Below are 71,815 nucleotides of genomic sequence, written 5' to 3' on the forward strand. Positions count from 1 at the left end.
TTTTCTAGGACGGAGGGAGGTGGGGGAGCGGTGGCGGTCATTAACGCTGGCACGGAGAGCAAGGTGCGACATGACGATTTGCTGCGCGTCTGCGGAAACTGCACCCCTGTTGCGCGCCAATAACTCCCGTCAGGAGGTAGGCGACGATTAGGTTAAAATTAAATGTGCCGCTGACGCATCGGCCCCGCCACTTCCCGCTGGTGTCGACTTTTGGGATGTTGTAATATCCCAGAACATAGGATCAACAAAGGGTTGATTTAGAAATGGGATGTGCATTTCATCGCAAAACGGAGGAAATTTTCGCGCCTTATTGCATAAAAACCTAAGAGGGGTCGAGGTTTCTCTCTTGTTGCTATTAGGGTTAGAGCAATGTGAGTGTTATGAATTTCGACATGATCTCTTTTGAAACTTAGAGATTTTGGGAGAATATTTGATTTGGCATTTCATATTTGATTTCAAACAAAAGAAGTAATAAGTAAACAATATATAAATGAATTATGTATTCATAATTCAAATCACATCATACATACACAAATAATTCAAAAGTGAATGATAAATTTACATAAGAGCTAATAAGCAAAACCTTGAGCTTTATTGATCATACACACAAATTACATTGTCTTTACAATATTCATTATACAAGAATGGACAGAATAATAAGTAAAACAAAATAAGAATTACAAGAATTGGATCATATACAAAAATCCTAAAGTAATTATCTTGGAATACTCTGTCTCTGGATCACATTGACTTGGAAACCTACAAAAAGGAGAGAAACTAGCCAGGGGGTTAATACAAGTGTCACTGACACTTGTCACTGTCCAAAACCTTGTCAGAAGCAAGATAAGCACCAGCAGACCAGAATTTGAGCAATGGTGAGCTCAAGTTCCACCACAAGCACACACATAGCTCACAAGCTGCTGTGCATGCTCAACAGCAAACCAACCATGGCTTAGTCACCAAAAGGGCACATGTATGTGTGTCATTGCAAGGGAGAACCATCATATAGTATAAAAGGGTAGAACCAGCTGAAACAATTCACTTAGTCGACCAGATAAACATCCACCAGCAAACAACAATGAACAATAGCTAGTTCATCCATGTTCTTGCTCAAGAACATCAAAACCAACCACATAAACCATCCATTCATCCAAACCAACCAACCAAAACCAGCCAGAAACATAGGAACTTAAGCAAGATCATCCAGGAGCTAGGAGGAGAAGGGCAAGTGATCAAAACCATCAAGCAAAAGCTCAACATCAGCTAAGCATAGCCATCTAGGAGCTGGAACAAGGTATAACTTATACCTGGAGTGGATCCAATGGATCCAATCCATCTCATAGCATGACACAAGACAAAGCATGAGCCGATGCTCATGGGGGTTATCATCACTTGGTTTTGACCAAGGATTACTGGCAGAAATAGAGCAGCTAGATCCAAATATCATCCATATACTATTCTTGTGCAAATAGACAAGCATAGTGATAACCCACAAGTATAGGGGATCGCAATAGTCTTCGAGGGAAGTAAAACCCAAATTTATGGATTCGACACAAGGGGAGGTAAAGAATACTTATAAGCCTTAACAACTGAGTTTTCAATTCAGCTGCACCTGGAAAAGCACTAGTAACAGGGGTGATGTGAAAGTAGCAGTGATATGAGAGAATAGTAACAGTAACACAGACATCGATAATGTAATATGAGAGCAATGGCACCGAGAAAATAGTTGATACTACTTCCAATGACATGTAGAACTAGTATATGATGATGAAAGATGGACCGGGGTTCCCAGCTATCTACACTAGTGGTAACTCTCCAATAACAAGTGTTGGGTGAATAAATTACAGTTGGGCAACTGATAGGATTGAAATAGCATTAAGACAGAACATCAAGATTATTAATCATGTAGGCATGTTTTCAATATATAGTCATACGTGCTCGCAATGAGAAACTTGTATAACATCTTTTGTCCTACCAGCCGGTGGCAGCCGGGCCTCAAGGGAATCTACTGGCAATTAAGGTACTCCTTTTAATAGAGCACCTGAGCAAAGCATTAACACTCGGTGAAAACATGTGATCCTCATACCTAAGCCTTCCCCTCCAGTTATCCCAGTTGTTGTCACTCTGGGGCCTCGGGTTCCGGACATAGACATGTGCAAACAACTTGTAGATACAATCTAAACAATAAGTATAGAGCTTAAATCTAAGATCATGCCACTCGGGCCCTAGTGACAAGCATTAAACACAACAAGATTGCAGCAACAATAACTTCACAAACTTTATAGATAGACTAATCATAATGTAACAATCCATCGGATCCCAACAAACACAACACCGATTACATCAGATGAATCTCAATCATGTAAGGCAGCTCATGAGATCATTGTATTGAAGTACATGGGGGGGAGAGTACCAACTAGCTACAGCTAGAACCCGTAGTCCATGGGGGAATGATACGTCTCAAACGTATCTATAATTTCTTATGTTCCATGCTACTTTTATGATGATACTCACATGTTTTATACACACTTTATGTCATTATTATGCATTTTCCGGCACTAACCTATTGACGAGATGCCGAAGAGCCGATTGCTTGTTTTCTGCTGTTTTTGGTTTCAGAAATCCTACAAAGGAAATATTCTCGGAATTGGACGAAATCAACGCCCAGGGTCTTATTTTTCCACGAAGCTTCCAGAAGACCGAAAGGGAAACGAAGTGGGGCGACGGGGCGCCGACCCCATAGGGCCGCGCGGCCAAAGGGGGCCCGCGCCGCCCTATGGTGTGGCCCCCCTGTCAGCCCTTCGACTCCGCCCTTCCGCCTACTTAAAGCCTTCGTCGCGGAAACCCCAGTACCGAGAGCCACGATACGGAAAACCTTCCAGAGACGCCACCGCCGCCAATCCCATCTCGGGGGATTCAGTAGATCGCCTCCGGCACCCTGCCGGAGTGGGGAATCATCTCCCGGAGGTCTCTTCATCACCATGATCGCCTCCGGATCGATGTGTGAGTAGTTTACCCCTGGACTATGGGTCCATAGTAGTAGCTAGATGGTTGTCTTCTCCTCATTGTGCTATCATGTTAGATCTTGTGAGCTGCCTATCATGATCAAGATCATCTCTCTGTAATGCTACATGTTGTGTTTGTTGGGATCCGATGAATATTGAATACTATGTCAAGTTGATTATCAATCTATCATATATGTGTTGTTTATGTTCTTGCATGCTCTCCGTTGCTAGTAGAGGCTCCGGCCAAGTTGATACTTGTAACTCCAAGAGGGAGTATTTATGCTCGACGAGTGTGTTCATGCCTCCATTGAATGCGGGACGGTGACGGAAAGTTCTAAGGTTGTGGATGTGCTTGTTGCCACTAGGGATAAAACATCGATGCTTTGTCTAAGGATATTTGTGTTGATTACATTACGCACCATACTTAATGCAATTGTCCGTTGTTTGCAACTTAATACCGGAAGGGGTTCGGATGATAACTCGAAGGTGGACTTTTTAGGCATAGATGCATGCTAGATAGCGGTCTATGTACTTTGTCGTAATGCCCTGATTAAATCTCATAGTACTCATCATGATATATGTATGTGCATTGTTATGCCTTCTTTATTTGTCAATTGCCCAACTGTAATTTGTTCACCCAACATGCTATTTTTTATCGGAGAGACACCACTAGTGAACTGTGGACCCCGGTCCATTCTTTACATCTGAAATACAATCTACTGCAATTGTTCTTTACTGTTCTTCGCAAACAATCATCATCTTCCACACTATACATCTAATCCTTTGTTTACAGCAAGCCGGTGAGATTGACAACCCCACTGTTACGTTGGGGCAAAGTACTTTGATTGTGTTGTGCAGGTTCCACGTTGGCGCCGGAATCCCTGGTGTTGCGCCGCATTACACTCCGCCACCAACAGCCTTCACATGTTCCTTGACTCCTACTGGTCCGATAACCTTGGTTTCTTACTGAGGGAAAACTTGCTGCTGTACGCATCACACCTTCCTCTTGGGGTTCCCAACAAACGTGTGTCTTGCACGCTATCAAGCTCTTTTTCTGGCGCCGTTGTCGGGGAGATCAAGACACGCTGCAAGGGGAATCTCCCACATCCAATCTCTTTACTTTGTTTTTGTCTTGCTTTATTTTATTTACTGCGTTGTTTGCTCTTATATCAAAAACACAAAAAAATTAGTTGCTAGATTTACTTTATTTACTGTCTTGTTCTCCATATTAAAAACACAAAAAAATTAGTTACTTGCATTTACTTTATTTAGTTTGCTTTATCTACTACTGCTAAAGTGGGTACTGTTGAGAATACTAAGTTGTGTGACTTCACTAGTACAAATAATAATGATTTCTTATGCACACCTATTGCTCCACCTGCTACTACAGCAGAATTCTTTGAAATTAAACCTGCTTTACTAAATCTTGTTATGAGAGAGCAATTTTCTGGTGTTAGTTCGATGATGCTTGCTGCCCATCTTAATAATTTTGTTGAACTTTGTGAAATGCAAAAGTATAAGGATGTAGATGGTGACATTATAAAATTAAAATTGTTTCCTTTCTCCTTAAGAGGAAGAGCTAAAGATTGGTTGCTATCTTTGCCTAAGAATAGTATTGATTCATGGACTAAATGTAAAGATGCTTTTATTGGTAGATATTATCCTCCCGCTAAAAATATATCTTTTAGAAGTAGCATAATGAACTTTAAGAAATTAGATAATGAACATGTTGCTCAAGCATGGGAGAGAATGAAATCTTTGGTAAAGAATTGCCCTACCCATGGACTAACTACTTGGATGATCATCCAAACCTTCTATGCAGGATTGAATTTTTCTTCGCGGAACCTATTGGATTCAGCTGCTGGAGGTACCTTTATGTCCATCACTTTGGGGGCGGCAACAAAGCTTCTTGATAATATGATGATAAATTACTCCGAATGGCACACGGAAAGAGCTCCACAAGGTAAGAAGGTAAATTCGTTGAAGAAACCTCCTCCTTGAGTGATAAGATTGATGCTATTATGTCTATGCTTGTGAATGGTAGATCTAATGTTGATCCTAATAATGTTCCTTTAGCTTCATTGGTTTCCCAAGAAGAACATGTTGATGTGAACTTCATTAAAAGTAATAATTTCAACAACAATGCTTATAGGAATAATTCTGGTAACAACTATAGGCCATATCCTTCTGCTAATGGTAATAGTTATGGTAATTCTTATGGGAATTCTTACAACAATAATAGGAGTGTACCCCCTGGTCTTGAAGATATTCTTAAAGAATTTATTAGTACACAAACTGCTTTTAACAAATCTGTTGAAGAAAAGCTTGATAAAATTGATATTCTTGCTTCTAAGGTTGATAGACTTGCCTCTGATGTTGATCTTTTAAAATTGAAAGTTATGCCTAATAAGGATAATGATAATAAAATTGTTACTACAGCAAATGTCATCCAAGTTCTAATTAATGAAAATATTAGATTGATGGTTGAATTGCATACTAGGTGGGAAAGAGAAGAAAACGAAAAACTAGCTAAAGAGAATAATGTAGCTAAAGTTTGGACTATTACCACCACTAGTAATGATAATGCTTCACATGCTGCTACACCCCTACTATCATTGGTAAAATAATTGGTGTTGGCAATGTTTCTACTCCTAGTGCAAAGCGTGCAAAATTGCCCGAAACTGCTAAAACTGCTGAATATGTTTGTGATAAAACTGCTGAATTTTTTCAAAATATTGGGGACAATGATCCCGTTGCTGTAGATCATAATGGTTTAGATTTTGATGATTTTTACATCTCTGAAGTTATAAAGTTCTTACAAAAACATGCTAAAAGTCCCAATGCTAGTGCTATAAATTTGGCCTTCACAAAACATATTACAAATGTTCTCATAAAAGCTAGAGAGGAGAAACTAAAACTTGAAACTTCTATTCCTAGGAAGTTAGAAGATGGTTGGGAGCCCATCATTAAGATGAGGGTCAATTATTTTGATTGTAATGCTTTATGTGATCTTGGTGCAAGTATTTCTGTTATGCCTAAGAAAATCTATGATATGCTTGACTTGCCACCATTGAAAAATTGTTATTTGGATGTTAATCTTGCTGACAATGCTATAAAGAAACCTTTGGGGAGGATTGATAATGTTCGCATTATGGTTAACAATAACCTTGTCCCCGTTGATTTTGTTGTCTTGGATATTGAATGCAATGCATCTTGTCCCATTATATTGGGAAGACCTTTTCTTCGAACTGTTGGTGCTACCATTGATATGAAGGAAGGTAATATTAAATATCAATTTCCTCTCAAGAAAGGTATGGAACACTTCCCTAGAAAGAGAATGAAGTTACCTTATGATTCTATTATTAGAACAAATTATGATGTTGATGCTTCGTCTCTTGATAATACTTGATTCACACTTTCGCGCCTAGCTGAAAGGCGTTAAAGAAAAGCGCTTATGGGAGACAACCCATTATTTTACTTCTGCACTTTTGTTTTATATTTGAGTCTTGGAAGTTGTTACTACTGTAGCAACCTCTCCTTATCTTTATTTTATTGCATTTTTGTGCCAAGTAAAGTCTTTGATAGTAAAGTCAATACTAGATTTGGATTACTGCGCAGGAACAGATTTCTTGCTGTCACGAAATTGAGCCGCTCCTGCTGTAGAAAATTTAGAAAAATCTGCCAATTTACGTGCGTGATCCTCAGATATGTACGCAACTTTCATTGAATTTGGGCATTTTCATCTGAGCAAGTTAAGTGCCCCTGAAAAATTCGTCTTTATGGACTGTTCTGTTTTGATAGATTCTGCCTTTTATTTCGCATTGCCTGTTTTGCTATGTTTGATGGATTTCTTTGTTCCATTAACTTTCAGTAGCTTTGTGCAATGCCAGAAGTGTTAAGAATGATTATGTCACCTCTGAATATATGAATTTTCAAATATGCACTAACCCTCTAATGAGTTTGTTTTGAGTTTGGTGTGGAGGAAGTTTTCAAGGGTCAAGAGAGGAGGATGATACAATATGATCAAGAAGAGTGAAAAGTCTAAGCTTGGGGATGCCCCCGTGGTTCATCCCTGCATATTTTAAGAAGACTCAAGCATCTAAGCTTGGGGATGCCCAAGGCATCCCTTCTTCTTCGAAAACTTATCAGGTCACCTCTAGTGAAACTATATTTTTATTCCGTCACATCTTATGTGCTTTACTTGGAGCGTCTGTTTGTTTTTATTTTTGTTTTTATTTGAATAAAATCGGATCCTAGCATTCCTTGTTTGGGAGAGATACACGCTCCGCTGTTTCGTATGAACACATATGTTCTTAGCTTTACTCTTAATGTTCATGGCGAAGGTTGAAACTGCTTCGTTCATTGTTATATGGTTCGAAACAGAAAATGCTGCATGTGGTAAATGGTATAATGTCTTGAATAATTTGATACTTGGCAATTGTTGTGCTCATATAGATCATGTTTAAGCTCTTGCATCATGTACTTTGCACCTATTAATGAAGAACTACATAGAGCTTGCTAAAATTTGGTTTGCATGATCGGTTTCTCTAGAGTCTATATATTTTCTGGTTAAGGTGTTTGAACAACAAGAGACGATGTAAAGTCTTATAATGCTTGCAATATGTTCATATGTAAGCTTTGCTGCACCGTTTCATACTTGAGTTTGCTTCAACCAACCTTGCTAGCCTAGCCTTGTATTGAGAGGAATTCTTCTCGTGCATCCAAATCCTTGAGCCAAAAACTATGCCAATTGTGTCCACCATACCTACCTACTACATGGTATTTCTCTGCCATTCCAAAGTAAATTATTTGAGTGCTACCTTTAAAAATTCTATTCCTTGTCTTTGCAATATATAGCTCATGGGAAAATAGCCTTAAAAACTATTGTGGTGAAGAATATGTAGCTATGTATCTTATTTCTTAATAAGTTGCTTGTTGAGCGGTAACCATGTTTCTGGGGACGCCATCAACTATTATACCTTTGTTGAATATCATGTGAGTTGCTATGCATGTTCGTCTTGTCTGAAGTAAGGGCGATTTTCATGATCAAATGGTTTGAGTATGCATATTGTTAGAGAAGAACATTGGGCCGCTAACTAAAACCATGAATCATGGTGGAAGTTTCAGTTTGGACAATTAATCCTCAATCTCTTATGAGAATTTTATCTGTTGTTGAATGCTTATGCATTAAAGAGGAGTCCATTATCTGTTGTCTATGTTGTCCCGGTATGGATGTCTAAGTTGAGAATAATCAAAAGCGAGAAATCCAATGCGAGCTTTCTCCTTAGACCTTTGTACAGGCGGCATAGAGGCCCTTTGTGACACTTGGTTGAAACATATGCTATGCAATGATAATCCATGTAAATCCAAGCTAATTAGGACAAGGTGCGAGCACTATTGGTAATCTATGCATGAGGCTTGCAACTTATAGGATATCTTATACATAACACATATGATTTATTACTACCGTTGACAAAATTGTTTCTATGTTTTCAAAATGAAAAGCTCTAGCACAAATATAGTAATCCATGCTTCCCTCTGTGAAGGGCCTATCTTTTACTTTATTGTTGAGTCAGTTTACCTATTCTCTCTATCTTAGAAGCAAACACTTGTGTGAACTGTGTGCATTGATTCTTACATGTTTACCTATTGCACTTGTTATATTACTTTGTGTTGACAATTATCCATGAGATATACATGTTGAAGTTGAAAGCAACCGTTGAAACTTATATCTTCCTTTGTGTTGCTTCAAAGCTTTCTACTAAGAATTTATTGCTTTATGAGTAACTCTTATGCAAGTCTTATTGATGCTTGTCTTGAAAGTATTATTCATGAAAAGTCTTTGCTATATGATTCAGTTGTTTATTCATTGTCTTCACCATTGCTTCGAATCGCTGCATTCATCTCATATGCTTTACAATAGTATTGATCAAGATTATGATAGCATGTCACTTCAGAAATTATCTTTGTTATCGTTTACCTACTCGAGTGCGAGTAGGAACTAAACTTGGGGATGCTTGATACGTCTCAAACGTATCTATAATTTCTTATGTTCCATGCTACTTTTATGATGATACTCACATATTTTATACACACTTTATGTCATTATTATGCATTTTCTGGCACTAACCTATTGACGAGATGCCGAAGAGCCGGTTGTTGTTTTCTCGCTGTTTTTGGTTTCAGAAATCCTACAAAGGAAATATTCTCGGAATTGGACGAAATCAACGCCCAGGGTCTTATTTTTCCACGAAGCTTCCGGAAGACAGAAAGGGAAACGAAGTGGGGCGACGGGGCGCCGACCCCATAGGCCCGCACGGCCAAAGGGAGGCCCACGCCGCCCTATGGTGTGGCCCCCTGTCAGCCCTCCGACTCCGCCCTTCCGCCTACTTAAAGCCTTCGTCGCGAAAACCCCAGTACCGAGAGCCACGATACGGAAAACCTTCCAGAGACGCCGCCGCCGCCAATCCCGCCACGATACGGAAAACCTTCCAGGTGGTGCCTGGAGGTTCGCCGGAGGCTCAGACAGAGGTTAGCTTTAGAGGAAATCCGAGGTGGTGGTGGACCGGTGGTGGCCGCACCTCGAACAGGGCGGGTCGCTGGGGCGATACGATTGCAACGCCATGCGCATGCGGTTATAGCTGGCGGACGTTAGTTGGGATCGGAGGTAGAGAAGAACATGACATGTGGGTTTAGCCCATCCTAAAGTTTCTTCAGGCACCAGTGTCGTACTCGATGCTAAATGCGTCAACTAGGGATCCCCCACCCACCTCAATGTCTCTAGCACATAACGCACAACGCCTCCTTTCTTACGTGTTTACGGCTCACTTCCGTGCCAGACTGCACCCTTTTCGAGGCCATGCCGCCTCTCATCTCCTCATCGGTCTCCGTCAACACCATCGACATGCACCCCCGCCTCCGTTCTTGCTCATTAGCGTCGGTCACAACTTGAGGTCGTCGACTAGTTAAAGCTGGTCAAACAAGGGACCACATCTAGAGTTCATTGTCCTATCCATTACCTTGCTTCACAAGGTGACTGTGAGAGCATCTCTAACAGACCTCGTAAATATCAGGCCCCTAACACGTATATGAAGGACGCTGCAAATATTTTTTGCAATGTGAAATAGGCTCAACCGGAACAACTACTGGAAAAACTTAACAGTAAAAACACATTTTTTTTCCTCTCCTTTCGCCCACTCTTCTTCTTCCTCGCCTTGGCCTGCAAATCAACCCAACTCTGGTGGCCGACCACCAATAGTCCTTGCCGGTGCTGATGCAACGCTTGGTTGCCGCCCATGCTTCGCCTCCCGCGTCTCTGTGCTCCACCTCCGCCTCCAGGTTCAGCCACCACCTAGCCCCGCGCCTCGCCTCCTGCGCCCGCACTCCAACTCCTGCTATCGGCTCCAGGCTTGGCCGCCAGAGTCTCTGATTTTGGAAGCCATGTCTGGCCGCGTTCCACTTCCGCCTCTATTCAACCCAATTCTTTGAAAATCAGCCAGAGCGGACTATCCAGTGGCGCCCTATCGCGCCTCTTCCTCCCGATCCGGCCCTCATCTCACCCTCCACATCTCCCGCACGGCCGGTCCCCAGCTCCGCCGCCACATACCAACGTCTCCGCACATAGCTTCGCTGCTCCCAGGCCACGGACGAGCTCTTCCCAAACACCCAGCTCCGGCACCCAGACCTCGAGCTCGGGCAACAGGACCACCGAGCTCCGGTGCCACCGTCGGGGGCTTTCATCTCAGTCGGGATGTGAAGACCTGATTGCTTTTCGTTATTCTGTTCTGGGGCTTTTGTGTAAAAATATGGACCTCTTGGTAATTTTATATTTCCAGCGTAAGCCTCAGCATGTATCGTCACATACAAACGAACCAAACAACATCTGAACTCAGCATGTCTCAACAAACCCGGGCTACCAAACACAAAGCAAAATCTCAGGCCAATTTGGCTAGGATCTGCTTGTCTGAGGAGAGAGATTCTCGGTAGACCCCTAAGACCCGAGCTACCAAAAAAAATTCCTTCGAAACTGGACATACAAGATTCTAAAATTCTAATGTGTGAATTCTCGGCATCCCTTAAAAAGTTACAAGCCAATCGAGTTTTACGTGATTTGGAATGCACAAAGTTTTCAGTCAAAACCTAAAATGTTTGTTATTTTAAAAGTTTGACCAATTTACCAAAACTGTTAGAGATATGCTCTGACAACGGTGACAGCGCTGATGTCATCTAGCATGATCCGATGGGGGGAATGATGCTGCTTCACTTCGCTATGTTCTGATTCCGCCTTAGTTATTTTTTTCTGTACTGAGGATTGTTCCTTTGAGCCAAATGACGGTGCTAATTTTCCACATGGTTACAAGTTGGCCACGTGAAATTCAACCGGGGCCTCTCTTCCATGGGAATATGTCCCCTAACCTCCAAAAGAAGCTTTTCTTGGACGTCGTGGGCCGGCTCTTTCCGGCGGTGAACTTGATATCTTTTTAGATGTCACTTTTGAAGTGTTAGGATTAACTTACGCCCCTTAAATAGTTGTGGGACTTAGTGATGCATTTCAGTCTTTTGGCTGCTACCATGCTCAATCGCAAATATGTGTGGTTGCTTCAGCAAGCTCAATTGTGTCCCTGCCAAGCCATCCCAAATATTCTTGGTTCATAGCACCCAAAATGATGAACATGAAGCTTCCCTCCATGCTTAGATACTTTCTTCAACAGTTGGTGAACATAACAGCAATTCAGAAATTATATGTACAACGTTGGTCTTGAAGCAAACATAAACGTATTCTTCTGTTGAGCAATTTCAACCAAACTCGCTAACATAGATATCATCAGTTAAAAACCCTTGGCTTCCATCATACTCCTTGAAGAAAATTGATGACCGTGCATGATGGTTAGAGCACGGCATATAGTTCAAGAGCATAGCAAAATAGGTATCTGTTGCAAAAGGCTGAACTTGGCAAAACACATTGCGACTCGGTTTATCCTAAGAAAGACCGAAAGGAAAAGCATCAGACTCAAATCCTAGCTTGCATGGCATACAACTAATGCAAAGAAAGTAACATGACTTGCCTGAAGCAACTAGGTCAGGTGGCACCGAAGCAGAAATCCCTTCTTTTTTTTTTGAAACAGAAGCAGAAATCCCTTCAATATTGAAAGGACGAGTAGCTAAACAAAGAAAAACATCTATGTTAAGACAAATGCTAATTATCTATGCAAACTAAAAAGGAAGGCTATACATAAAAATATTGGTGTAACATATTCTTGAATAATATCAGGCACTTCTATGCTAGTGCTCAGAAAGTCAGAATCCAAAGGCACGATAAATTAATAAATGCAGACGCTATGAACATGGTTGTTGCAACTGTGGCTGTGTCGCGCCTCAAGGAACCACCCTGGAAACTGTGTGGAGATTGCTTGTTAGCAGCCCTGCAGCTAGAATGGCTTGGATGACACTAGCACTTGCTTTAGCCTGGGCCAGACGCTCGATTTGGGCGCTCCTAGCACAGCAGTGCCCTCTACTCAACTGCTGTCTTCCACCACAGCAATCGAGCAGGAAAGCAGCACTGGATCGAACATAAGCAACACAAGATGCCATACTATGAATCTTGCAGCAGAGCAAGTAAAATAGATAACCCACCAGCAACCTCATTGTCGCTAACATGGCTGGCTGAATGAACACCGCAGATTACTAAATTAGCATCCCGATCCACGACCTTCTTCCTACCTAATGTTCCGCTGATCATTCCAGTTGGTCTTTTTTTTTTTTTTTACATATTTCTAAATGCTCAGCTCAGTTAGGTCCATTTTTTACTTGGGAGCTTCAGTTGAGTTTGCTTATGGGCTGCTCCCAAGCAGGCCCACCCCTGGAAGGGGGAGAGTGGGGCAGCCACCCGATACCTCCGAAAGCAAGATGCCCCCAGGAGCCAGCTATTTATACTTATACTAGATTTAGATGTGCGCCTTGGCGCACGTCCCCGTGAAAATCGTGCCAATGTACATTCGTAGAGCAGCGATAAAAATTAACTACCAACATGATAATACACCTCTTATGTTTCACAAAACGATGTCCATTGGATGAAATTATGATAAACTACTATGAACTATAGTACCTTATAAAAATTTGATGCATCTTTTAAATAAAAACTGCACCAAGCTGAGTCGCCGAACCGGCCTTTTCGGTATAAACAATTATTGTTAGTTGCTTGGAATGTATATATTTTATAGCCAATTAATGTGGTAAATGGAATTTAGGTTTTCATGATACTGGCATCAACTTCGATATTTGTTAGATATCCTATAAGATAGGCAATGTAAGGATGACTTAACTATTCGTAAGATGTGAGGAAGATTGGTAATATAAGGAACGCTAATAACTAAGTTGCAGCGCTAGTAGATATATTTACATTAGATATGGTAGATAATGTTGTCACTAATACACGTTTCTACTGGATTGAGCCAGACGGTGATAGAGGGATAGAGTTGCTCTATAATATGCTAAGGCACCTGTTGTATCGAGTTAAGCATAGTACTACAGGTTTAGTTCTACTGCTTCCAACCTAGCAGTGGTCCGCATGCACCGGAAGGGAGGACAGGGGCAGCTTCGGTGATGGCCTCATTCTTGGTATGGGTGGAGGACGGAGCTGAGATGGCCTCGTTGCTGTATTTTATTTTTCAGCGTGGTTGTTTCTGTTTTTCAGTTTGCAGTTGCTTAGCATCACTTTGTGGTAGCAGTTATCAGTTTCGCCAATGTCTGTTTGTCTGTCGGAGCTGAGATGGCCTCGGTGTTGCATTTTATAAGTCTGCTTTCCTTCCTGCTATACATGAAAAATTCTAGCATATAGATGCGGTTGGTACCGTTGGTGAAATTCTAATAGTATGGAACTCAAGAAAATCTAAATGCTGCAATACAATTGCCAAGAACAGATCACTCACGGAGTCACGGTTCACTTGCAATCTGAAAATTCAGAGTTTCATCTCTGGGCAACTAAACTGTGGACATTGTCGCTGGTGATTTTAACACAGTTCGATCAGGTGAGGACGGAACTACCAGCACAGTTGCACTGTGTGAAAAAAGAGCCAGTTTAATGATGCAATTAGAGACCTCCAAATTCAAGACTTCACTTGTTCAATATTCGAGAGCCTCCCATACCGATCATTCTACTTTGAAAACTGAAGCTTCGACAACTGTCCAAAAAATCAAAGATTTTTCGGTATAAAAATAATTGGAAGTTCAGAAATAGGTTTGTCGACTTGGTCACTGTAACCTGGAGTCATAGCGAAATGGATTAGCCGAAATCTAAAACAGCTGATAAATATTGGGAGGTGGAAAGTTCTAGATGCGAACAAAGTTTACCTTAGGGGGCCTTTATGGCTGGCTCGAGGAAGGTGACCCCAAACGAAATAAGAGGGCTTCTTCAGGGATATGGTTAAGCAAAAATTGAAAGTTCAGTTTACTGTATTGCTGGCGAAGCAAGACATCGTGGCAAGGTAAACTGGGGTGTTCTAGGGGACGAGGATACAAGGTTCTATCATGCAAGAACATCATGATGGAAACTCGTGCCGATGTAAACTCTATATAATGGACAGAGTAGAAACCTTTTATGTAGAACCAGGAAATATCTTACAGTAGCAAACACTCAATGGCTATGTCAAGAGCAACAGAAATAAGAAAGGAACGACAAAAGCATTATCTATAAATGGTCTTCGGAGGCCACGTCGGAGGAAAACTCTGATTGTTTTGATTGGGTTAATACATTATCTCTCTTGTGTCACTTTAATCTCTTTCTGCAACTCAACCTTGGATTTTCCAAACTGTTCGGTCAGGCCTCAAATGCTCTTCTGTAAGTCATCATTAGATATTTGTAGAAATGAAATACTCGCACTTTGCTTTTCTACCTCTGTCTCAAGGTTCCTGGTGGAAGCGTGAGACTGTTGTAACTCTGACAGAGCTGTGTCCTTCTCTTCACAATTTTCTCAAGCAATCTGCTCCTTGATTCCTCCCATCTCTTATTCAAGCTAGCATTGCTATTCTTCATGTCTTCATCAGCAAGCTGCTCCTCAATTCTAAGATTCTCAATGGAAACCACATACTGCTGCAACTCTGAGAGGGTTTTATTCTTCTTGTCTTGAAATGCTACAATTTCAGCATGGAAACTAACCATGGCCTCTTCAGATCGTTTCTTCAGGTCAGAGTTACTCTTATGCAGATCTTCATTGGCAGGCTGTAGAATATAGTTGTTTTCTCCTTGCTTCTCTAACTCACATTCAGGATCTTGACTGATGTATTTGACTTTTGTAAACAATAAAGGGCGTGTTCCTTCTATCCTTGTAACAGAATGATCTCATCTTGCATATTAATCTTAGCATCTTCCAGCTACCTATCCAAGCTAGAATTTTTCTCCTGTAGAATACTCTGAGAATGAAAATGACAAATGAAAATTAGATACGGAAAGACAGAAAGGATCAATTATGTTTTTATTTCCAGTGCATCGATGATGCCATAAAAATCGGTGCCTCACATCTTCTCTTGTTTTAGATTTGCTTCTATTGAAGGGTCGTGATTTTGTACAGTAGTAAAAACAGTTGCAGGCTATTCTGAATGAAGTCAAGGAAAAAAGAAAACGCTACTAAATGATGATTGTGTGGTTAGTGTCAAGTACAGAGAATGCATCAAAAGATTGCATAGATGATGTCCAAAAGGACTTTTTTTTTGAAGGTGAAACAGTGGGAGAACCCACTGCAATTTTTATATTAATCAGAGTTTATATCAATACAGGGAAGAGGGAGATCCTCTTTATAAAAAAAAAGGACATGGGTGAGCTTTTAAGAGAAAAAGGTCAGCCAAGAACAATGCATATGCCCATATAGTATTATAATGTGTAATCTTTTTAGACTTCAGATTTTATGCATAATCTAAAAAAACACGCATCTGAATGAACAAGTCGATGGCACAAATATTTAAATAAATATAAGCAAAGACTCTTAATAAATAGGACAAGTGTGAATGATATCACAAGGATAATGCAAGAAAGTAAATAGGTGTGAAATGCCAAAAAAGGAAATGCCTCACATTAAACCTAACGGTATTTAAGTGCCCAAAAGCCTAATGAACCAATTATATCATAAGTGCATTTGAAAGACACAGAACATAACTAAGCAATTGTCCCTCCATTTAGTCTATTGATAAAATCTGATCCCAGAAGTAGATAACTAAAAAATACTACGGAGCCATTACAACATGAGTTATTACCAGGCTAGAATGCTCAATATCATCAGACAATAGATGATTATTAAAACATAACATGATCTTGCACTATCATATTGGAAACAAAACAAATAGGTGCTAGCATGACCACCAGCGGCATTGCAAAGAACTAACACCTGCTAAGTCAGACGAATGAGAAACATAAATGGCCTGTAAAATTTGAAGGACAACTCCAAAGTGAGGCCCCAAAGGAAAACAGTTTGTTAAGAAGAACAAACCGGCTACACACTTGCAAGTACATGATTTCCTCACCTGAGAAATACTCCTTTATGTTGTTGGCAATAGGCCATCAATGATAGCTTCCTAGCTCGTCCGGCTGCTTCCACAGGGTCACCACCTGCCCGTCCGGTGACGGCGGCGGCTGTGCTTCTATCGCAGGCCATCACCAGCTCATCTGTCGACGACATCTAGGTTATGTGAGATAAAAAAAAAGTAAGGAAAACATGTTACAATCCAAACCAAAAACTAAAAATAAAATTCAGTTTCAGAAGCAGCTTTTGCTATTTTTTGGAATATGTGTATAAATAAAAAAAAGAGATTCCAACCTATTTCCTACATGTTGTAAACTATTTCGTTCTCTGTATTGTTCACTATTTTTTATAGGGGGCATGTTCATTCAGACCCCCCCCCCCCGGGCAGTGCAGCAATGGCAGTGTGCACTGCGCAGCCAGAATATGATTAAAGTAAAAAAAGATCGATGTGTTTTAAACATCAGAATCCTGCAAGATCGCGAAATTGTTTCAAACATCAGAAACGTACCAAGTAGTAGGCAGTGGATAAAATCTATAAACTAAGATATGTGGCAATAATTGTTCATTTCCTTCATGAGTATATCTCCTATTCCACCACCTGCAATAATTCCTGCAAGATGCGAAATTGTTTTTCTTTAGCCACTTCGTAGCAGGTTGTGTTTCTATGACCAAATCAAAGTAGCAGAGGCACTTGAAGTTGCAGTACCTATTTACCCATAAATCCATTGATTCAAATATTATATATTCAGTGTCACATCGTGCTGCAAAGAAGGCAAAAATTAAACCGTGAGAAGGCCATGATACCTTGGCAATCTGCTGCACAAAGAAGGAGATCCAGAGAGAGAGGAGGGAGAGGAGGGAGAGCTATGTTTTCTATTCTAAATTGGATTGTACCTTTCCACTAACTAAAATGCTGATGTTCAGATTCATAAAGGAAAAAAAGGCTAATATACTTTCATGCTATAAACTCTAGCTAGAACTACTGCAGACCCACATGGTATAAGCTGAAAATGCAAAATCACAGAAATCCCAATCATAAAGTTAACTAACTAAATGGTACGGTTGTACTTGGTTTACTTGGATCAGCACATTGTAATATAATTGGCTGACATAGGGCTCAGGTTCTCAATCTGGCTCCATTTCTGTAATATATCCGAGGTATAATGCAGGTAGCCATGATTGCACTTTTGTTACAGCAAATCACACGATACATACAATGTCAATATGCTGAACTAAACATACAATATTCTGGTAAAGCATATTGTTAGGTAGATAAATACAATGTTATCTGAATAAAATGAACAGAGAAGTAGCAGCTGCTAACTAACACCATATCAATATGTTGAACTAAACATTTTTTACTCTGGCAGCTAGGAATTCGAAGTAACAAACTGGGGAACCGGCATATACACCAGTGGTTCTTATGCAGGTTTAGCAGAAACGAAATGTCAATGTTAAGGATATCCTAAGAAATTCTTGCTTATATACAAATACAAAACAGAATCCTTTTTGACACCTAAAGAACTAACTGTAGCACCAATTTTAGCAGGGATATTTCAATACAGTTTATTGTTCCATGCAGGCAGTAAATATTACATGAATTTTCCATCTCCCACACATGATGACCATGTCCTGCTACTTCTAATTACACACTGTTCTTTCCTAAAATATAATAATGTCAGAGAATGGATTATCAAAATCGTATGTGCTTCGCACAATCAGTGAAACTCACTGAATTTCTATATTCAAGTATTCACTGAGTCACACCTAAAATGTAAAGGAGCTTTTAATTAAATAGTAACCACCGCCCTACTGGTAATAGAATCTTGCTATAGTGAACAGACAAAAACCAACTATAATCATCCCAGTGCAGATTAGTCCTGATGATGCATCAAAACCTCAGGTGGATTAATTAATTTTGAGCATCATACATAAGAATCCATCAAAGCATATAGTTCAAGCTACACGAACTTCTTTTTTGAACAAAACTAAGAAAACCATCTCTTTTGATGGCTGCGGTACTGGCACCCCCCGAGCCTTTTAATTTTCCAATGAACATATGCACTACATGTAATGATCAAATCCCAAAATGTAAGAGATGATAAACAGTTCGATCCTATGCACAGAAGTAGTAGAAACAACACAATTAAGTTTCTTGTAAGCTTTATCAAGAAAACACGGGAAATATGTAATTGTATAACAAAATGCTAACATAAATATAAGATATTCTAGGAAGCGAGCTCACCTTCAGGCTCATCTTGCTACCACACAGTAGAAGGCAATACTCATCATGTGGCATTAATTCCTTGTAAGCTTTACCAAGAAACACACTAACAATCGGATATTCCGGAAAAAAAAATGAGATCATCAAACGAAGATGATGGCCAGCCATCCAGCATATAGAAAAATAACCTGCAATCTCGACACAAACTATTCCAGAACCAAACTGAACTATCATAGGAGCCATATTGTGTGTTGCTAACCATACAAAATAGGATGAAAACCTGAATATACACTACAACAGAAACCAAAAGAAGCATCTGTAAGAGACGGCAATAAACTGTAAAATGATTTTAGGAACTGAAACCTATGAATGGAGGAGCAGAAATGCAAGCCTTGTAGCTCCCGCCTCTTATCCCTCGAGTCGCCACTGTACTTTTCTTTCCTGGGTACATTGTTTTTATAAGCCACTAATCTGCAGGATAAAAAAGACTGAAAAGTTTAGTATCTCTGTATCTTGTCTTTCTAGTGTAAGATCAATTAGAATTGTAATTTCTCTTGCACACCTTTCTGTAGACTAATTCTGGCTAAATAAAATACAAAATAATGGCACTCGAGATGCATAGTAGAGAGGGAAACCCATTGAAGACCTGCAGTATGGGGAGGGCTCTACCGGCTGTGCTAGTTATTAAATTGGAGAGAGCCTCTATTCAAGGTGCAATTGGAGAGAGCTGAGCAGGTTACACCCTTCAAGGTGCAAGTGTACTTAATTAATCCATATTATACCTACACAGTAAATAGGCATAACTCCAATTGGAGAGACCTAAATAGGCACCCTTGTGTAAATACTTTACTGTGTAGGTCTCTCCAATCTAATATGGTAAATGGAGTACAAAATACTGAAGCTATACCTGCTGCATTTTGTTGGTGCATTTCGACCACTGGCAAGGACATTATTTTTTTAACACTCCATAATAAGGCAATATATTTTTAGTGGGAAATCAATAAATACTCCCCAAAAGACAAATCAGTTTTCGATTTAATTTCATTGTTCTACTCATTCAACTACGAAGGGAGGCAGGAGTTTTGCACATACCTAGATCTGTAGCAAAGGGGACATGGTGAAAACCTGCCTGGATTTTTGTCGAACACCTTGCTGGCATATCTAAACAAAATCAGCACAAACACAAATATTTTAGAGATTCAATTGAGAGAGAGACAAAGTGGGAGGGGGGATAGAGAGGACGAACGGACCTGGAGGAGCTATTGATACCTTGGTATAGATCCAACATTCCTCAGCAGCTAGCTCCAATACTACCAGCACGGGGGCGACCAACACATGCTCCTCGTCATAGTCCAGAGCCTAGGAACTGCAGCATGAGTAACACGAGTTAGAGGAAGGAACTTCCATGGGAAGGCTAATCCGTAGGGAGGACTGCTCTTCCTGCTCGCAGCAGCAGGTCGAGCTGGGGGCGAGCAGGGAGGGGCGCGGTGGAGGACCTGCTGCCTTCTTCTGCTCCTGCCAAGGGGAAAGGGAGGGGTGGAGGAGAGGGAGCCTAGGTGGCTGCCGCGCAGGCTCCCGTGCACCCCCCCGCGCGCCCGCGAGAGGAGCGGCATGTGAGGTGGTGGCGACGCTGGGGGGCGCGCGAGGAGGGCGGAGGTGATGGCGGACGGTGGCGGCTGCGAGGATTTGGGGGAGCGCGATTGGCGCTAGGGTTTCGGTACCAAGGGCTGGTTTTGTCTCTCACGGGTGCGGGTGGATCTTTCCACGGGCCAACGGCGCGACCGACCGAGCGAAATCCCACCCGCAGTGACCGACGAGCGGGACCGACCAACAGTGGGACCCACGTGCAGCCAGAGACGGGTAAGAAACGGCCATCGCATGGGGTTATCTAGTAGGAGGAACAACAGGGACTGCCCAGAATAAACGGCTGAGATGCCACAGATGGGTTGATCCGACGGCTGACATGCTCAAAACGCTGTGAGGCCCCCTATGGGGGGCATCATATATACCTTCAGATACTACTGGGCCGGCCCATATCAAGGAGCATATGCATTGGACACACAGCCTGGACGGAACATCAGTAGCTGCACTGGGAGTCACAAGATCAGTCATGCGGCGAGTTGCAGAGACGAGAATATATCGCCCCTGCCTGCGAGTGCGACGCTTCACGTCTTGATCTCCAATTCTGAATCTCCCACTAGCAAATGGAGGTCAATGGAGGAGACCAATCGGAGTCCTCAACACCTCTGAGAGATGAACCAAATCTGACAATGAAGAGGAGGATGAAGACCAAGGTAAGACCTGATGCAGTTTGATCCCTGAATTTCAAATCGTTCCGTCTTGAACCATGAAATTCATCGATAAAAGCTACGATTTTATGTCAAAATATTAGAGAATAGTAGGAGGAAAGGGGAAGCAACGAGCACACGATGGGTAAGATGTGGATGGCGGCTGTTATTTTCTGTTTTTTTAATCTTTTCCGCATGGGACGGGTTAGCTGGGTAAGCAACGCACCATTGGAACACCACCTCTAGCCATTTAATATAGTATAAAGATATTCCACCGAGTAATCCCCCTCCCCACACATAAAACCAGATAGACTGCCTTGCTGGTTTTATTGTGGGTAAAAATATGCTATAGCTATACGGATTTTTATATTCTTGGCATCTAAGTAGCAGTGAAGAACAATGATGTGCTTTGAAAATGTTCAAGTGACTTAAAATTAGCTAGTTAATTTACTTGAACTTGTTAATGTTCAGCAATCTGGTTTAATTTTACTGAATGTTCCTGCCATATTATTTCTGTGATTTTGCATGTAGAGAAATGCAACCATTTTACAGTTGATGCTTTCTCAGTACACTGATAATCTATACCAAAAATCCAGATATTCAAATTCAAGGGCCTGGACTTCAGTTTTGCCTCGGGCCCCAGAAATCTCAGGACCGGCCCCTACTCCCAAGTTCTACGAAGTCCACGAAAGACGTAGCCTGGATGCCTTTGCATTAATAAACATGCCTATTAACACCAGTTACCAGCCATTTTAGTTACGAAACGAGTTACCAGCCAATCATCCATTCACCAAAATCATAATCAGTTAAGCGCCAACACATCCATCAAACCTACAGTGTATGAATATTATGGTATACTAAACATCTCATGGCTGTAAGGACATGCTATTGCAGAATGCATGTAAGCTTACGAATTAGAACTAAACCATAATGAATTTATCAGTCCATTTCAAATTAATTTAGTTCTAACTTCGTCAAAAGTCAGACTACTGACTTAGGACAAAGCTAGAACTTCAATTAATTTGGAATGGAGGGAGTATAAAAGAAGGTGAACAGAGAACTTGGAGGTAGAAAACTGACAATCAAGATCATGTTTGTATGAGACAAGGTTGAAAGGGGATGCACGAACCTTTTGCAACAATTTCCCCTTGATCAGAAACATTTACAGTCAACTCTCTAGTCCTCCAGAGTCTTTTACGAGCGTTGAACACCCCAATCTACAAAGTCAAACCGATATATTTCTGAGTGCTAAGATTTTGCTGTTCATAGTTCCGCATTATGGGATGAACACACAGATGGAGCAAATCACACATAGAATATGAAAGGAAAGTTACCGAAACATTTATATTTGCATGACTGTCATTTCCTTTGGCAAAATGGCCCTTGGATAAGTCCAGTAACATGTTCTCCAACTGATAACAGCAGCAAGAAATTACAGAGGTCAAGAGCATAGAGTAATACAATGTGGCCTACATATATGATTTTTCCGAAAATAATCCACTTAAAGACTAAACTTCCCATGAAGTTCAGTTGGACTCTAAAGCCTTCAAAACGTCAAAACCATAGCATAAACTTTGTTAAACCGGCCAGTAGTGCCCTTAATGACGAACGGCTCGGTGTATTGCACCACATGGACTACATGTAGACAAAGCCTCCACGTTGCTGTACATGAATCAGCTTGGCACACCGCAACTGACTCACGGAACCGCTCTCTCCCTCCCCATTATAATCACCACCCTCTCATTGATCAGATCTTGTAGATAGGGCTGCGAGCAGGATCCCATGCAAACCCACATATAGGTGTTCTAAAAGTCAACCTAGTGCAATTTTTATTTGAGATTAACACATGTTTGACTTTTGATATACCTACATGAAGGTTTGCGGGATGTCCGCTTTGCAACCCTACTTGTAGATCACTGGTTCTTTAAGCAGATCAAAGACGAAGATACGTTTAAGTATAATGTACACGTGCCTTCTTAACAGGCTTCTTCTACAGCCGCCACCAGTATCACATTTTGGACAAAATGTGCAAAGGTGAGCAAAACAAGAAGGAAGCAACTGCAAGGATAAGGACAGGGCCATTTCTGCATCAAGATTCTCCATTAGAAATATTATGTCTGATGTTTAAAGACACATATTGATGCTAAGAGCTTGTGATTTCAGTTCCAATTCAATAGGACTTGTTATGTAAGTGTCATGTTAAGGACCGGTTGTGTCAAAACAAAATGTGCTAGTTCCACGTTATGAAGTTAAACTGTAGATGCTTTTCTAATAAATTTGGATTGAGGTCTAGTGGTGCTCTTTGACCTTATTAATTGCAAGTACTAGCTGATTTTGGTCAAAAGAAACAATTGATGGGTGTGCAACAAGTGGAGTTTGGATATTGTTGATTTTCTAATATGCTTGTGAGCCAGTTTTATGTTAAAATGGTTACTATTGCTCTGGAAGCTGCATCCCCAACTGTTTTTATTTACTTTCACATTGCTCTATAATTTGTAACTCTGGTTATGCTTTTGAGAAAGCAGGGGCAAGCCACAATTTTTGAGCTACTGAAGGGACATAATTGAGCACTATTTCTCTGTATATGACTGTGTGTGGTTGATATGTGACCCCATGAGCCATGATACCAATTTACACATGGTTACTGCTGTAGTACTGCAAACAAGGCTGCACCATGCCATCACTGTGATACAAATTGTGCTAGAATGATTATCACATAACTCCATTCATGACGCACAGATGTCCACAAAAGAAGGTATTTAGAGCTGCAAACAACTGTCATAATTCCCTTTCATATGATTACTAGCCTACTACTACATGTTAGTATTTCTAAGCAAAAGAAAATCTGTGCAACTAAAAAGCTCAACTCCAAGTGCTTTTGACAACTAAATGTTAGTAGTATTTCTTAAAAAAACTGTGTAACTAAGAAACTAAACACCTTAAGCAAATCATTTTCTTGGCACAGCACAGACATTACACAATACACTTTTTTGTTGCAAAGTTGAAGCTCCAAAGTGAATTTCATACAAAGTTGAAGCTCTAAAGGTGGGCTTCTCATTTCAACTGAATCCTTATATAAATCTATAATATGCTCACCTCAACTGTAGTAGAAATGTTTTCTCCCTCAAAACATTCAATAACATCGCCCATTCGGATTCCAAGTTTCTCCGCATGCGATTCTTTTGAGACCTAAGGTTCAGTTGGTGATAATTACTCCATGATGTCAAGAGAAGAACCTTAAGTAAACAAATAAGCAACAGTAAACATTCCATACCTCTTGAACAATAAGACCGCGATCAATATTAAACTTGCGCCGTATCTTCTCAATATGAGCAGGGTCTAAAAGCTTGATGGCGAAGAACTTCAACCCAAGGTGGGGACGCGGGATGGACCTATACAATAATCATTTAATAATCAAAAACAGTGAAAAAGAGCATGTAAAAGTCCAACCCATTTCAAATGAGTTAATTTCTTCCAAATACAAAATTGGATAACAAACCGCCAAAACCAGACCAATTATTTGAATAAAGTTGAAAAACACTCAAGGAGAATCTGTCATAATCCTATGGCCCAATAAAAAACACATTTCAATGGAAACAAGACCAACTGAGTATATAGAGAGTTACGCAAAACAACAGCATCAGTGCCAACTGAACTGATAACGGTGACCACAACTTTTAGACATTTAAAAGAAAACACGCCTTTTGTACCAGTATTTAACGTAAAACCGAAATCTACCAGTTTTACACTATTTGACAAAGAATCCGACAGATCAGGCCCACATGTAAGGGCTGATGAAGTAAAATGCTGCCTGCGGACAGACATGAGCCCCATCTGTCATCTTTCTCTCCTTCCTCTTGCCTATTTTTTTCTCGCTCTCTAGATCAAGGACTGGCATTAGGGCCACTACCTAGTCGAAGGCTGTCATCCAGGGACTCCACTTCATCTTTCACACAGGCATGCTTATCATGCTCCACTTCTTCAGCTGCGGGACAGGTAGTTTCTTTGTCGCGCCGCTTAGCTACCCCCGCCCATGCCTGTGACACATCGCAACCGTCATTGAGGCGGAGCGCACCATCGCGCTTAACCCCCGCGACGACACACCCCTCATTCTCAAGGCCCTCACCCTCAAGCTCCAGGAGCAAAGCTTCAACGCACCCCAAGCGCAGGAGATCACACTCAACACTGCTGTCTTGTGTCCCACAACTCCAGCCTGAACCCCAGCATGGGCAGGAGAAGCACCTCGTTCAATTGAGTCTCCATGCTTGCGCCTGAAGGCCAATGGTCATAAGCAACCCAGGGCCGGTGCGCTGCTAGGCACTACCCCACGTACCCTGATTGCCGGCAGTTTGGGGACGGCATTTTAGCGTAATGCCGCTAATGGCTAGTTTTTCAGGCATTTTTTTTATAACTGCCGTTAACGTAGCGTCAGTTCTGGCAATTTTGGGAAGTGCCGGTAATCATCGCATCAATACAGGCAGTTTAGAAAAGTGCCGGCAATATTGGCCTGATTACAGGCATTTTTACAATTGCCGTACTTTGTAACAGCGGCACTACAGCCTAATACTGCCGGCGATGTTTGCTCATTTTGTAAAAAACCCCTAAAAAGAAATCACTTATTTAGAAAACTCCTTCCACCTCTCTCACAAGTCGTCTTCCCCTTCTCTGCTCTACGCGCCCCACGCCCACGCCCACGCCCACGCGATGCCGTCGCCACCGCCGCCGCCGCCTGCCGCTCCGGCCGCCGCCGGCTGAATCTTCCGCGGAAGCTGGCCGGTAATACAACGCCGACATCTCCTCCCTTGGTTCCCCGCCGTTGCGGCCCTCTCTAGCACCCACGCTCAAGCGCCCGTGAAACCCTAGCCGGGGAGGCGGCGTGCCCGCCCGCCACCATCGCTGGTCCTCTGCCGACCGCAGGAGGGAAGGAAGGCGGCGTGCCCGCCCACCACCACCGCGGGTCCTCCGCTGACCGCGTCAGGATCATCGCCCCCCGTCCTCTGCGCAACCTCTCCATCGACCTCTAGCCGCGGGTGGTCGGGGCGGCCGCAGGTGGAAACCAGGGGAAAGGAGCCCCCTCGTCGTGGTCCTCCGCCACCTCGCGGATCGGCCCCTTCGCAGCTTCGGCCGTGGTGGCAGCAGTACTTGGGCCAGCGTCGGAGGAAACCGGCCGCACCCGCGCCGCGCACCATGGCGGGGAGGGGCCGCAACGGCTTCGAGGACGACGACGTCAACCCCTTCGCGGTGAGCTACTCCCCGCCTCGCTCTACCCCGCCGCCACCACCCTAGCCGTCGGCACGGGCCTGCGAGAAGCTTGCCCCGTTCGCGTAGATCTCGGGCCGTGCTTTGCTGTTTCGATCCGCGTAGGTTTTTTTTGCTTGCGTCTGGGATCCGCCATTGCTTCGGTTCCTGCCGTGCTGGATCTGAGCGTGGGAGCGGGATGCGATGGGGAGATGCGGATTTGCGCGGGTCGAGTTGGCGATTACGCTGTGTGGGCAGTGTCGGCTGGATTGCTCTTGGGGCGGTTCGTTTGCTCTTGATCTGTTGCTCATCTGATGAGCTAAGCTGCGTAGCAGACGAGTAGCAGCCTGCGCTGGATATTTATATGCCAACTTTACTTAGCGGTGGCGCTTGATTTCAGTTATCTCCTTTTTAATGCTCCACACTTCCTTATAGTCATTTTCCATGATTATTTCTCTAGTGGTTCAAACTACTGAATATACTCGATTGGGCAGAGTAAGGATTTAGAGAACTTTGTTCAAACTAAAAAATGGTCCTCTTTGGTTTCTTCGAAATCCCATAAATCGATGGGTAAGAGTTGGGTGGAGTCGCTCATAAATTCTGGTAACACAAAATTAATCGCAGTTACTATGCTGGCCCTAGCATGTTTCCCTAGGAACCAGCCAGTTGCATAATGGTTTTATAATCCTTATTGGCCCATTGATCCAAATAACCTGTTGCTTGGTCTACATCTCTTTTCTACTGCTGGATCTTGGAAGTAACCCCTCTACATATGTTCTCATTATCTGCAGAACCAGGACATTCTATTAGACTTGGTGATTAAAGGTACTGAGATCAGTATCACATATTGGTTTTTCCACATCAAGCTCATCGATTGCATCTCCCACTTTATTTACTTGTTCCCTGACATTGCCCAGGTGATTATCTTTCTCTGTTCTGTTATTGCGTATTATCATTTCTAGTTACATGTATCATTAATCTATTATTTTCATTGCAGGATATGACAGGACATTTGCTCAACATGCTGCATGATACTGATTATCGTGTCAGGTTGTATCTTGCTAGGAAAATTGTTGTGCTATTCCAAACATGGGAAGGACATAATGAATTGTTTAATGATGTTTGGTAAGTGTTTTACTATGCTGTAATTTTTGTTAGATTCATTTACTTGTGTTCCCATTCTCTGGCTTAGTTCATAAATCATGATTGCCATTTAGATTGCTAACCTCTAACTGTGAGAATTAGCTTACCAGTGTTCTGTTAATGTCAGCTCAAATATTGGTGTCCAGATGGTGCAGTTCTCCAACAAGATCCCAGTTAAATCAAAAGAAGTCTTAGCTGTTGGTCCACAATCTGTTCCTGTTATTGAAACTGCCCTCATCACACTAGCTCATTTGTCTTGTGCATAGCGAGGAGGTTGAAGTTGAGGTATGTTTATTCTCGTTGTCACCACTGCTGTTGTGAAGCAAGACAATGTACTTATTTTCTATCTACAGTAATTGAGTACTATAGATTATTCTTTGATAACAGTTGTTTCCCTCCTTTATGATCTTTGAAGCTTAGACTATGGTTTTTTTTCCCGCTAATGCTGTTCCATTATTAAATGTATCATACTGTTTATCGTGCTGGGTTTATGGCTTGTTAATGGGTGCCTGTTTTACGGGAATTGGTGGACCTCATATATAAGGGTTAAGAACCTCATACAGTACTAAGTGAGCCCTATAAAATTCTGATAGTTAGCTCTACATAATATATTATTCACATGTTTTACTTGTACCTTGATTGTGTGCTGCGAAAGCATGCATATATTGTATGTACGGAACATGCTGGCCTTACTACCCCTCTTTGTGGCCCCTTTCTCCGTGGTCCCTCAGTTTGTGTAACTCTGAGGCAATGAACCCACTTATCCATGTGGTGTTCAGTTGCTCTTCCACCGCACTGGCTGAAGCTGACCTTAACTTCTGCAGCACTCGGTCTGTGGATTGTTTAGTTTTTTTAGCTCCAAGTACTTGGACATGTATCACTGTTATGTGTTTGCAGTTTTGCCTACTGATGTCTCATTGAGGTTTGAGAAAAATATTTGTCTGACTCTGCACTGTTATTATTCTTGTTCATCATAAATTTATCCTCTGATGTTGCAGTGCGCATTCATGATTTCTGCTGTTGCTGCTATAGAGCCTTCTCAGCGGTACTTTCACAACAAATGAACTATTTGTTAGTTTATGGAAATAATACTGTGCTTACTCTTTCTTTTCATGCTACTTCATTGTCAGAGAATTAGCTTATGCTTTATTTGATTCTATCTCAAGAAAGCTCAGCTACGCTTCACGAACTAAGGTGAGTGGACTTCTCAGAGTTTGGTGAATATGTTAATTTAAATCCGAACAACTATGTTTATCCAGTTTATGTTGTAAAAGAGAATGACTTGCTTGTGGAAATTAAATTTACATATTGTTCTTCCCCATATCCAGTATTTGGACCAACTGATTGGTCCAATTCTCTTCCGGTGGGTTGCTTGTGAAGTCAGCCTAGTTTCACTTCTTGAGGTAATCATCTGTTCTTCTGCCTTTCATATTTTGATAAATGATTCTGAATTTGATTGAATGTTTGCAAAAGTGCCACAAAAATGACGCCTTTGACAGGTTAAGCAAACTTAACTTAGTTACGGGCAAAAAGCAAACTTAACTCAGGTTAAATTGATTAATTAGATAAGTAAGTCATGACCTCTAGCTGACGTTGGTTCTTAGCTCATTGTGATTCTGAGACCTGAGCCATTGGTCTTCATAAAGCCACCATCCAGTTCCGAAAGGGTGTTGCTCTCATAAGAGAAGGCGATTTAGAATAGCCATGTCCTTGAAGTATACATCTAGGGTTCAGAATTCCAGTGGGAATCTGGTCTTCTGGCTTGGGGAAATAAGCTGTATTACCTTGGAGTAGGGCCGAGCCAGCGAATTTCGGGCCCCTGTGCCAAACTCCAAAATGGATCTCACTAGAAAATTAAACTTTAAACTAATGATAATTATAATGTATATGCCAGAATATCTTACATAGAAAGTGCTAATTTGCTTGCCAATTAGATGGACCACAGAATCCGCATCGTCTCTTGCATGGGGGATCAAGGAGGCGAGGACGATCCTTGCTGGCAGGCGGCTGCCAAAGTTGATTGGAAATTCGGGATTGGAGTATTGGCATTTTGTGGTTTTGGCGATCGCTGAAAAGACGAACTGACGCAGGATTTGATGGTTAGGGGTGGAACTAGGATTCAGGCATGGAGGGTGACCAATTCTTTTACAGAAGACTATTGTATCTTCTATAGCTCTACATTAGTATTAGTGATCAATTAACGGATCTACAAATTTATCATCGATATTTAAACATCTGAGCAATTATAATCAATTTAAAAACATCTGATGGGTGCATAAATTATAATCGATCTGAACAAAAACTAACTAGTTAATAGCAACTAATGTGCAAACTTAATTGTTCAAAGTATATGAAATACCTTGAGACCTCGATCTTATAGTAAACGCCAAACGGGGGACCGAAGAGCCTGATGAAAGATGGATAGGCCATTAGGCTGGACACCAAAGATTGATCTGCAGTTCTGTACCACCTTTTCCTAGATGCACTTATTTTAGCAGTTATCATATTACTGAATTACTCATTCTTGAGCTAATGCAATCTTTTACAGGTGCAAGAGATGTTTGGTTTTAATTCGGCCAAGCCAAAGAACTTCATTGAACATATCTGCTCATGGCTTCTCCTGTTCCTTATTCTCAGGGGTGATGCTGCTGATCTTAATTGGATCTCCAAGGTGATTGTTCGTTAAAAGTTAATACTCCCTCCGTTTGGTCAAAACTTGTCGTAATGTAACCTGATGCACGCTACATACGGGAATGAATGGAGCAGTAGCTTTACTGTTTCTTACTTTTCTGTTTGCTGCTATATTGTTTCATTCTACATATAAGAAACTTATACACAACAAAATTTACAAAGAAAATTCAAAATTTACCTTGCAATTAAGAATTAACTTTCCCTCATATAAAACCATATGCAGTATTTTTTGTCCCAGTTCTTTTGCTATTTGATTGTACTGTGTACAAATGCAGTGTGTAAGGCAATCTCTCTAGTCAACACTCCCCAGTACTTAGATGCACCTAATAGTTATTTTCTTTATGCACTTATCAGGTTTTGTTGCAACCTTTATCTGCTGTTATCAAGGGATATTTCGTTCCGATATTTGGACTGTCTATTGCTGCCAGATGTGGCACTGGGCCAGAGAAGGACTTGGCAGAAACTGTGTTATATGAATCAGTTTTGCAATTTGGTGAAATTTCTGAACTTGAGCGTGATGATCTCATTAGAAAACATATGGTATGCTTTCCCAGGAAACATCTCCCCTTGAATTTGTATGCAATGTTTGCTGTTCCTTTGTGTCTTGTAATTTTTTTGTTTGCCATCCAGTACATTTGCATATACACATCAAAGTGTTCTTGTTTGGGCTCCTGTTTATGGTTGATTATTTGCGGTGTTCTATTTTGCTAGTTGTGTGGCAGTTATGGTCTTCAACAAAAAGGCGATGAGCACCTGGCAAGGAGATCGTCGTCGAGGAGGAGGCGAAGTGCACCTGGGCGAGGAGCCGGAGGAGATCATCCTCCAGTATGCTCCTGGGCGAGGACCTGCCTGCACCGGAGGATATCTGTCCTCCAGTAGCACCTCGGGGAGGAGACCGTCCTCTAGGAGCAACTTGGCGAGGATTTGCCTGGGGCGAAGGTGCAGGGGACGAAGAAGTTCTTTGGGACCAGAGGAGGAGCTACTTGGGCCGGAGGTGGAGGGCGCAGGGCGAGGGCGAGGGCGAGGGCGAGGGCGAGGGCGAGGGCGGAGGCGGATGGTGATCCACGGTGGGAAGCGATTCTAAATCTGCACGGAGGGAGTAGATGTGATGGTAGGATGCTGACATTGGAGGAAGAAGCAAGCGAGTCGGGAACAAAGAGCCTTGTTGGTCAGACAAGTAAGATGGAAGCCAGTTAGATGAACCTTGTTGTGTATTTTGTCTAAACCTGGCGATGAACACTGTTGGTCATGGAAGTTAATTAGATGCATGGATTGTGAATCCTTGAATGTTTCAAAATGTTGGTTTTAAACCTAGATTGTTTGGAAATATTGGTTTTAAACATTGCTTAATTTCTTGAGTGTGATGTATGCTTGATTGTAGATTGCTTGAATGTTTGCAGGCAGTATAGCAACCTTAAAAATGCCTAAGAAAATAATCAGCGGCACCAGAATTAAAAGCCTGAAAAAGTAATTGTAGGCATCCTTTAAAAGTGCCGGCAAAAAGTTTAGATGGTATCCCTAGAAAAGTGCCGGTAAAAAGATTCTATGGCATTTTCGGAAAGTGCCAGCAAAAAGATTCCATGGCATCTTTCGGAAAGTGCCAGCAAAAAGATTCCATGGCATCTTTTAAAAGTGCCGGCAATACTAACTAGCGGCATTTTAGGAAGTGCCTTAAAATATAATTAACGGCACTTTTCTAAAAATGCCGGCAAAGATCTACCTCGACTGGAATAAACGCAGCACTTTTTTTTGTGCCTTGAAAAATCTTTGCTGGCACTTTTGGTGTCTTTACCGGCACTTTTTTGTGCCGGCAATCTAGATACGTGACGCAGTGACACATCGCAACCCCCGCCCATGCCTGTGACACATCGCAACCGTCATTGAGGCGGAGCGCACCATCGCGCTTAACCCCCGCGACGACACACCCCTCATTCTCAAGGCCCTCACCCTCAAGCTCCAGGAGCAAAGCTTCAACGCACCCCAAGCGCAGGAGATCACACTCAACACTGCTGTCTTGTGTCCCACAACTCCAGCCTGAACCCCAGCATGGGCAGGAGAAGCACCTCGTTCAATTGAGTCTCCATGCTTGCGCCTGAAGGCCAATGGTCATAAGCAACCCAGGGCCGGTGCGCTGCTAGGTGCGAGGGCTACCCACTCATGGAGCTTGCTCGTGCGAGAGGAGGGTGGCATGGAGACAGTGTTAGAGAGAGAGAGAGAGAGAGAGAGAGAGACCGACATGTGGGTCTGGTTTGAAGATTTATTTTCCACGTTAGCCCTTGTATGTGGGACCAGCCTGTTGGATTCGTCTTTAAATGAGGCAAGAAATGAAGCGTGGATACTTTGCTTTTCTACCGTATCGGTATCGGATACTGCTCGAATACGGGATATTGCCTGGATGCTGCTCGATACGTATCCCGTATGTATCTTCTCATTTTCGAATTAAAGAAAAAGAAAACAAAATACCGACAGGGGAGGGATACCCAAGGGATACTCGAACCATACGGAAACCTTACGAATTACGATGCCCGTTCCCAAAAAGAAAACACGCCCCACAACCTCCAAAAACACGGTTCACACATCGCACCCTTGCGCAGGCCATCTCTCTGAAGCCGTCTCACTGGTTGAGCAAGCCAACGTCCACTCATCTGCTATTGCTGATCCTTCCACTCCACCCTGCCTCATCGAGCTACGTGACCAGCGAGTTTTCTTCCTCCATCTCCTAGTCCCCTTTCGGCCACCACCTTCATCCATGAATCCACCCACCATTGATTTGATCTCTCAATTCATTCCTTCTCCCTTCAGATAAGCAATGGGTAGTGGTAGTACGTCCACATCAAACAAATCTTCGACTAGGAGCTCAATGTCGAGCATGTACAATGGCAGCAACTTCTGGAATGCAGCCCAGGTACTACCCACTGCTCGTGTGATATGGAGGAGATCCACATCCATGTTAATCCTATGACTAATATTTACTTTCTATATTTTTAAATAATTTACATATATATGAATGTATCCCCGTATCTGAGCTTTTTAAGAATTGTCGTATCACGGTATCCCCGTATCACGTATCGGATACGTAAGTATCTGTGATTCCTAAGAGGCAACCGCTAGATTCAGGTTCTGTATTAAAGATTAGCCAAGAATGTGTGGTTATTTGTTAAAATTTCCAAAATTTGTGGTGAACTGTTATCAGTTGCAATGAAGTGCGGTTTTGGGCAAAACACTCTATTATGAAATCTCTGCTCATGATCACCTACCCACCTAGGCATCAAGGTAAGAGCCTTAGCATCACTTATACATGATTTTTGCACTAAAAAAATTGCATCAATTTATATTAAAACATGACAAGAATCGCACTGCTGAACAATCTCATATTACTATTGGTGTCATTAAATTGGACAAACAAGAAAATAAAAAGAAGGCAAACCAATGTGAATAAATTATGAAACATGAAATGCAGAATTTCAACATTGCATGATAAAAAATGGATATACAATCATTCATGAGAAACGAGAATGACATGATATTTATTATCTAGTTTTAAGTGCAACTCCAGATAAAATGCACAAAACAGTAAACAAGAATTTATTACAATTAGCAAAACTACAATATAACAAATGAAAACTTACCCATGAGTCCTCCACAGATCCAAGCACTTAAGTAGAATCGAAGAAGGTATAAAAGACCCGTCGGTAGAATTATTCACTATGCCCACGACATTTGAATCGAAGTCAATGACTGGTCCTCCATCATCAAACTACAATATCCGTATAACCATATTTTACAGTTTATAGTAACAAAATAGTAAACAAAGAACTGCACAATAAATAATGAAAATACATTAAGTAGACTGTATTGCACATGCAGTGTCCGGTGCCACGTAGGGTCGAACCATCTAGTCCTGTTAGACTTAGACGGTTAGACCCAAACCATTTCTCCCCTATTATCGCCGTGTCCACTGCCTTGTTTCCACTTAGGCAATCAACTGGATGACGAATCGATGATCACTGGCATGCCTTCATAATCTAACCATGGTGCGATCTGCAGCTGAGTGCTCTTTACTCCAGTGTTGTTCTACCTAATTTTTTTTGCCTGTTTGAGAGGCTAGGGTTTTTATCGAGGGAGCGGAGGACATTTGGTTTCAGGGACAGGGACCTACTGAAGTTTTGTTGCATCAGAACAAAAAATCATTCAAAAAATTCATTAAAGTGCTATTTTCTACCAATTTTGTAAGTTCTTGTTTTTGGAAATTTACTGAATTCTGCATACTTCTTCAGATTATCTCTTACTGGTGTGTGAGCAATGGATTTTTGGTGGATAGTCTGTTACAGAGAGATCTCATTTTGGAAGGGATTTCATAAATCATGGTGCGGGATTGTGCTATATTGGTGGAAAAAGTTGACATGACTTTTGTTGAGAGCAATAGGATATCGCTTCTTGAGATCAAGGCCACCTCCATGATAATGTGAAATATCAAAAGATCTGAAGTTAGACTTGCTTTATCCAGGGTCATAACTGAATAATCATCTAATGGTCTGAGGTTTCTGTATGGTGACAATGGTTGTGAGAATACAAGTCGGCATACAACAGATTGCGGGGTAGGCGGGTGGCAGATATTGATGCAGAAATGCCAACAGAGAACAACACCAAAGGAGGGAATTTTGAGCAGCCACATATGAATATGGAGCATGTTGAGAAGGGGCTCATGTGGCGCGCCACCAAGCCTATGTGTCACCGCCCACAGGACGGCACGTACATGACCCAAATGTGCAATACCGATCAACAAAATAACTTTGACTGGGCTAGGGGGCAGTATGAATGGTTGGGAGTCATATGGACTTAACTCCATTAAGCATATTCCAAATTTCGAAATAAAAAATGATGCATATAATAGTGTCACGGTAAAGTATATCGTTACCTCATTGTCCACATCTTTGCGAGAAAGGTACATGTAATGATAGCGATCATAGATAGTTGGATTCAAATATTCTGCCCTGCCATGAGTTATCCTGAGATTCATTTTTTCATCTCTCCCAAGCTGGAAAACTTCTTGAGCACATTCCACACTATTACTAAAATCAGGTACAGGTAGCTGAAGAGATTGATCCACTCCAACCCTAAAAAAAGCGAGATCATAATGCTTCTGGAGGTAAATCAATTGGCCCTCTGCAGTTGTGTCATCTAATAAGTGAATAACAACCTGAAACAGCGGTTGGAACAAGTATGAGTATATCTTGTTCAGAGCTGCTGGCAAAGGTCAGAAGATCCTTCAAGATAGAAGTACGCATATAATGTTCATGAGACAGGGTCACAGGATTAACAAAAATGAGACTAAATTCATGATAAAAGTCATCAAGAACACGGGCAAAGCATATGACACAAAGTGAGATTTCTCCTATCCTTAACATCTCACCTTAGCCTCAGCGGAATACTCATCTTGGCCTAACCAGTGGTCCATAGACGGGCAGTTTGAGCGTATTAGATGTGCTGTTGTCAAAACAATGCCGGTGTTTTTTTTTTTTTTTTTTTTTAGATTCACAGGGAGACATTCTCCCCGGTTCCATTTCATACCGAAAAGAAACCAATGTCATCAGTCTTACAGAAAATAAAACGCACCCAGCAAAAACCCTGCTACACTGTGTAGCCTAAACAGCAACTTAGTTTAGAACAGACGACAACACCTCCTCCAGGAGCGACCGAACTGACCAAGACCCAGCTCAGCGCATACAAAAGCGCACCCACAAAAGCTACCAACCAGGTTTCTTACACAGCATTAAACAGCTAAACCAGCAAGGAGAACACAAACTACTGCAACACAACAGCAAACTCCTGCTCTTTTCCTTGGTGTTTTGCTCACAGCACCACATGCACCGAGGCATCCTCTTCTGGATGTTCTTTCAGGAAGTCAAGCGAAGCTCTCCCGCCATGTGACATCTTGGAAGCAGGAGCCCAGGAAGTGATCCAGTCGAAAGAGGAGCACTTCAGGTTTGTGCCAGCCTCAGTGGAGCTTTGATTCTTCTCATCTGTAACTCCATGAACAAGTCCACCTCCTTCCACACCTGGTCCTTGAAAGGAACTTTCCAATTCCTTAGGTATGACAAGATCACACTCCACACCTGTTTTAGATTCAACCAAGTAAGTCTATTAAACACTAAACTATTCCTAGAATTCCAAATTCCCCAAAGAACAACAGAGGAAATAAAATTAAACTGCAAAAACTTCTTATTACAAAGCCACCTACTAGCTATATCCAAGTATTTATCAACCCTATATCTAAACACCTCCTCCACCAGACTCCATACTTGTTTTGCCACAAGACAATCAAAAAAGAGATGATGAACACTTTCAAACTCTTTACAGAAAGAACATTCCATAGGTTTTGGAATACCTCTCCTCCTCAGATTATCCCTAGTCATGATTTTATTTTGTGACAACAGCCACAGAAAGATCTGGATTCTTGGAGGGATTTTCAGATCCCAAACAGCAGGTAAGTAAATTGGTGTCACACCTCTAAAATTAACTATAGCATACATAGACTTTGAAGAATAAACCCCATTTGTTTCATAGGACCAGATCAACTGATCCTCATCTACACTAAAAACTATAGTCTCAGCAATAGCTAACACTTCTTGCCATTGAGACATCATCTCATCCGAGAAGGTTCTCCTAAAATCACATCTCAAATTTGTACCATCCCAAATATCTCTAACAGTTTTAGTTTGCTGATTACATACAAAGTAAATGTCCCAAAATTGAGTAGCTAGGTTAGAATTACCAAACCAAATGTCCTTCCAAAACCTCACACTCCTACCATTCCCTATTTTCCACTTATAGCCAAACCTAACAGCCTCTGCAGCTCCCATTACCCCTTTCCAGAAGGTAGAAGGGTGAGCATCATGACAACGAGAGGATGTTTGGGTCCCTAGTATTATACTTGCTATCAATAATTTTCCTCCATAAAGTTCCTTCCCCTTGTATGTACCTTTTAATCCAAGACCCTAGGAGGCACAAGTTTAAGTCTTGCAGATTGGGAATACCCATACCACCAAACTCTTTTTTCATACACACAGACTGCCAATTAGCTAAGTGAATTTTATTATTTCCTTCCTCATCATTCCACATACAATTGGCCAATTGAGTGTTGATCAATTTTAGAGCCCATTTAGGGAACTTAAAGAAAGACAGTAAATAAATAGGAATACTAGCTAGTACTGATCTAACTAGTTCCCTTTTGGCTGCAGAGGACAACAGCTTTCCCCTCCAACCAGCTAATCTACTCAAGAGAGAATCAATTAAAGGTTGTAAATCCTCCCTTTTTAACTTGTCATAGTGCAAAGGAATTCCTAAGTACTTAATTGGGAAAGATCCCAAAACACACCCAAAAGTTTCCAGGAAAGAAGTACATTCCTCCACCTCAACATTAATAGGAATCAACTCACTCTTATGATAGTTAATACGCATACCAGATATTTGTTCAAAACAAGTTAAGATCCACTTCAAATTAGTTGCAATCCTATTACTTTTCTCTAAGAAAAGTAAAGTATCATCAGCATACTGCAAGCAAACAACTCCACCAGGGACAAATTCAGGACACAGGCCCCTAACCAAACCTTCATTGCCCCCTTTGAGGAGCATTTTTGAGAACACATCTACCACAAAATTAAAGAGACCAGGAGACAGGGGATCACCCTGTCTTAAGCCTTTACCAGTAAGGAAAAAATCACTTTCAACCTCATTAATTTTCACACCCACTGATCCACCAGAGGTTAGCTGTTTAATCAACCTAATCCAGAAAGGACTAAAACCCCTAAGATGCAAAATCTCATAAAGGAAATCTAGATTAACCCTATCATATGCCTTTTCATAATCAATTTTAAAGACAAACCCCTCTTTCTTCCTCCTGTGAACCTCATGCACAATTTCATGTGCAGTAACCACACTCTCTAAAATATATCTGCCCTTAATAAAAGCAGATTGATTATAAGAGATTAACCTCCCTATGATTTTAGCCAATCTATTTGTTAAGACTTTACAGAAAATCTTGAAACTACAATTCAAGAGACTTATAGGCCTAAACTTCCTCATAGTCCTAGCATCATTTTCTTTTGGAATCAAAGTAATCATAGCAAAATTTAGTCTAAAGATATCCAACTTATCTTCAAACCAAGCATCAAATAAATTCATTAAATCTTGTGCAATAACATCCCAGTACTTCTGGTAAAAGAAAAAGGATAAGCCATCAGGTCCAGGTGCACCATCAGCATAAGAACCAAAAACAGCCTCCTTCACCTCCTCTAAAGTAAAACGACTCCCTAACATCTCATTTTCCTCTATAGTTACTTTTTCTTCAGGAAGGAAAAAATTATCTAACAGCCTAATGTCAGGTCTATCTTCAGCACCAAATAAATCCTTATAATATTGTTTAGCTATCTCTAACATATCTTTGGTTTCAGTGACAGGACCATCAGGCCCATCTAGCACAGCAATCATTTTCTTCCTTCTCCTTTGATTAGCTAAAGCATGAAAATAAGCAGTGTTCCTATCTCCTTAGCAGAATCCAGTTCAATCCAGAATCCAGAGCACCTTCTTAGCAGTGTATTATCTGCAAAATACATATAAATGTTTACTTGCAGAAGGCAGCAAGTTGCAGTGACTCTGAACATATAGGCAAGATGTGACATACTAACAAAGGATGAAAGCCCCAGGACATAATGAGCAGAACGAAGCACTGCTTCTCTTCCAGATTCACGTCGAGGAAGAAGTTTAGGATCAGCAGACAGGCATGTGGAAGCTGTGAAGAACTCAAGGGTGGGCAGATCAAACTGGGCAGCTACAAGAAAATCATACAGCACGCAAAAGCACAGGTAAGCTTTATATGCCACTCAAGAAAATTGACCATCTAACTTGCAAGTCTGTATACAGCAAAGCATAATTCAGGACAAAATGATTGTCAGGACAACTGGTGGCCTACTTGGCTACATTCTAGAACAGACATCAACACTGAGACACAACTTTAACCAGCATGCCATCCTGACAGAGGGTAGTATAATGTACTGAATGAAAGAAGCTACTCAGATATGTTAGCAAGATGCAGCTGATGGTAAGCAAAAACCACCAGGTGCATGGAATATCAAAGAGGAGGACTATCTCAATTAAACAAGGTATGAAACATGTTAAAACCAGGACCCAGGCATACCCTCAGCTGAGAACACGGTTATCCTCTATTTGAACTTCAGTTAGCCAAGCATGCCAACGATTAAAGATATTTTACATATTATAGATGTTAGATAAGATATTGAATATGAAACATGCATTCTCTTATTATTTTTTTGGACTATGACTTAATTCTATTGCAGACTTGAAATTCTTGGTTTACAGAACAAACCTATTTTTTGCCGGTAACTGGACATTTCAGCGTCAAAGGCCTTGTATATCTCCGGATGGTAAATTCTGCTATATATCACCCCGTCACCAGGGAGGTATGGCTCGCAAAGTGGCGAGCTGGGCGCAGATGAAACCACCACCTCTTCTTCCTCCTCCTCCCTCCCAAGATCTCTCTTTTTCGCTTCTCTGTCCTCCTCTTCTCGCTCCCCGCGGATCCTCTTTTTCCCCCTCCTGGATTTTTTCTTCGTGGACGCAGCACTCCTTTTCCTTCTTTCCAGCCGGGTTCCAGACGTCGGCGTGGCTGCGGGTGCGCTGCCAAGGCGGAGCACAGGAGGTGTTGATGTGGATTCCTTCAGCCGCCTTCTTGCCCTCGACCTGGATCCCGATGCGTCGTCCTCTTGTGTGCCGGGAAGCGGCATTATAGATCTGGCCAGGAGGGATCGTCCAGAGCAGGCAGCAAATTAAGATGATCGCCGGAGACGCTCGCGCCCAGTCGCCTACATCGTGCTCCGACGGAAATCAGGGGGTTTTGTGTATGGCAAGGAGGGACAAGGGTTGGGCTTTTTTTTTTCTTTTTCGAAAAGTCTTCTAATCATCTTCCTTTGTTTCGCGATGCGCTGCTGCTTGCCTCCCCCTGAGAATCTCTAGCAGACCCATCTGGCCCATCCGCATAATTGTTTTCCGGTTTGGAGGAGAAAAAAAAAAGGAACAGTTTGAAACCGCATTGAACCTCCATACCAAAAAAATAAAAAAATCCCAGCTATCCCGTTTCGCGCCGCGGAAACCCCACGTTCCCAGGTTAGGGAGGCTGTGCGAGCACGAACCCCATCTTCTCCCTCGCGTTGGCGCGTAGGAAGTTTCAGCTCGCCCTTTCCCGCTTCCGCCCCACCTATTGCTCCCGATTCCGCTGCTCCCAGTCCCCTTAGGCCATCCCAGCCCGCGCGCCCGCACCGACATGGACGTCATCAACCTGCCGCTGCTCCCAGGCCGGACCGCGCCGCGCGGACCGGCTCCACCGACCGCATCTGGGGCAGCACGTGGCAGCCGCGGCAGCCGCCACCGAAGGCCTCGTGGTCGACGCGCCTCTTGTTGCTGCTCTCGGAAAGCGGAAGCGGCTGGGGCAGCATGTCGTCCTGTGCCTCCCGGTGCAGCTGCCCCTCCCGCTCCGACCAAGCGGGTGAAGCGGCCGAGCAGCAAGGTGCCGGCGCCGGCGCAGAAGAAGGCGGCGCCAAAGAAGGCTGCGAAGAAGCCAGCCGCAACCAAGATGGCGTCGCTGACTGCCTTGACGTCAGTGATGACGAAGGCGCCGCTGGAGTCGGTTGTTGCGCGCAAGGTGCTCGACGAAAGTCCTGCCGTTGATGTCATACCAGAGTCGTATGTTGACATGCTCAACGAGGCTTCCGTCGACGGCTGCTCGGTGCCGCTTGCGGATTATGGTGACTACAACGGCGGATTGGAGGAGGGACTCGAGGGCGAGGAGTTTGAGGAAGAAGAAGACGCCGGCGGTGAGGAGGAAGATGAGTTGGAAGAGATCGAGGAGGGGGCGTTCGATGGGCGGTGGCCAAGGCGAAGGGGAGGGCGATACGGTCCGGCAGCTACACTAAATTTGAAGATGTGATCTTGGTCCGGGCTTGGGAGGCGGCTTCGATGGATGCTGTGACCGGCACCGATCAAACCAGCAAGAGGTATTGGCAACACATCGAGGACAAGTTCTTCCAATTGATGTCGCCTCTCTCTTCTACTCCGACCTGCTCCTACCGCTCGCTCCAAGGCCGATGGGATACCATCAAGATGGCGTGCAGCCAGTGGGCTGGTTGCATTGAGGGCGTGAGGAACGAGCCGCCGAGCGGCGCCAACGCCGGTGATTGGGATTCTATCGCGCGCGCAGCAAAGGTTTTGGAAGATGCCGTGTTTGAAAGGCATGCCGTTCAAATTTGCTCATTGCTATACCCTTCTTGAGCACAATCTGAAATGGAAGTTGAGGGAGCAAAAGGCGCCACCGCCAAAGCATAAGCTTGTCGAGTTGGAGGATGCGGAGGAGGAGGATGATGTGCTTGAGACCAAGAAGAACAAGAAGATGCCGGATGGAGCAAAGGCAACCAAGGATAAGATCAAGAAACAAGGAGAGGCCGCATCATTGTCTCTCAAGATTGATGTGATAGTCAAATCCAAAGAGGTGTTGCTGATGAAAACTTTGGAGGCAAAGAAGGAGATGATGGAGGTGAAGACCAAGGAGAAGGAGGCAAAGTGGACCACGCTCCAGGAGGATGCAAAGCCCAAGGCCGACAGTGAGGAGAGGAGAGCACACGCCGAGGAGCACCGTGCCATGGCGGAGCTCATCGCGACGGACAAATGCCACTATGATGATGAACCCGGACGACATGGATGAGGCTAGCCTTGAGTGGTGGAAGCTTACGAAGACACATATCTTGACGTGAAAGAGGGAAGCTGCACGCGCTGCCATGGATGCCGCAATGAATGCCGGAGGTGATGCCAGAGGTGAAGACTCTACGACGAGCGGTGGCGGCCATGTCGAAGCGCCGCAACCGATGGTGACGCGTGATCACTTCTCTCCTTGATGATGTGATGTTCGATCTTCTTTTGGTGTTGTGTTTCATATACGATTTAGTATTTTGAACAATCTATTTTGCATGCTTATGTTGCTGCATTGAGAATTAGCAGATTATTTGCATAAACACTTTGTTTCCGGTTTTTGGTTGCGGGCCGAAAAACGGCTGTGCAGTCCTTATGCGGGCCGCGTTTGGCGCGTTTGGACTGCGCGGCCATTTTACGGTCCCCAAACGCATTTGGGGTTGCCTGGATACGCCGATTTGGGGTTTGCGATTTGGGGGTTCTGCTACAGATGCTCTGATGCCCGCTGCTGCTCTTCCAACGCGGGCTGCCGCTGGTGCCCCGCTGCCTCTTATGACCCCGCACCTGCCGCACGTCACACTATCCGCCACCGCGTGCTCCGGTCGAAGCCCAAGTCGCCGCGGCCTTGACTGCTCCCCAGCCGCCGCGAGCTCGTGCCCCGTTCTCCGCGAGAGAGCCTCCACCATGACCGTTGGCCGCCGTGACCAGCAGCCCGCTGCAGCCGACGATTTCCCCACACGCGGCCCCCACCATTGCTCCTCTCACAGGCTTCCGCGACCGTGGTGGCTCCCCCGCCGCCGAGCGCTGTTGTCGCAGCGAGCTCGTGTCCCGTCCGCTTTGCAAGCTTGCCCGAGCCGGTCATGGCAGAGCTCGCCCATGCCGCCATGGACGGTGGTCTGAGCTCTAGGAAGATGGGACTAGGGATTCACTAGATCTTTCTCAGATAGATCTCTCAAACCCATCCATGGCGTTGTCTCCATTTTCGTTGGAAAGGTTAAGGTTCAGGGAACTTTTTCAATGTTACACAACGTGTCAGGATCTGATACATGTGTTACTCTTTTTTATTGTGTAAGTACGTGCAAACTAATACAATGATTTATGTGTATATGATATAGAGAGATTGCACCAATGTTACATATATGTTCCTTTAATGTTGGATACATTATGCGATTGATCTCTGGTTGTGTGTGGCAAGGCACTCCCAACAATTCCTAAAGGGTTGGGAGCCAATCTTGGGAGGGAGAAGCACGACCTTAAGGCAGGCCTTCTGGCTCAGGTCGAGGCCTTGGATGGGGTTGCGGATTCATCGGGTTTGGATGAGGAAGGGTGGGCCCTTCGCTACCATCTGGAGGACTAGATTGTGCTTTTAGACTCCATGGAAGAGGAGTATTGGAGGCGGTGGAGCAGGGTGCAATATAATGGCTCCTGAAAGGGGATGCTTGCACGGCGTACTTTCACGCTATTGCCAATGATCGTCGGCGTAAGTGTGGTATCCCCGTCTGATTGCGGAGCAAGGGGAGCTTACGGATCAGCCGGACATTATGGGACATTATGGGGCATCTATATGACTTTTATCGTTAGGTGATGGGCTCAGCGGGCGAGGCAAGGGACTTTACTCTTGCTACGGAGTTGTGGCCGCCCTCTGAACACATATCTGAGATGGAGAATTACGATCTTCAGCGCTCATTTACGTTGGAGGAACTGGATGAGGTCATGCATGATATGAAGGTAGATTCGGCGCCGGGCCCGGATGGTCTCCCGGTGGCTTTCTTTGTCAGGTTCTGGGGAACCTTGCGGCATCTTGTCTTTTAGATCCTTAATGATATTCCCTTGGGTGGGTAGACATTTCGCGTCTGAATTTTGGGATCCTGTCTTTGATTCCTAAGGTTAAGGGGCTGCTTCCATCAAACAGTATCGCCTTATTGCTCTTATCAATGTGATTTTTAAGTTTGTGTCTAAGGCTTACGCGTCAAGACTCGCTTCGCTAGCACATAGAACGATAGATCGAACTCAATCTGCTTTCATTAAAGGGAGGGCCCTACACGAGGGAGTGTTGGCCCTCCATGAGATCGCCCACGAGCTCCGTTCGAAAAATCTAGGGGGCCTATTTCTGAAGTTAGACTTTGAGAAGGCCTACGATCTTGTGGACTGGGACTTCCTGCGGGAGGTGCTCCACCAGAAAGGCTTCTCTCCAACCGTTGTTCACCGTCTTATGCAGCTGGTCTCGGGTGGCCAAACGGCGGTGAACATTAATGGGGAGATTGGCCCCTTCTTTCGCAATGCCAGAGGGGTCAGGCAAGGGGATCAACTGTCCTCCATCCTCTTTGACTTCATGGTGGATGCTCTGGCGGCCATGTTGTCAAGGACGAAGGAGGCGGCACACGTCTTGGGTGTGGTGAGGCATCTGATTCCGGGGGCCGGGGAGTCACTCACCTGCAATACACAGATGATACTATGATCATGTTCGAGCCGACGGACGAGGGCATTGCCAATCCGTAGCTCATTCTTATTAGTTTCAAAGTGATGTCCGGGCTCAAGATTGATACGTCTCCGACGTATCGATAATTTCTTATGTTCTATGCCATATTATTGATGATACCTACATGTTTTATGCACACTTTATGTCATATTCGTGCATTTTCTGGAACTAACCTATTAACAAGATGCCGAAGTGCCGCTTGTCGTTTTCTCGCTGTTTTTGGTTTCAGAAATCCTAGTAACGAAATATTCTCGGAATTGGACGAAATCAAGACCCAGGGGCCTATTTCGCCACGAACCTTCCAGAAGACCGAAGAGCATACGAAGTGGGGCCACGAGGTGGCCAAACCACAAGGCGGCGCGGCCAAGGAGGGGCCCGCGCCGCCCTGTGGTGTGGGCCCCTCGTCAGCCCCCCGACTCTGCCCTTCCGCCTACTTAAAGCCTCCGTCGCGAAACTCCTGATGCGGAAAAACCACGATACGGAAAACCTTACTGAGACGCCGCCGCCGCCGATCCCATCTCGGGGGATTCTGGAGATCTCCTCCGGCACCCCGCCGGAGAGGGGATTCATCTCCCGGAGGACTCTACACCGCCATGGTCGCCTCCGGAGTGATGAGTGAGTAGTTCACCCCTGGACTATGGGTCCATAGCAGTAGCTAGATGGTTGTCTTCTCCTCATTGTGCTTCATTGTTGGATCTTGTGAGCTGCCTAACATGATCAAGATCATCTATCCGTAATACTCTATGTTGTGTTTGTCGGGATCCGATGGATAGAGAATACCATGTTATGTTAATTATCAAGTTATTGCATATGTGTTGTTTATGATCTTGCATGCTCTCCGTTATTAGTAGAGGCTCGGCCAAGTTGATGCTAGTAACTCCAAGAGGGAGTATTTATGCTCGATAGTGGGTTCATGCCTCGCATTGACACCGGGACAGATGACAGAAAGTTCTAAGGTTGTGTTGTGCTCGTTGCCACTAGGGATAAAACATTGATGCTATGTCCGAGGATGTAGTTATTGATTACATTACGCACCATACTTAATGCAATTGTCCGTTGCTTTGCAACTTAATACCGGAGGGGGTTCGGACGATAACCCGAAGGTGGACTTTTTAGGCATAGATGCAGCTTGGATGGCGGTCTATGTACTTTGTCGTAATGCCCAATTAAATCTCACTATACTTATCATGACATGTATGTGCATTGTTATGCCCTCTCTATTTGTCAATTGCCCGACTGTAATTTGTTCACCGAACATGCTTTTATCTTATGGGAGAGACACCTCTGGTGAACTGTGGACCCCGGTCCATTCTTTAATACTGAAATACAAATCTGTCGCAATACTTGTTTTTACTATTTTCTCTCGCAAACAATCATCTTCCACACAATACGGTTAATCCTTTGTTACAGACAAGCCGGTGAGATTGACAACCTCACTCGTTTCGTTGGGGCAAAGTACTTTGGTTGTGTTGTGCAGGTTCCACGTTGGCGCCGGAATCTCCGGTGTTGCGCCGCACTACATCCCGCCGCCATCAACCTTCAACGTGCTTCTTGGCTCCTCCCGGTTCGATAAACCTTGGTTTCTTTCTCGAGGGAAAACTTGCTGCTGTGCGCATCATACCTTCCTCTTGGGGTTGCCCAACGAACGTGTGAAATACGCGCCATCAAGCATATTTTCTGGCGCCGTTGCCGGGGAGATCAAGACACGCGGCAAGGGGAGTCTCCACTTCTCAATCTCTTTACTTTGTTTTTGTCTTGCTTTATTTTATTTACTACTTTGTTTGCTGCATTATATCAAAACACAAAAAAATTAGTTGCTAGCTTTACTTTATTTACTATCTTGTTTGCTATATCAAAAACACAAAAAAATTAGTTTACTTGCATTTACTTTATCTAGTTTGTTTTATTTACTATTGCTAAAATGGCCAACCCTGAAAATACTAAGTTGTGTGACTTCACTAGCACAAATAATAATGATTTTCTATGCACACCTATTGCTCCACCTCGCTACTACAGCAGAATTCTTTGAAATTAAACCTCGCTTTACTCGAATCTTGTTATGCGAGAGCAATTTTCTCGGTGTTAGTTCCGATGATGCCGCTGCCCATCTCAATAATTTTGTTGAACTATGTGAAATGCAAAAGTATAAAGATGTAGATGGTGACATTATAAAATTAAAATTGTTTCCTTTCTCATTAAGAGGAAGAGCTAAAGATTGGTTGCTATCTCTCGCCTAAGAATAGTATTGATTCCTGGACTAAATGCAAGGATGCTTTTATTGGTAGATATTATCCCCCTGCTAAAATTATATCTTTGAGGAGTAGCATAATGAATTTTAAACAATTGGATAATGAACATGTTGCTCAAGCTTGGGAAAGAATGAAATCTCTAGTTAAAAATTGCCCAACCCATGGATCGACTACTTGGATGATCATCCAAACCTTCTATGCAGGACTAAATTTTTCTTCGCGGAATTTATTGGATTCAGCTGTTGGAGGTACCTTTATGTCCATCACTCTTGGTGAAGCAACAAGGCTCCTTGATAATATGATGGTTAATTACTCTGAATGGCACACGGAAAGAGCTCCACAAGGTAAGAAGGTAAATTCTGTTGAAGAAACCTCTTCCTTGAGTGATAAGGTTGATGCTATTATGTCTATGCTTTGGAATGATAGGACTAATGTTGATCCTAATAATGTTCCATTAGCTTCATTGGTTGCCCAAGAAGAACATGTTGATGTAAACTTCATTAAAAATAATAATTTCAACAACAATGCTTATCGGAACAATTCTAGTAATAACTATAGGCCATATCCTTATAATAATGGTAACGGTTATGCTAATTCTTATGGGAATTCTTACAACAATAATAGGAATACACCCCTGGACTCTAAGCTATGCTTAAAGAATTTATTAGTACACAAACTGCCTTTAACAAATCTGTTGAGGAAAAGCTCAATAAAATTGATATTCTTGCTTCTAGAGTTGATAGTCTTGCCTCTGATGTTAATCTTTTGAAATCGAAAGTTATGCCTAATAGGGATATTGAAAATAAAATTGTTACTACAGAAAATGCCATCCAAGTTAGAATTAATGAGAATATAAGATTAATGGCTGAACTCGCGTGCTAGGTGGGATAGAGAAGAAAATGAAAAACTAGCTAAAAAGGAAAATGTAGCTAAAGTTTGGACTATTACCACCACTAGCAATGCTAATGATTCACATGTTTATGCACCTCCTACTATCAATGGTAAAATAATTGGTGTTGGCAATGCTTCTACTCCTAGTGCAAAGCGCGCAAAATTATCTGAAACTGCTAAAACCGCTGAAACCGCTCGTGATAAAACCGCTGAAATTTTTTCCAACCTTGGGGATGATAATCCCATTGCTTTAGACTGTAATGATTTAGATTTTGATGATTGCCACATCTCTGAAGTTATAAAGTTCTTACAAAAACTTGCTAAAAGTCCTAATGCTAGTGCTATAAACTTGGCTTTCACAAAACATATTACAAATGCTCTCATAAAAGCTAGAGAAGAGAAACTAAAACTTGAAACTTCTATTCCTAGAAAGCTAGAGGATGGTTGGGAGCCCATCATTAAAATGAGAGTCAAAGATTTTGATTGTAATGCTTTATGTGATCTTGGTGCAAGTATTTCTGTTATGCCTAAAAAGTCTATGATATGCTTGACTTGCCACCATTGAAAAACTCGTTATCCGGATGTTAACCTCGCCGATAATGCTAAAAAGAAACCTTTGGGGAAAGTTGATAATGTTCATATTATGGTTAACAATAACCTTGTCCCCATTGATTTTGTTGTCTTGGATATTGAATGCAATGCATCTTGCCCCATTATATTGGGAAGACCTTTTCTTCGAACCGTTGGTGCTACTATTGATATGAAGGAAGGTAATATTAAATATCAATTTTCTCTCAAGAAAGGTATGGAACACTTCCCTAGAAAGAGAATGAAGTTACCTTATGATTCTATTATTAGAACAAATTATGATGTTGATGCTTCATCTCTTGATGTTACTTGAGATACACTTTCCGCGCCTAGCCGAAAGGCGTTAAAGAAAAGCGCTTATGGGAGACAACCCATGTTTTTACTACAGTATTTTTGTTTTATATTTGAGTCTTGGAAGTTGTTTACTACTGTAGCAACCTCTCCTTATCTTAGTTTTGTGTTTTGTTGTGCCAAGTAAAGTCTTTGATAGTAAAGTAAGTACTAGATTTGGATTACTCGCAGTTCCAGATTTCTTTGCTGTCACGAATCTGGGTCTACCTCCCTGTAGGTAGCTCAGAAAATTAAGCTAATTTACGTGCATGATCCTCAGATATCTACACAACTTTCATTCAATTTGAGCATTTTCATTTGAGCAAGTCTGGTGGCTTAATAAAATCCATCTTTACGGACTGTTCTGTTTTTACAGATTATGTCTTTTATTTCGCATTGCCTCTTTTGCTATGTTGGATGAATTTCTTTGATCCATTAATGTCCAGTAGCTTTATGCAATGTCCAGAAGTGTTAAGAATGATTGTGTCACCTCTGAACATGTGAATTTTTATTATGCACTAACCCTCTAATGAGTTGTTTCGAGTTTGGTGTGGAGGAAGTTTTCAAGGATCAAGAGAGGAGTATGATGCAATATGATCAAGGAGAGTGAAAGCTCTAAGCTTGGGGATGCCCCGGTGGTTCACCCCTGCATATTCTAAGAAGACTCAAGCGTCTAAGCTTGGGGATGCCCAATGCATCCCCTTCTTCATCGACAACATTATCAGGTTCCTCCCCTGAAACTATATTTTTATTCCGTCACATCTTATGCACTTTGCTTGGAGCGTCGGTTTGTTTTTGTTTTTGTTTTGTTTGAATAAAATGGATCCTAGAATTCACTTTATGGGAGAGAGACACGCTCCGCTGTAGCATATGGACAAGTATGTCCTTAGGCTCTACTCATAGTATTCATGGCGAAGTTTCTTCTTCGTTAATTTGTTATATGGTTGGAATTGGAAAATGCTACATGTAGTAATTCTAAAATGACTTGGATAATTTGATACTTGGCAATTGTTGTGCTCATGTTTAAGCTCTTGCATCATATACTTTGCACCCATTAATGAAGAAACACTTAGAGCTTGCTAATTTGGTTTGCATATTTGGTTTCTCTAGAGTCTAGATAACATCTAGTATTGAGTTTTGAACAACAAGGAAGACGGTGTAGAATCTTATAATGTTTACAATATGTCTTTTATGTGAGTTAATTGCTGCACCGTTCGTCCTTGTGTTTGTTTCAAATAACCTTGCTAGCCTAAACCTTGTATCGAGAGGGAATACTTCTCATGCATCCAAAATACTTGAGCCAACCACTATGCCATTTGTGTCCACCATACCTACCTACTACATGGTATTTATCCGCCATTCCAAAGTAAATTGCTTGAGTGCTACCTTTAAAATTCTATCATTCACCTTTGCAATATATAGCTCATGGGACAAATAGCTTAAAAACTATTGTGGTATTGAATATGTACTTATGCACTTTATCTCTTATTAAGTTGCTTGTTGTGCGATAACCATGCTTCTGGGGACGCCATCAACTATTCTTTTCTGAATATCATGTGAGTTGCTATGCATGTCCGTCTTGTCTGAAGTAAGAGAGATCTACCACCTTCATGGTTGGAGCATGCATATTGTTAGAGAAGAACATTGGGCCGCTAACTAAAGCCATGGATCATGGTGGAAGTTTCAGTTTTGGACATATATCCTCAATCTCATATGAGAACACTAATTGTTGCCACATGCTTATGCATTAAAGAGGAGTCCATTATCTCGTTGTCCATGTTGTCCCCAGTATGGATGTCTAAGTTGAGAATAATCAAAAGCGAGAAATCCAAAATGCGAGCTTTCTCCTTAGACCTTTGTACAGGCGGCATGGAGGTACCCCTTTGTGACACTTGGTTAAAACATGTGCATTGCAAAGATCCGGTAGTCCAAGCTAATTAGGACAAGGTGCGGGCACTATTAGTATACTATGCATGAGGCTTGCAACTTGTAAGATATAATTTACATAACTCATATGCTTTATTACTACCGTTGACAAAATTGTTTCATGTTTTCAAAATAAAAGCTCTAGCACAAATATAGCAATCGATGCTTTCCTCTTTGAAGGACCATTCTCTTTACTTTTATGTTGAGTCAGTTCACCTATCTCTCTCCACCTCAAGAAGCAAACACTTGTGTGAACTCCTACATACTTGCATATTGTACTTGTTATATTAATCTATGTTGACAATTATCCATGAGATATACATGTTACAAGTTGAAAGCAACCGCTGAAACTTAATCTTCCTTTGTGTTGCTTCAATGCCTTTACTTTGATTTATTGCTTTATGAGTTAACTCTTATGCAAGACTTATTAATGCTTGTCTTGAAGTACTATTCATGAAAAGTCTTTGCTTTATGATTCACTTGTTTACTCATGTCATTACCATTGTTTTGATCGCTGCATCCACTACATATGTTTACAAATAGTATGATCAAGATTATGATGGCATGTCACTTCGAAATTATCTTTGTTATCGTTTTACTCGCTCGGGACGAGCAGAACTAAGCTTGGGGATGCTTGATACGCCTCCGACGTATCGATAATTTCTTATGTTCTATGCCATATTATTGATGATACCTACATGTTTTATGCACACTTTATGTCATATTCGTGCATTTTCCGGAACTAACCTATTAACAAGATGCCGAAGTGCCGCTTGTCGTTTTCTGCTGTTTTTGGTTTCGTAAATCCTAGTAACGAAATATTCTCGAATCGGACGAAATCAAGACCCAGGGGCCTATTTCGCCACGAACCTTCCGTAAGACCGAAGAGCATACGAAGTGGGGCCACGAGGTGGCCAAACCACAAGGCGGCGCGGCCAAGGGGGGCCCGCGCCGCCCGTGGTGTGGGCCCCTCGTCAGCCCCCCGACTCGCCCTTCCGCCTACTTAAAGCTTCCGTCGCGAAACCCCCGATGCGGAAAAACCACGATACGGAAAACCTTACCGAGACGCCGCCGCCGCCGATCCCATCTCGGGGATTCGGAGATCTCCTCCGGCACCCTGCCGGAGAGGGGATTCATCTCCCGGAGGACTCTACACCGCCATGGTCGCCTCCGGAGTGATGAGTGAGTAGTTCACCCCTGGACTATGGGTCCATAGCAGTAGCTAGATGGTTGTCTTCTCCTCATTGTGCTTCATTGTTGGATCTTGTGAGCTGCCTAACATGATCAAGATCATCTATCTCGTAATACTCTATGTTGTGTTTGTCGGGATCCGATGGATAGAGAATACCATGTTATGTTAATTATCAAGTTATTGCATATGTGTTGTTTATGATCTTGCATGCTCTCTCGTTATTAGTAGAGGCTCGGCCAAGTTGATGCTAGTAACTCCAAGAGGGAGTATTTATGCTCGATAGTGGATTCATGCTCGCATTGACACCCGGGACAATGGATGGAAAGTTCTAAGGTTGTGTTGTGCTCGTTGCCACTAGGGATAAAACATTGATGCTATGTCCGAGGATGTAGTTATTGATTACATTACGCACCATACTTAATGCAATTGTCTCGTTGCTTTGCAACTTAATACCGGAGGGGTTCGGACGATAACCCGAAGGTGGACTTTTTAGGCATAGATGCAGTTGGATGGCGGTCTATGTACTTTGTCGTAATGCCCAATTAAATCTCACTATACTTATCATGACATGTATGTGCATTGTTATGCCCTCTCTATTTGTCAATTGCCCGACTGTAATTTGTTCACCCAACATGCTTTTATCTTATGGGAGAGACACCTCTCGTGAACTGTGGACCCCGGTCCATTCTTTAATACTGAAATACAAATCTGCCGCAATACTTGTTTTTACTATTTTCTCTCGCAAACAATCATCTTCCACACAATACGGTTAATCCTTTGTTACAGCAAGCCGGTGAGATTGACAACCTCACTCGTTTCGTTGGGGCAAAGTACTTTGGTTGTGTTGTGCGGGTTCCACGTTGGCGCCGGAATCTCCGGTGTTGCGCCGCACTACATCCCGCCGCCATCAACCTTCAACGTGCTTCTTGGCTCCTCCTGGTTCGATAAACCTTGGTTTCTTTCTGAGGGAAAACTTGCTGCTGTGCGCATCATACCTTCCTCTTGGGGTTGCCCAACGAACGTGTGAAATACACGCCATCAAAGATCAACCTCTTCAAGAGTGAGGCAGACGTGGTAGGGACCACAGCAGGGGAGCGGGAGAGGGTGGCGCGCCTCCTTAACTGCAGGCTCGGGAATTTCTTCATTAAGTACCTAGGTCTTCCGCTGAGTAGTAAGACTTTGCGTGCCTCAGACTGGGAGTTTCTGATGGCCAAAGTCGGCAAAAGGGTAGAACCTTGGCAGGGAACCTTCTTGGCTTCAGCAGGGCGTCTGGAGCTGACAAATTCTTGTTTGTCGAGCCTTCCTTTGTTCTCCATGAGCTTGTTTATGCTTTTCGACTCGACGCATGCGGTGTTTGATATGGTCCGCTCACGCTTCTATTGGGAAGGGGTGGGCGACAAACGCAAGTATCGCATGGTTGATTGGGATACTGTGTCATCCTAAGGCGTTTGGGGGTTTGGAAATCCTCAACATTAGACACATGAACATTGCCTTGATGCTCAAGTGGATTTGGAAATTATACCAGAACGTTGAAGGGCTATGGGCTGACCTGATTAGGGCAAAGTATTTGGAGGATAATGATCTGTTTTCGCCTCTGGTTCCTACCAAGGGATCACAATTCTGGAACTCCATTCAGAAGATCAAGTGGTACTTCAAACTAGGGGCGAAACACTCTGTCAGTAATGGGAAACGGACTTTCTTCTGGCACGACTAGTGGTTGGGTGCCTATCCTCTCCGGGAGCGGTATCCGATCCTCTTTAGTTGTTGTGAGTCTTTGTTCACTACGGTGTTGGGGGCCAGGGACGGCCTGGGCTGGCGACTTCGATTTCATCGGCCCTTTACCCTAGTTGAGACGGTGGAATGGGATAATCTCAGTAGGGAGTTGAGCTTTTCTCAAGTAAGTACCCATGACGATGTGGTTTCTTGGCATTTAGAGGCCTCGGGTGACTTCACCGCTAAGTCGCTTTACCTCCGGTTGTCGTAGGGAGTGGCGGTGACACATTTTAGAGAGGTCTGGCGTACGAGGGTGCCACCTAGGATAATGGTCTTCCTATGGCAACTCGTCCGGGGACAATTTCCGTGCTTGATGCAGGTGTCTAAACGTAGGGGCCCGTCATACGGACTTTGTTCCCTTTGCGACGAGCCCGAATATTGTGATCATATTTTCGAAGTGCTCGTTGGCGCGCTTTATGTGGGTGGGAGTTAGGGAACTCCTTCACTATGTGTGGAACCGGCTGGGCCGGGGGATTTTCTTGCCATTTCTCAAGGCTTGACGCGCACGCACCATAGAGTAGTTTGGTTCACTTTTGCGGCGTTGACTTGGACGTTGTGGAATATTAGAAATAAACTAAATATGGAAGGCACTCTTATTGGTAAACCGACTAACACTTTGTTTAAAATGCTCGTCTACATGCAGCAATGGAGGATGCTGGTGAAGTTAAAGGATATAGGCCTCGTGGATGCGACGATGGGGGCCATCCAACGTCTTCATGCTGAGCTCGCATTGCATGTGACCTGATTTATATTTGTTGTATCCTGGCACTTCTATGTCTTGTTTTAGTGTGAACTGCTATGAGTCTTGGTTGTCATAGCCCTCGGTCTGCGCCATGTCATCCACCCCCGCCTCTCGTCGGTGCGTGGAGGCGATCTCGGGATTCTTCCGCGACACAAGGGCGTCCAAGGCAGCAGCATTGGGTTCGACAGAGGATGTGGACTCTTCTTCGCCGGAGAGGGTCGGCCTGCGGTTGGTGGTGGTGGATCTTTGATCTATCACCGCGATCAGGCGGTGAGATGGAGGAGCATGGAAGCCGGCGATGGTGTCGCCGGTGGAGGGTTGGATTGGCCAGCCCGGGATGGTCGCCGACGTGGGGGTCCGACCTGAATAAAGGCGGCGGTCCTAGGGCCTCTCTTGCGTGAAGAGGAGGACCTACGGGAGGCCCGGACTCGTGATCTGGCCGGCGGGTTGAGTTCCGGAAGGCTCCGCCGGCGAGTGTAACGGTGCTTTGCCCGGAGTTTGCTTGGATCGGGGGTATTCGGTCGTGCGCACCCATGCGTTTATTCCGACCGTTTGGTTCTAGAGGAGCGGCGCGAAGCTCTTTTTCGTGTTGACATCAAGTGACTATGGATCCATGATGAAAGTCGGAAGAAGAGAATTTCATGAAGGCCGGAGGGAGGACTAGCTAAGGGAGGTTCAAGTCTCCACGCTGTTGAGGGGCTTGCTTGGTGTTCCGAGCTTCACAGCGAGTGGTATGAAAGTGAGGGCGACAACACAGGTGAAGTGCGAGTCCTACCTTTCAGGGTGAAAACCCAAGGTCTGGCCTTAACTGGTTGTGCCTGGCAATGACCTTGGTGGAGGCATTGTTTTGAGAGCGGGGACTATCTTCAGGGTGAAAACCTAAGATCTTTGATCGGGCGACGTCGGTGTTTGAGCACTGTTCCCTTCTTGGACGTCGTTTTTTTGGAGAGTCTGTATTTCAGGTGTTGTCATGGCGGTGGATGTATTGTTGTTGTTAGGCCCGAGATACTGTAGCGGGACTTTTGTTTCTTAGTTTTCTTTTTCTTTTTTTGGCTGTGTGCATCTGTAGTGTCATTAGGGTGATGCGTTGTTGCAGAGGCTGGGTGTAATTGGTATCTCTTGATATTAATATATTCCCTTTATCAAAAAAAAAGAGTCTTGGTTGTGGTTTAGTGATGTTTCGGGTTTGGGGGCCTGAATTCGCTTGTAAGCGGTGTTGTGTTGTTGTACCAGACTATGTGGAATGTTGTTTATGCTGCTTTATTAATTTCAAGCTAGGCTAAGGCCTTAAGTTTAAAATTTGCTACTAGACGGGGTCGTCGGTGCTGCAGGAAATCATGGCGGTGCTCCGGCGGTGGGCGGTGAAGCCCTTGTTAGCGTGCTCCGTGCTTCCAGCGGGGACAATCATAGGAGAAGGTGGGAGGGAGGCGTTAGTGCGGTCTGCCATGGGGGAGCTTTTCGGGAACGAACATGGTATTTTTTTTCTTGTGGGGAAGCAGTGGGAGGAAGGTGGGGTAACGGACACGTGTCGTTCGCTAGACCCGGAGGCTCGAAGCGGTTGATCCTCCGGAGGATTATCAACATGGCCCTTTCTTATTTGTCATTCAGTTTTCACGTGACTTGTTCTCGCCATCAGAGGTCGTGACAAAAATCGCATGCTCCCATCCATAATAAATGTTGAAGTTTTGGTTTAAATTAAAACTAAAATTGTGACACTTACTATTATGGATTCCAGATTTTGCTTGTGTGCTGAAGCTGCATGTGCGTGTAGACCACCTGCATGCAGAACCTACAAAACCGTCCACTCTGCAGCGAAAAGCTTTTTCCAGGTGATTCACAAGATATAAAATACAGATACTAACTAATCTAGGCACCTAGCTAACTAAGATAGGATGCATTATTTGAAAAAAATGATTAGACATCCATATCCTGAGTGAGGGTCCCAGCCCCAGAGACAAAACAAACCAAAATAATCACAACCAAAGAAAAGATCGACAACCAGATATACTCTTTTTATCAAAAGAATTAGGTATTATCCCATAAAGGCTGTGTCTTTATAAGTTCAAAAACAAAATTTAAAGATAACAGTTTTTTTTAAAAAAAAGAGAGAGTTGTGTTTCCTAACTTGTCATTCAGTGTTCACGTGACTTGTTCTTTCCACCAGAGGCCGTGACAAAAAGTGCATGCTCCCTTCGTCCCTAAAAATTCACTACCGGTTTTTTTTACCTCTACCAGATGTGTTTTTTTGCACTGCTAATGGTAGAGGCCGTCGTCACGAGTATACAACCACTGGCAATGTACCAGTGATGAGCATTTGAACCATCACGGGTACGATGCATCATTGACGATGCAATCGAGTTTGGTATGTCTCTAATAGTTGCTTCATCTGTCGAACGACGCACATCGGCGACATTCCAGTGGTGAGATTAAGAATGTTGTTCGCATTAGTAGTCTCTAATAGTTGCTTCATCTGTCGAACGACGCACATCGGCGACATTCCAGTGGCGAGATTAAGAATGCTGTTCGCATTAGTAGTTCTGAAGATCTGGCGAGAATAAACAAGACGAGGGTGTCAACACACTATTGAGTCGGTGAAGTGTCTGCATAATATGCGGCCGTCAATTCTAGCGTTCCTATGACGGACTTCGTTCCATACGAATGGTCATTAGTATCTTGTCACTAACGGCCTAGTTATTAATCGCTTGTCATTAGTAGTTCAACGCTAATGATTAGATTTCATGTCATGTTGTCATTAGTTGTTCACCGCTGATGAATAATGTTTTTTTCTTGATCGTCTCTGATAGTGTAATTTGAGACGTGCATCCGAATCTTGTCAAACGGTATATTTTTGACGCATTGGCGTTCATGTTTACTTTAAACGTCACTGGTCATGATTTTCAAATTTAAAAAATAATCTTGTATTACCATTTAAATACATTCTAAGGTAAGATACGTACAGAAGCGAATATTTCATACGTATATAATTCAGAAAATACATCAGAAGTATTCACTCCGTTCCATACTATAAGACGTTTTAGCAAGCTAATTAAGCTTATTAAGCTTGTTGTTTTAGCAAGCTTTCTATAAGATGTAGCTTATTAAGCTTGATGTTTAATAGTTAGCTAAAACGTCCGGCCTATAGAAAAACAGAGACAGTAGCAATTTGCAACATAACTATTTACATCCGTTGAGTTTGTACCTCAACAATGGTCCTCATCTTCACATGGCAAATTCGTCAACTTCCAAAGAAAGAACAAAAATATATTAAGCAACACAACCTCAATTTGACCCTCCATCTTCAGTCCTAGGAAAAGGAGCTATCCCATAGAGGAGACACTCGTAACATTTTCGTGGAAATACCAAGATTCAGGTTTAATAGGCAGTATATCATGAATGTAGAGAATGCATAGGTGTGCAGGTAGTTAAACATTAACAAAGGAACAAGCTCAGAAAATTTTGGTTGGTGTAGGCCGGGTTACACATGTCTCACAATCTCGACCAGAAAAATTCGCTTGAAGATTCATTCCCTTGACTGCCAGCTGGAATATGAAGTCGATACTGTGGTGTGGCCTTGCTGGGCCGGTGTATGCGACGACCGTATGGAAGGACTGTGTACATGGGCTGGCACCTGACTAGTTGGCGTTGTACGTGGGCTGGTACACTTGGCAGGGCATGGGCCGGCACCCAGGATTTTTTAAGCGGCACATGTGCCCCTCGTCACCCGCCTACCTTCAATACCCCTCGGAATATTATGGTGACCCCCTCCCTCAACCCCAAGATCTGTTCCAGCTCCCTACCTCATTCGGTGGCGGTTTCGGGAGTGGGAACTTTTCCATGGCGGCGCTGAATGATGGGTTGGAGTTCTCCTTCGAGCATCTTGACATGGGGTACGAATCTATTAGTATAAGTTCATGCCTTTTTTAAGGGGATCATCGGGATTCAACCGAGATAGGGGGATAAGCGATGTAGGAACTTTTGCTCCTAGTGATTTAAAACAAGCAAGAAATTGCCTGTCCATCCTTGTGTAGTTTAGTGCCCCGTGAATGTCAGGGTCAGTGCTAGCAGAGGACCGTGTGGACGAGGGTTTGTTGAGGGCGATGGTACAGAGGTGAGTGGTGGAGATACCGAGCTACATGTAGCTCGGCCTCCAAATGTGGTTTTCGATGCATGATACTTATATATGATACTACCCACTATGGTCAGCCTAACTGTGGAGATTGAGAAAAATAATAAGAAAAAGTCTAAAGTAAAAACGCTTTGATACAACTGGTTGATCCTCAATTAGTGACGTGCACACATGGCCAAACCCACAACTGGTATCACCGACTCCATGAGCTTAATGAATATCTGGCATGCTTTTAATAACTGAATAAGGACACTTGGATTCGCCCTATATAGAGATTTGGTGACAGCTGCCAATATGAAGGGTTGGTACATCTATGCCTCAAAAGACAAGCGGTCGCGACTGGTTTGCGGGATGATCTGGTTTCCTCCAATTTCTCACTCATGTTAGTATAACATCCTAACCCGCCCCCCTCCCGGGCGGCGGCGGAGGCTCCTCCTCCCCCCGCGCCCCACAGCCACCCGCCGCCCGTCGCCCTCGGCTGCTGCCGCTGCCTGCCGTGGCCCCGACCCCGGCGCTGGCCTCGGCCCTAGCCCCCGTGCCTCGGCCTCGGCCATGGCCCCGACCCTGGCCTGGCTCTAGCGGTGGTGGCGGCACCCCCTCCGTCGAATCGACGCGGGGGAGAAGAGGGTTTCCGCGGTGGCATTCCATGGGAGGTGATGTAGCGCTGGTGGAGGAAACCGGGCGGCACGACTACTTGGCCGGGGCGAGGCTCTCCGTCGGTAGCCATGGAGGATTCGGTGGAGCGGTGGTGGCCTCCGTCCCCGATATTGGTTCGGCGGTGGTACGCATGATCCGCGTCGTTGTCCTCTTCCTTGGTGATCCAGCAGGAGGGATTGGCGGCGTGGGGGATGCTGATCTTGCTTTGTTTTTTGTAGCGGTCCTCGGGTTTCTCGCATGCGAGGATGAAGATCTTCCGGAGGTTAGTTTGCTTTGATCTAGCTGGAGAGATTAGTTCCGGAAAGCTCCGCTGGCAAATGGAACAGTGCATCTTTTGCCAGCAATTTGATGGATCGGGTGGTATTCGGTCGCGCACACCCATGTTTTTATTCCGAGCGTTTGGTTCCGGAGGGAGCGGCGCGAATCTCTATTCTGTGTTGACATCTGGTGACTTTTTGGTCCATGGTGAAGTCAGAAAAAGGGATATCATGAAGGCCGGATTGGTAGTCTGGCTAAAGGAGGTTCGAGTCTCCGTGATGCTGAGGGATCTGCTTGGCGTTTCGGGCTCTGCAGCAGTGGTATGCATGTGGAAGCGGCAACACAGGGAAAGTTCAGAGTCTTACCTCTCAGGGTGAAAACCCAAGGTCTGGCCTTAATTGGTTGTGTCTGGCAATGTTCTTGTGGAGGCATTGTTTTAAGAGTGTGGACTATCTTCAGGGTGAAAACCTAAGACCTTTGGTCGAGCGACGACGGTGTTGGTGCACTGTTTCCTTCTTGGAGCCGTCGCTTTTGGAGAGTCTGTACTTCAGGTGTTTTCACGGTGGTGGTTGTATTACTGTTGCTAGGTCTAGAAGGCTATAGCGGGAGTTTTATTTCTTAGTTTACTTTACTCTTTTTTGGCTGTGTGCATCCGTACTGCCATTAGGGTGGAGCGTTGTTGCAGAGGCTAGATGTATTTGGTATCTTTTGATATTAATATATTCCCTTTATCTAAAAATAACATCATAAACAATAAAGCCTGCTTTGGTTGACATGTTAACTTGCACTTCCATTTCCTAGGGAAACATAGATGTGACAGAAATTATTAACTATATCAAAGCCGACCCATGTTGCTTTAACCATAACGTTTTGGGTAATTGTAGATAGCAATTTGCGCCAATCAACTCCAGACACGTATGTCTTTTTTTCATGTAGATGCGCTTCATGCTACAGCCTCGACAAGTAGCTTTCCTTTCTTTTAGCGTGGAGACACCCGAGCTCCACCCGAGCTGACCGGCTTCTTTCCGTAATATTTCTTATCTCTTCCTGTTACCTCTCCCTCCCTACATCATTCTTTCTCTTCTTTACCCACGATTCCCGGTCTTCTGGTTCTCATCGGTTTCTACTCGTGTGGATGGTCAAAGCGGTGTGGTGGGGTCCACCATCGACTTGCACGTCTCCACCGCTTGACTGCTCTCCTCCTTCTCAACTTCATCGCCCACAACCTCCATGGTGGTCAGTGCTCTTCTCTCCCTGCCTGCCTCCTCTCCGCAGATGGTTGCATGGAAGATCGGCGCCTTCCTCTCCTTTCCAAGGAGATTAATGGGGCAGACCCCTCCTTCTATTCGTCGGTTCTCCTGGTCGGTGCTGGAGCTCCCCGCGCGGCGCCTTCGCGGTCATGGAGGATGCCGTCTGAAGATGTCCAGCACCGGGGTTGGAGTGGCGCTTTCCAAGCCCAAGGCGACGAAATGGAGGCGGCCAGCGCTGGAGGCAGGAGCCGGACGTGGTCATCGGTGGAGGCCACAGCCGACGGCAGCCGTCCGAGGGCCGGCTGTTTGGAGCTGTGGGGGAGATCGACTGGTCCTCCCCGACGCCTGGGCTTCCTTCCATCGGTGCGCAAGATGGTGAGGCCGCCGTGGGTGAGGATGAAGAGGCCACCATGGTCGCCGTCGCGATGATTTCTTCGTGGGGCTCGGCGTCCTCCTGGTACTGTTGGGCTTCTTAATTCTCTCCACCACCCGAGTGACCCGACACAGACAAGTCGAGGTGAGGGCAAGAGTTCCTTTCCCTGCGATTGAAGCTATCTGGAAGGTGTCGCTTCAGGCTTCGGGTTCTGTACGATAGATCTTCTCCCGACCGTAGTTTTTACGACTCCAATCCATCCTCGGCTGCCAACCACATCGCCTTCTAATTCTTCCTTTCTTTTTGTGGCAGTTGATTGATTTCTTCAGGCTTTTCTTGCTGCGTGACGTTGCGGCTACCTGCGGGATGGCATGTAAAGTCTGCTGCCGTCTGCTCGCCGTGGATGTCAGATCGCTGCGCCTGGTCGTTCTCAGCGGCGGCTGAAGAAGGATACGTGAAGTCCGTGACCAACCACTGAACTTTGTGGTGAAACTTTTCTATTTCTTCCTTCAGTTATTAGTTTCAGATGTTGTAATGTGTTCTGCAGGTGTGCAAACTCTAATTGATCTCATTTCAGGTTTGGTTTGTACTGTAAGACGATATACATCTTCGATCAGAACTGAAGAACGGCAGCCTGTACATCTGTTGAAGCCTCTAATTGACATGATATCAGAACTGAAGAACGGCAGCCTGTACATCTGCTGAAGCCTCTAATTAATTTAAGGCGCTTCAATCTCAACTGACCAGCCTGTACATCTGCTGAAGCCTCTAATTAATTTAAGGCGCTTCAATCTCAACTGACCAGCCTGTACATCTGCTGAAGCCTCTAATTGACATGATATCAGAACTGAAGAACGGCAGCCTGTACATCTGCTGAAGCCTCTAATTAATTTAAGGCGCTTCAATCTCAACTGACCTTACCGTTGAGAATATTAGGAATATATCATTGCCTTATATTGTACACTGATGAGGGCGTGCTCACGTATCCCCCTGATCACCGGGTTTCATCCGTTATAAGGATTGACTCAATCAAGGCATAATGGTGTGGTTTAACTTCTTATCATCTATACTGATTTTCCTCATAGTCTTAACATAATCAGTGTACCGGATGAAGCCCGGTGATCAGGTAATACGTGAGCACGCCCTACCTGCTCAACACGTGTCTAACGTCATCCATTAATCCGTTAACGTGGAGGAAGGGAGTGCGGGGGCCAGGGAGGCGTTCCAGATCGAGCTGACCGCAGTCGGAGCTAAGTAGCTGAGCCGCTGCCGCTCCCCATCTCCTCTCTCCCAAGCGGTGGTGGCGCCATCTGTTGAAATATTGGGCACTTTTAGTGGCCCAAATTAGATTTCAGTTTTTCCTATAAATCTTAAAGCCCACATAGTGGCAGCCATGTGAGTTTGAGCCCAAGTTGGTGGCAGCTCACTAGGGAGTGGCAAGAGGTGGGAAGTTTAGTCCCACATGGAAAGTTGGGAGGAAGTTAGACCACCTTATAAGGTGGGTTGTTCCACCACTAGTAAGTGAGTGAGAATAGGAGTGCTACACGCGCGCGCTCCTCCTCCTCCTCGCTCGCTCGTCTCGACTCGTCACGACGCGCGCGCCGCGCTCGTGTTGAGTGGATTGAGCCTCGAGCCGAGACTTTCCTTACTGTTTGCACCTCAGGAAAACGAACAGAGTCCTAGACGGACGCGTCACAGTTAGTCGGTTTGGGTCGCTCCCGGATCGTGGGCTATATGTAACCGACTCGAAACGTTCGTGCGACGTGGGCGTGGCCCACGTTGCCTAGGGTTTCCCGAGACTATATAATCTCTTGCCCGGCTACCGCAGGTCGCCTTCCGTCCAAGTCGAGCGGTGCTGCCTACCGTCGTCAACAACGTTACTGCTGCGACATCGTCTGCTACACCTCCACCGCCACCTCCACCAGATCGGTACGTGCGACATATCTCGATCTGTTTAGCGATGGATGTTGTACCGTTTGCTCTGCTACTTGTTCATGTTGATCACTTGCATCTAGTATGTTCGAGTTTCACATGTTAGTAGTTACTTTCGTCATGCTTTATATTCTGGAATTAATCATGGAAATTGTGCCTAATTATCCAACAATCCAAAATCCTAATTGTAGGCAATTTCCTGAGTTAACAATGGCTGGTTTTGCTGATGCATTGAGGCCGGATAAGTTCACCGGTGTGCACTTTAAGAGGTGGCAAGTTAAGGCCATGCTCTGGCTTACTCATATGAAAATATTCGACGTTACTGATGGTTTACCTGAAGGAACTATATCTGACCAAGATCGGAACAAGTTCAAGGAAAACAATACTCTCTTCGTCGGATGCGTTCGAGTATTCTTGTCGATCGTCCGTGTGATGTGTACATGCACATAACGGATGGTAAAGAGCTCAGGGATGCACTCGAATGCTAAATTCGGTGCAACCGATGCAGGCGATGAACTGTACATCATGGAGAGCTTCCATGACATCGGGATGGTAAACAACCGTTACGTAGTCGAACAAGCTCATGAGATACGGTGCATTGCGAAAGAGCTTGAACTCCTTAAGTGTGCCTTACCGACAAGTTTGTGGCTGGATGCATCATCGCTAAGTTGCCCCCTTCATGGAGGAACTTTGCCACAACTCTCAAACACAAGAGACAGGGAGATATCGATTGAAAATCGATAGCGTCTCTTGATGTTGAGGAGAAAGCTCGGGCTAAGGATAATACCGAGAAAGGAGAGGGTCGAGTCTAGCGCCAACATGGTGCGGAAGAAACCCTACGGCAAGAACAAAGGGAATAACAAGCCCTCCTTCAATAAGCCTATGAAGACTACAACCTTCAAGAAGAAGAAGATGATAAACAAAGCGAGATCCGAGCTGCTTTACTGTGGAGAAGGCTGGCCACTTTTCTAAGGACTGTCCGGAGAGGGCAGACCGCAAGAAAAAGGCGAGGCAAGTCAACACGGTGACCGCTAGCAATGCTGATGGGTACGGTAATCTCTTTACTTGTTCTTTCGGTATTTCAATCTCCATGTTGGTGGATTGATACAGGTGCTAATGTTCATGTGTGTCTTGACATATCCATGTTCACTTCTTACCAGGTCGCCCGGGATTCTTCCGTCTTGATGGGGAATGGGTCACATGCTTCGTTCGTGGTGTTGGCACGGTAGATGCGAAGTTCACTTCGGGGAAGATCGTGCGGTCGAGGAACGTGCAGCATGTCCCTACTATGAACAAGAATCTCGTTAGCGGCTCCCTTCTATGCGAGAGATGGGTTTAAGGTTGTTTTAGAGTCGAATAAAGTAGTTGTTTCCAAGTTTGGACAATTTATTGGTAAAGGCTATGAGTGCGGAGGCTTGTTCCGCTTTTCGCTTTACGATTTCAGCAATAAGTACTGTGAACCATATTTGTGGCAATATTAGTGATGATACCGGTGTTTGGCATTCTCGTTTATGTCACATTAATTTTGGTTTAATGTCTCGGCTATCCGAGTTTAAGTTTAATTCCGAATTTCACCATTGCCAAAGGTTCTAAGTGCCATAGTTGTGTGCAATCAAAGCAACCTCGGAAGCCTCACAAGGCGGCCGAGGAGAGAAACTTGGCACCTCTAGAACTCATACATTCGATCTATGCGAGATGAATGGTGTGTTGACAAAAGGTGGAAAGAGATATTTCATGACATTGATTGATGATGCGACTAGATTTTGCTATGTTTATTTGTTGCGAACTAAAGATGAAGCTTTAGACTACTTTAAAATTTATAAGGCCGAAGTTGAAAATCAACTAGAGAGAAAGATCAAGCGTCTTAGGTCGGATCGTGGTGGCGAGTATTTTCCTAAAATCTTTGATGAATTCATGAGGAACATGGTATTATTCATGAGAGGACGCCTCCCTATTCGCCCCAATCAAACGGGGTTGCGAGAGGAAAAACCGCACGCTGACTGACTTGGTGAATTCCATGTTAGCCACTTGCTGGTTTATCAAAGGCATGGTGGGGGGAGGCTTTGTTGACTTCATGTCATGTCCTGAATAGAGTTCCTAACAAGAATAAAGATAAAACCCCTTACGAGGAGTGGGGCTGGGAGAAAACCATCACTTTCGTATTTGCGCACATGGGGATGTTTGGCGAAAGTCAATATTCCAATTACTAAGAAGCGCAAACTCGGACCAAAGACAGTGGATTGTATCTTTCTAGGTTATGCTCCGCGGAGTGTAGGCTATAGATTTTTAGTAGTTCAATCTGAAGTACACGATATGCATGTTGATACTATTATGGAATCTCGTGATGCAACATTCTTTGAGAATATGTTTCCTATGAAAGATATGCATAGCATTGCTAGAATTTCTACCGAGATAGTTCCTGAATCTAGTACATCTAATGAGTATCTTGAACAATCACATGAGATTGTTATTGAGAAGGATGACAATGAAGCTCCTAAACGGAGCAAGAGACGGAGGATTGAAAAATCCTTTGGTGATGATTTCATTGTGTACCTTGTGGATGATACTCCCACGTCCATTGCAGAGGCATATGCATCTCCAGATGCAGATGACTGGAAAGAAGCTGTCCATAATGAGATGGACTCGATTCTTTCTAGGGATTTCTATTTTCGTGCCCTCAGGTCCTTAGTTGTACTCAGTTTTCCCCAGCTCCTTAGTTTTTCCTCAGTTTTCCCCAAGCCCTTGTCTGAACCGCAGAAGGAGCTCGGACGGAAGGAATCCGTTAAGTTGACCGTTCCGTGCTCGACGAGTGGGGTCGTGTCGTTTGTGGGGTCGCGTCGTGTGGGACCGCGTGGGACAGGGACGAGGCCGTGTTTGTGTGGCCGTAGCGTGTGGGGCCGTAGCGTGTGGAGCCGTGTGGGTCGGGACGGGGGCACGAGTGGTTTCGTCTCTTCCGCCCAGATTAGCAGTTTTCAATGTACCTTTTTCCTCTCTATCGCTCGATCTCATTCATATTTGATAGCCCAAATTGGTAGCAAATCTAGAGCAGCTTCTCCTTCGTTTTTTAACGCCATTCATTTCTTTATGCCTTCGTTTTTACCCAATCAGGTAGGAAATCTAGGGCACAAATCCGGAGAAAAATATAGGATAAGCCGCATACGACAACCAACATAGCATAGATATATTCAGGGCAGATCCAAAAGTAGTACCGATAGATCCAACATAAGCTACAATTTACATGAAATTAAGCTGCTCTACGGATAGAGCGATCACATACGAAGAGTGCGGTAGGCACGTTCAACGCCTCCGGGTAGCGCGTGTGACTCGCTTGGAGGTTGCGCGAGTGAATCCCAAGTGCTTTGTGTTTGGCCATGTACGCATGCACGTTCACGGTCCTTCCAACTCTAGCGCCACATCTGCCAATGGATTCAGCATGGTTCACCGGGGAGTTGAAGTCGGTGGCGCGGAGCTTCTGTTGCGAAGGGGCACTTGTAAATGCCTCGAGCAAAAGGGCCATCGTAATGGCCGGACTGCAGCCTCCCGAGGACGTGATGAGTCTTGGTGTGGAAGGACTCGTCGTCGGCTGTCGATGTCGCTGCTCTGCACTTTGTCACGTAGCACCAAAGATCGTGCAAAAAACACGGAGTCAATTGCAACGATGATGGAACGAGAGTGAACAAAAAATCATGCATGATAATATGGGCTCGAAAAAAGAGGTAGCCTCGGTTACATTGGACACACTTATATCCAGGATTTGAGTCGGCAAACCAAAGATCATGCACAACAAATTTGTACACACCAATTGTTTATCGACCAAACCCTGAATCAATTTATGCCCAAATATTCATCATCATCGGCACAAATCTTAAACAAAAGCAAATCACAAACACTAATAACGCAAGATCTAACACAAAAGGATCGAACTAGGAATAGACGAACAGTAATAACGCAAGATCTAACAAAAAAGGATTGAACTAGGAACAGACGAACCGTAATAACGGTAGATCTAACACAAAATGATTGAAATGAGATAAGAACTAGGGAAAAAAGGGTTACCTCCGGCTCGTTGTCGACGATGGTGGTGTCGTAGGGGTTCTCCGGCGCGTCGTACTGCACTGGTTCGTACGGGTCCCAATCGACGGGGGACTGGACGGTGGCGGCGGCCGATGCGCCGGCTGCTACGTTGGAAGCGGCGACGGGGGCTCGGACGGGGCGGCGGCCGATGCGCCGGGCTGCTACGTTGGAAGCGACGGCGGCGGCTCGGACGGGGGCGGCGGCCGATGCGCCGGCTGCTACGTTGGAATCAGCGACGGGGGCCCGGACGGGGCGGCGGCCGATGCGCCGGCTGCTACGATGGAAGCAGCGACGGGGGCCCGGACGGGGCGGCGGCCGATGTGCCGACAATGGGCATCTCATTCTTCTCCATCGCCGGCGGTTTTCTTCGGGGTTTTTCTTCGGTTGTGGAGAAGATGATGGGACAGGAGAGGCGGTTGCGGTGAGCCGGTGAGAACGTGCGTCGAGGGAGAGAAAGAGGGGCTCTATAAAGACGAAGGTGGCGTGTACCGCAACACGCGTCCGCTATGCACGGCTGCAGCGTGCACCGCTACCCGAGTCTAACCCTGGGATGTTTGGTGTACTCAGTTATAACCTCAGGCCTTATACAGAAATTTTATCTATACTCAGTTTTCCCCTCGAGGACTTAGACCGGCAAGTGCAATATACTCAGTTTTACCCTCAAGTAGCTGGTCAACAGAGAGTCAACAAATGAGATTAACATAGCTAATTGAGTCATTTCATGCGCAAAAAAATCCAAAAAAATAAAAACATAGTGGCAACTACTCATGGAGTCTTCCTACGCAACCTGCCACCTAGAAAACCTTAACAAACATATATAAATCAAGTTTTACCACAAATTGCCACTTCTCGGAATCACTAGTGTAGCTATGAAGATGCATGGTTTTCCACCCAAACCCCTTTGCAAAACATCTTTCCCAAAACATAGTTTGTCTAAATGATGCCATAATTGTCACACTCATGTATATTTGAATTGCAAATAATTTGATGTAGCCCAATATGAATTATATTGTACAAAACACACATTTTTCATTTTGTAATTCTTTTGTTTGAATCCCTTAGTCTATTTACTATTTATGTGCCCTTGGATTCTTAGTACTACTCGGTTTTGCCCTCAAGTACTGTCACAAATGCTCCGAGAAGCCCAAACTTATCTCGATTGGTTGAGCCGTTGTCACACGGATCGACTCCACGAACCGTTGATCCACCGATCTAACGGGCGTATACCCCTATCCGTCTCTTCGTGGCAACCTCTCTCTCTCTCTCTCTTCGTGGCCACCCATCTCTCTCTCTCTCTCTCTGTCGGTGGAGAATGCAATGACGAGTTTGCCACTTAATATATAGTATTGGTATAAACATGAGGCATACATATTTGCGGATTTCGGTGATTGCATTATTTGTCGGCCCTCTAACAATTATCAACTATCTTGAGCTGTCCTTTTCTTTTAGGGAATATAGTTTGGGATATAGTATTGGTATTTTGAAACGGCCTAAAAGTGGTATAATTTTGTTATAAACATGAGGCATACATTTTTGCAGATTTCGGCGATTGCATTATTTGTCACCCCTCTAACAATTATCAACTATCTTTAGCTGTCCTTTTCTTTTAGGGAATATAGTTTGGGATATGGTATTGGTATTTTGGAAAGGCCTAAAAGTGGTATAATTTTGGTATAAACATGAGGCATACATTTTTGCGGATTTCGGCGATTGCATTATTTGTCACCCCTCTAACAATTATCAACTATCTTTAGCTGTCCTTTTCTTTTAGGGAATATAGTTTGGGATATGGTATTGGTATTTTGGAAAGGCCTAAAAGTGGTATAATTTTGGTATAAACATGAGGCATACATATTTGCGGATTTCGGGGATTGCATTATTTGTCACCCCTCTAACAATTATCAACTATCTTGAGCTGTCCTTTTCTTTTAGGGAATATAGTTTGGGATATAGTATTGGTATTTTGAAACGGCCTAAAAGTGGTATAATTTTGTTATAAACATGAGGCATACATATTTGCGAATTTCGGCGATTGCATTATTTGTCACCCCTCTAACAATTATCAACTATCTTTAGCTGTCCTTTTCTTTTAGGGAATATAGTTTGGTAATTTCGGTGAATGCACACACTAACTTTGAAAACAACTACAAGTACATCCCAACGGAATAATGGATTTGTAACTAGGTATTCCTTGTAACAACTTCTAGCGCCTGGTGAGCAATGATAAGAATCCGATCGTAATTATACAACAAAAAAAAACAACCAGCCATCGGATTAGCTTGCTTCTTCAACTCGATCGACTGCCTTAGCTGCTTGTTCATTTTCTTCGGTTCTCCCTTCACTTCCACCAGTTCCGCATTGGGAGCATTAGGCATAATCGGAAGGTCCCTAATCGGAACGGCTCCTCTCTCCGCCGCATTCTCTACAGACAAGTCCCCCCCCTCCCAAATTGCGCCCCCAATAGCGCCAATTGATTCCTGCAACCGAAGCCTGCGAACGTACACATCGATCCACTCGAAATGCCCGCATTTCTTCAAGATCTGAAAACAACAACGTGAACCCTAAATCCCAAATTCGAGGGAATAACAAGAAAATCGAGAGAAAACGAGAGAAATTGGAGCGAGATCTAACCTTATCCCCCTCTCTATATGGCAAGCTCTCGCATGCAACGAACTCACGTCCACGGTTGCCGTTCTCGTCCGTCTTACGGATCGACCGCTTCGAGGCTCTCGGCGTGGGCGATCGGGGCATCTTGTCAAAGGCACGGGTCCATACTGCGGCCATGAAGAACGGGAGGTCGAAGAGAAACTAGACATCACCCGCGTGCCGGAGAAGGGCTGCCGGCGGCGGAGAAGAAGAACAATGGGGCGCGGAGAAAGAAAGGGGAAGCAATGGCACGGGCACGGGCGCGGGGCTAGCTCGGGCTCCCATTTTGCAACGGTCACACGGGTAAGCTGTGGGTCCGGCGCGCTCACGTGGACAAGTTGTGGGTCCCACGATGATCCGGATAAGTGGAGACGTGTCCCCTGCGGGGCACCAACAGCGGCCCCACTTGCCGGCACCAACCAACGTCAACTAAACGGGATTCCTTCCGTCCGAGCTCTTTCTGCGGGTTATAGACAAGGGCTTGGGGAAAACTGAGGAAAAACTAAGGAGCTGGGGAAAACTGAGTACAACTAAGGAGCCGAGGGCACGAAAATAGAAATCCCTTCTTTCTAATGGAACTTGGGAGTTGTCAGAACGACCCCACGGATGCAAGCCTGTAGGCTGCAAATGGGTGTTCAAGAAGAAGCTAAGACCTGATGGTACTATTGAAAAGTACAAGGCGCGGCTTGTAGCGAAAGGCTACACACAGAGAGAAGGCGAAGATTACTTCGACACCTATTCACTCGTCGCTAGACTTACCACCATTCGAGTACTACTATCCATGGCTGCCTCCTATGGTCTTATCGTTCATCAAATGGACGTAAAGACAGCTTTCCTTAATGGAGAGTTGGAAGAGGAAATCTATATGGATCAGCCTGATGGGTTTGTAGTAAAAGGTGCGAGAGAGAAAGGTGTGCAAGTTGCTGAAATCTTTATATGGCCCGAAACAAGCACCCAAGCAATGGCATGAGAAGTTTGACGGAACTTTGACTTCGTAGGCTTTGTTGTCAATGAGGATGACAAGTGCGTTTACTATCGCCATGGTGGGGGCGAAGGTGTTATACTATGTTTGTATGTGGATGATATTCGATCTTTGGTACAAACATGAAAGTAATACACGAGGTCAAGTCTTTCTTGTCAAAGAGCTTTGATATGAAAGATCCGGGAGAAGCTGATGTGATTCGAACATCAAGCTGATTAAGAACGAGAGTGGGATTACTCTAACGCAATCCCATTATGTTGAGAAGATCTTGAGCCGGTTCGGCTATATTGATAGCAAGCCTTCTTCAACACCTTATGATCCCGAGTGTGACACTACGCAAGAACCGGAGGATTGCCATAGATCAATTGAGATATTCTCGGATCGTTGGCTCACTCATGTACTTAGCGAGCGCGACTAGACCCGACATCTCTTTTGCTGTTAGCAAGTTGAGTAGGTTCATGTCAAACCCGGGTACTGATCATTGGCATGCACTTGATAGGGTCATGCGCTACCTATGTGGTACAATGAGTTATGGGATTCACTATTCGGGGCACCCAGTATGTGCTTGAAGGATATAGTGATTCGAATTGGATCTCGGATGTAGCTGATCCGTACGCCACAAGTGGGTATGTATTTACCTTTGGAGGTGGCGCGGTGTCATGGAGATCTTGCAAGCAAACCATATTGACGAGGTCAACTATGGAAGCAGAACTTCTTGCTTTAGACACAACCACTGTTGAATCGGAATGGTTGCGTGAGCTCTTGATGGACTTGCTCGTGGTTGAAAAACCTGTTCCGGCAATCCTTTTGAATTGTGACAATCAAGCCGTAATTGTCAAAGTGAACAATTCTAAGGATAACGCGAAGTCATCAAGACACGTCAAGAGACGTTTGAAGTCCGTCGGGAAATTGCGAAACTCCGGAGTAATAACTGTTACATATATTCAAACAGGACAAAAACACTGCAGATCCCTTTACAAAGGGACTATCACGTAATGTGATAGAAAGTGCATCGAGGGAGATGGGTTGTAGACCCGTTGATGTTACATCATAGTGGTAACCCAACCTTTTTGATCGGAGATCCCGTGAATTAGGACCTGGGAAGAACAAACTAGTGGTTTAATTGAGGAGAGTATTCTGTAACCCTCTCTATGTGAAGATGCACAACTCTCAATTGCTTTGTAAGGCGGAGTTGGCAACAAGCCTTAATGTGTTTATGTTGGCTATTTTAGCAAAGGTGCTTTCCTACGAGCATTCTTGAAATAACACACCTATATGAGTCCGATTGTTAAACGTCGCAATCTATGAGATTTGGGTGATCTCTAGTAAACTCATGAAGAGACCACGAAGTATGACGCATATGCTTCACCCGCGGGGTAGGCTACGGCAGCCATGTACTTGGTCATGACTTTGAGTGAAACCACTGTTCACGCAAAACTTGCAATTCAAGGCTTAGTCCATTGTTCAAGTGTGAATGGATGTAGCTTAAG

At 44.0% G+C, this 71,815-nt stretch overlaps 3 protein-coding genes across 13 annotated transcripts; 1 reads left to right on the forward strand and 2 right to left on the reverse strand.

Annotated features, from left to right (window-relative positions):
* Positions 1-21,830: 21,830 nt before the first annotated feature.
* LOC124672373 lies at positions 21,831-35,606 on the reverse strand. The gene is made up of 8 exons (XM_047208611.1): positions 35,514-35,606; positions 35,019-35,300; positions 33,730-33,857; positions 24,303-24,420; positions 24,125-24,217; positions 22,363-22,440; positions 22,158-22,245; positions 21,831-21,859 (listed from the first exon to the last, which is right to left on the reverse strand). Exons 1-8 carry the CDS (start codon positions 35,556-35,558, stop codon positions 21,831-21,833), a joined length of 861 nt encoding a protein of 286 aa, XP_047064567.1. The 5' UTR covers positions 35,559-35,606.
* Positions 25,780-31,109, forward strand: LOC124675660 (serine/threonine-protein kinase ATM-like). Of its 11 annotated transcripts, none has more exons than XM_047211723.1 (10): positions 25,780-25,804; positions 27,058-27,183; positions 27,264-27,391; positions 27,537-27,694; positions 28,408-28,454; positions 28,540-28,603; positions 28,738-28,812; positions 29,958-30,080; positions 30,455-30,640; positions 30,812-31,109. In XM_047211723.1, exons 5-10 carry the CDS (start codon positions 28,417-28,419, stop codon positions 30,977-30,979), a joined length of 654 nt encoding a protein of 217 aa, XP_047067679.1. In that variant the 5' UTR covers positions 25,780-25,804; positions 27,058-27,183; positions 27,264-27,391; positions 27,537-27,694; positions 28,408-28,416; the 3' UTR covers positions 30,980-31,109. The 11 variants fall into 11 exon arrangements, 10 of the variants coding, with proteins under 10 accessions (XP_047067679.1, XP_047067683.1, XP_047067678.1 ...); XM_047211722.1 differs by lacking the exon at positions 25,780-25,804 and adding an exon at positions 25,831-26,269; XM_047211725.1 differs by lacking the exon at positions 25,780-25,804 and adding an exon at positions 25,831-26,269 and having other exon boundaries at positions 27,556-27,694.
* A 3,007-nt stretch (positions 35,607-38,613) lies between the features above and the next one.
* On the reverse strand, positions 38,614-40,010 carry LOC124672374. Its single transcript, XM_047208612.1, has 3 exons — positions 39,486-40,010; positions 38,784-38,930; positions 38,614-38,702 (listed from the first exon to the last, which is right to left on the reverse strand). The coding sequence occupies exons 1-3, from the start codon at positions 39,901-39,903 to the stop codon at positions 38,614-38,616; spliced, it is 654 nt and encodes a 217-aa protein (XP_047064568.1). The 5' UTR covers positions 39,904-40,010.
* Positions 40,011-71,815: the final 31,805 nt, after the last annotated feature.

The sequence above is a fragment of the Lolium rigidum genome, chromosome 7 (assembly GCF_022539505.1).
Source record: "Lolium rigidum isolate FL_2022 chromosome 7, APGP_CSIRO_Lrig_0.1, whole genome shotgun sequence".
Lineage (NCBI taxonomy): Eukaryota > Viridiplantae > Streptophyta > Magnoliopsida > Poales > Poaceae > Lolium > Lolium rigidum.

Bases quoted from the DNA above. Each gene is read 5' to 3' on its own strand.
- LOC124675660 (XM_047211721.1), top strand. From the start codon at position 28,399: ATGTTGCAGTGCGCATTCATGATTTCTGCTGTTGCTGCTATAGAGCCT. The intron at 28,455-28,539 runs GTACTTTCACAA...CTTCATTGTCAG, and splicing joins GCTATAGAGCCTTCTCAGCG to AGAATTAGCTTATGCTTTAT. The intron at 30,081-30,454 runs GTGATTGTTCGT...TGCACTTATCAG, and splicing joins ATCTTAATTGGATCTCCAAG to GTTTTGTTGCAACCTTTATC.
- LOC124672373 (XM_047208611.1), bottom strand. From the start codon at position 35,558: ATGGACCACTGGTTAGGCCAAGATGAGTATTCCGCTGAGGCTAAG. The intron at 22,441-24,124 runs GTGAGCATATTA...TGCTGTTATCAG, and splicing joins ACATTTCTACTACAGTTGAG to TTGGAGAACATGTTACTGGA. The intron at 22,246-22,362 runs GTAACTTTCCTT...TTGACTTTGTAG, and splicing joins ATGCAAATATAAATGTTTCG to ATTGGGGTGTTCAACGCTCG.
- LOC124672374 (XM_047208612.1), bottom strand. From the start codon at position 39,903: ATGCCGCTTCCCGGCACACAAGAGGACGACGCATCGGGATCCAGGTCG. The intron at 38,931-39,485 runs GTTTGTTCTGTA...ATTTTCTTGTAG, and splicing joins CAGTTACCGGCAAAAAATAG to CTGCCCAGTTTGATCTGCCC. The intron at 38,703-38,783 runs GTATGTCACATC...TGTATTTTGCAG, and splicing joins GGGGCTTTCATCCTTTGTTA to ATAATACACTGCTAAGAAGG.